This window comes from Arachis hypogaea, chromosome 15 (genome assembly GCF_003086295.3).
Source record: "Arachis hypogaea cultivar Tifrunner chromosome 15, arahy.Tifrunner.gnm2.J5K5, whole genome shotgun sequence".
Lineage (NCBI taxonomy): Eukaryota > Viridiplantae > Streptophyta > Magnoliopsida > Fabales > Fabaceae > Arachis > Arachis hypogaea.
This window is the reverse complement of record NC_092050.1, coordinates 32062241-32134329: the sequence shown is the minus strand read 5'-3', so window position 1 is coordinate 32134329 and position 72089 is coordinate 32062241. Positions and strand designations below refer to the sequence as shown.

The 72089-nt window shown below is 40.2% G+C and overlaps 1 protein-coding gene and 1 non-coding gene across 2 annotated transcripts; one reads left to right on the top strand and one right to left on the bottom strand.

Moving 5' to 3' along the window:
* Positions 1 to 25609: 25609 nt before the first annotated feature.
* LOC112748244 (protein FAR-RED IMPAIRED RESPONSE 1-like) lies at positions 25610 to 38169 on the bottom strand. Its single transcript, XM_025796455.1, has 3 exons — positions 37712 to 38169; positions 37224 to 37627; positions 25610 to 26031 (listed from the first exon to the last, which is right to left on the bottom strand). Exons 1-3 carry the CDS (start codon positions 38167 to 38169, stop codon positions 25610 to 25612), a joined length of 1284 nt encoding a protein of 427 aa, XP_025652240.1.
* Positions 38170 to 49502: 11333 nt separating this feature from the next.
* On the top strand, positions 49503 to 49610 carry LOC112752395 (small nucleolar RNA R71). Its single transcript, XR_003176834.1, has one exon. It is a non-coding gene; the product is annotated as a small nucleolar RNA R71 (small nucleolar RNA).
* Positions 49611 to 72089: the final 22479 nt, after the last annotated feature.

Genomic DNA, 72089 nt, shown 5'->3' with positions numbered 1-72089 from the left:
GACGGGGCTATACACATACACAACAAATCACAAAGGGTCCAAAGTCTCCTCAGTAGCAACATTGATAAACCATTATTTTATGATTTAAATTGTGTTTAATTGAGTGGTTTTATCAAGCCTTTACCTACTTATATGTATGATTTTCATGTATTTACAATTCCTTTCCAAAAATTATCCATGGCTGAAAACTTGCTTCCTAGAGATCTTTTAATTATGTATTTTTATTCTCCTTTATACCATTTGATGCCGTGATCCGTGTGTTAAGTATTTCAGACCTCATAGGTCAGGAATGACTTAGAGAATGGAGAGGAAGCTTTCAAAAATGGAAGAAACAAAAGAAACTAAGGAGATGACCAGCGAACACTGACGCGAGCGCATGGCTCACACGAGCGCGCGAAATGAAGAAATCGCAGCGACGCGAACGCGTGCCTGACGCAATTGCGTGGATTGAAGTCTGCACGCCTGACACGAACGCGTGGACAAAGCGAACACGTGACAAGGAAAATCGCTGATTGACGCGAACGCGTGGACGACGCGTACGCGTGACCTGCGCGATCTGCAGGAATAACAGAATACGCTGGGGGCGATTCCGGGCCGCATTTTAACCCAGTTTTCAGCCCAGAAACACAGACTAAACCTAGGGAACATGCAGAGACTCAAGACGCATCCATACACATTCAAATTCATCACATTAGGATTACTTCAGTTTTAGATCTGAATTTTTAGATTTGCATTACATTGATAGTTTATGCTTTTGCTTGGATTTTTGGATGCTGAGAGTCATTACCTCCGTTAAAGACATTACTTTAGTTTGTTTCCTTATTCCCTTATTTTTAATTAGTTACTCATTGACTCTGTTCAGATAATTATGTTGTATTTTAAATTTATTAATATATAGAGTTATTTTTATTTTAATTAATTTTAATCCTCCATTTTATTTTGTTTAATTATGTCTTCTTATATTTTTATGATTATTAATTCCATGTCAATGGAGTAGAAATTCCACTTGACATGGGTGGGGTGATTAAGAGGAGACACTTGAGTTGGAATGCTCAAGTGCTCAGTTAAATTGGACGCTGTTAGCTAATTCCGTACCTACTAACGCTAGATCTCCCCAAGGGAGAGGACTAGGATTTGTGGGTGAGAGTTAGTTTAATCACCATACTTTCTCTTACTTAGTAAGGGTTAACCGAGTGAGAACAACAACCTCTTTACACTACACTTGAGAAGATCCCAACAAGGATAGAAATTCCACTTAATTATTCCCCCAGTCAAGGCCTTTTATTTGGAGTATCAATAATTATATTTAGTTTATTTTTATTGCTTTAATTTTTAATCATTTTAATTACTGATTATCAAAACTCAATTTTTCTGAAAACCCCTAGTTAATAAAATAGCACTCTTTCCTGCAAACTCGTTGGGAGACGACCTGGGACTCATACTCCCAGTATTTTTATTTCTAAAATTTGTGACAACCCTTTTTAAATTGGTGAGGCAGATCTTAGTCGGTTAAGAGCTATACGTGCAACGCTGTTCTCTTAATTGAAATCTCTTAATTGGTTAACTTCTGCCACGCATTAATTTTTGGTGCCATTGCCGGGGAGTTGCAATAGTGTGCTAAATTATTAATTAGTGTATATATTTTATTTTATTTGCATATTTTATTTTTATTTCTGTTACCATGAGCTATTTGTTTTTCTCATTGAATGACGCGTTCATTGCCTGATCCGAGTTTAGTCCCATTTGATCTTAAAATTGAAAGAACTCTTTCACATATTAGACGAACTCGACGTCGGTTAGCCTCTGAGGGTGGTAAAGTAATTATTATCGATTCACCAGTCTCATCTGAGGGTGAATCTGAACCGCCATCTGAGAGAGAAACAAGCTCCTTTACTACTGGTTCAGTTGTTTCACATGCAGATACCATGGCAGCACCTAGGAGAATTACCCTCCAGGAAGATGGAGCCCCAGATTTTACACTGCAGCCGTATCAAGTGCATCACCCGACCGTAGCTATAGATTTTGAACTAAAGACCGCACTGATCAACTTGATGCCCAAGTTTCATGGCTTACCTGCTCAAGAGCCTATCAAGCACCTTAGGGATTTCTAGACAGCCTGTTCTACTGTTAGGCGTCATGGTGCAGATGAAACTTCTATTCTGTTAACCGCTTTCCCATTTTCTCTTGAGGGAAAGGCGAGGGAATGGTACTACACTCAACCTGAAGCGACCGTTACTAACTGGGATACACTTAGAAGAGAATTTTTGGAAAAATACTTTCCATCTGAAGTTACTGATAGATTGAGGAAGGAGATTTCAATGATTATTCAGGGCGAATCCGAGACTCTCTACGAATATTGGGAGCGCTTCAATAATCTCCTGGACGCATGTCCCCATCACATGATTGATAGACTAGTATTGATCAGCTACTTCACTCAAGGCATGAACCCCCAGGATAAGACTACACTAGAAGGTGCCAGTAATGGTTCTTTGAAAAAGTACAAAACTGCAGATGAAGCATGGCAGCTGATCAGCGACTTAGCTGAGTCTACTAGGAATCACAGACAGAGGCACAACCATTCCAAAGCTGTTGCAGAGATTTTCTCTAGCAAAGAGACTACTGCTCTGACCCATAGTATATGTGAAATGACCAACCTACTGAAGAAAATGCAGTTAAATCAACAACAGGCACAACAAGCTCAGCCTTCACCACAACAAAGCCAACAGTTAGTTCCACAAAGAGTATGCGAGATCTGTGCTGATTATAGTCATTATACTAATAAATGTCCGCAGCTCCAATAGGAAGACAACACTGTGGCAGCCACTCACAACTTCTATGACTGCCCAAATCAAGGATACAATCAACAAGGTGGCAACTACAACCAAGGTGGCAACTATAACCATGGATGGCAGGACAACTCCAACCAAGGTTGGAGAGATAATTCTAACCATGGCTGGAGGGATAACTTTAACAGAGGAGACAGAAACAATAATAGAAACCAGAGGTGGAATAATAATAACAACAACAGACAGTAGAATCAGAATCAACCTTAGAGAGCACCTCACCTAAGACAATCACAAGGAACCCAGCACAACCAACAACAAGCTCCTCAGATCACTTATTCTAATTCCTCATCAAATGATGAGATGCTCCGTTCTCTTGCGCAAGGACAACAAGACATGCAGGCCCAACTGAACTCTAGTCTGAATGGCTTGACTGCCACTTTACAAGCTCTCGTCTCCCGGATGGATTCCTCACTTAATTCCACACATCAACCTTCAAGCTCCAGTGGAATTCCTTCTCAACCACTGCCCAATCCCAAGGGTGGCATCAATGCCATCACTCTAAGGTCTGGAACCATACTGCAGGAAAGGAACCATGAGGAGCCAAGCCCACCAGAAAACGTGCCAGCAGAGGATGTGGTGGAAGTGGAAGATGCTGAAGAGGAAGAGGACATACAAGACATAGTTAAAGAAGAAGTAGTTCAACCACAAAATGAAACACCAAAGGATGCAAAAGCCGTACAAAGCACCATTCCTATTCCATTTCCACAACTTACAAGGAGATGGAACTTGACCCCAAAATGGTAGAAATATTCAAAAAGGTCGAGGTAACTGTTCCCCTTTTTGATGTTATTCAACAGGTACCTAAATACGCAAAGTTTCTAAAGGATTTGTGCTTACATAAAGATAAAATTAATGAATTAGAAACTATTCCTTTAGGTAGTTCTATATCTGCTTTAATGGGAAATATACCTGAAAAATGTAGTGATCCAGGTCCATGTATGGTTAACTGTACCATTGGAGGTGTAAATTTTTCTGACTGCATGTGTGATTTAGGAGCGTGTGTTAGTATAATGCCATTGTCTATATATGATACTCTGAGGCTCCCTCTCTTAAAAAGGTCGGCAGCTCGTTTTGTGTTAGCAGATAAAAGCATTATTACAGTAGTTAGAATTGCTGAAGATGTATTAGTGAGCATTAAGGGGCTCACATTTCCCATTGATTTCTACATCCTAGAAATGCCCCCTAATGACTCAGGAAGACCATCATCAATCCTGCTTGGAAGGCCATTCTTGAAGACTTCAAAATTCAAGCTAGATGCATTCTCAGGAACTTACTCCTTTGAGATAGATGGCAGAACAGTGAGTTTCAGTTTGAATGAAGCTATGAAGCATCCTCCGGAAGATCATTCTATCTTCCAGTGGAACATTATTGATGAAACGGTAGCTGAAGTTCACCAGGAAGAATTGGAAGAGAAGTACATGGAGCAAGGTCCAAGTGTGGGGACACTTTCTAAAAACAATGAGAAGACTTTACCATTATCACCAGCCTCAGATGATCCAAAGCCTAGCTACGAGCAGAAATTAGAATTAAAGCCCCTTCCTCCACACCTCAAGTATGCTTACCTTGAGGACAAGCAGAAGTTCCCAGTTATCATTGCAAGGGAACTCACTTCTCAGCAAGAGGAACAGCTACTCAGTGTGCTGAGAAAACATAAGAAAGCAATTGGATGGAGCTTGGTGGATATAGTAGGCATTAGCCCTCAAGTTTGTGAGCATAGAATATTCTTAGAAGAAGGAGCAAAGCCTGTCCGTCAACCTCAAAGAAGATTGAATCCCACCATCTTAGTAGTTGTCAAGAAAGAAGTAACCAGACTACTTGAAGCAGATATCATTTACCCCATCTCAGACAGTGAATGGGTCAGTCCAGTACAAGTGGTGCCCAAGAAGTCTGAAGTCACAACGATAAGAAATGAGCATGGAGAGCTCTTGACAACTAGAGTGCAGAATTCATGGAGAGTTTGCATTGACTATAGGCGTCTCAACCAAGCCACTCGCAAGGATCACTATCCCTTACCATTCATTGATCAAATGCTTGACCGCCTATCAGGTAAATCCCATTATTGCTTTTTAGATGGTTATACAGGCTATTTTTAGATTCACATACCTCCTGAAGATCAGGAGAATACCACTTTTACATGTCCCTTTGGAACATATGCTTATAAAAGAATGTCTTTTGGCTTATGTAATGCACCTGCTACTTTTCAAAGGTGCATGATGAGTCTTTTCTCTGATCTGATTGAGAACTGTATGGAAGTTTTTATGGATGATTTTAGCATATATGATGATTCATTTAGCCTTTACTTGGATAGTTTATCTAGAGTGTTAGATAGATGTGTTAGTACAAACCTTGTATTAAATTTTGAAAAATATCACTTTATGGTCAAACAAGGAATTGTACTAGGACATGTTGTGTCTAATACTGGCATTTCTGTAGATCCAGCAAATGTGGATGTTATTTCTAGTTTACCTTACCCCTCCTCCGTGAGGGAAGTCCGTTCGTTCCTTGGCCATGCTTGTTTTTATAGGAGATTCATTAAGGACTTCAGTAAGGTAGCATTGCCTTTATCCAGATTGCTGCAGAAGGAAATTGAGTTCAAGTTCAGTGAGGATTGTATGCTGGCATTTGATAAGCTGAAGACTGCGTTGACTCAGGCTCCAATTGTGAGAGGACCAGACTGGAGCCAGCCATTTGAAATTATGTGTGATGCTTCCAATCATGCAGTAGGAGTGGCTCTGGCTCAACGCGAAGGTAAGGACCCTTTTGTAATTGCTTATGCATCTAAGACTTTAGATGCTTCTCAGTCTAATTACACTACTACTGAAAAAGATCTTCTTGCTATTGGTTTTGCTCTGGATAAATTCCGAGCCTATTTACTTGGTACTAAGGTAGTAGTGTACTCAGACCATGCAGCTCTAAAATATTTATTAGCTAAAAAGGAGTCCAAACCAAGGCTAATACGTTGGATACTGCTGCTGCAAGAATTTGATTTAGAAATTAAGGATAGGAGTGGTAACCAGAATTTAGTGGCAGACCACTTGAGTCGCCTTGAGCACATTAAGGATGACTCCACTCCTATAAATGATAATTTCCCAGTTGATAGCTTATAAGCAGTATCCGAAGTAGTTCCTTGGTATGCACCTGTAGCTAATTATCTAGTTAGCCACACTTTTCCTCTAAATTTTACTAACCACCAAAGAGACAAGCTGAAAAGCGAGTCCAAATATTATATATAGGATGATCCATATTTATGGAGGTATGGTGATGACCAGGTAATTAGACGGTGTGTGCCTCAATCAGAATTCCAGTCCATTTTAGAGGCCTGCCACTCATCTGAGAGTGGAGGACATTTTGGCCCTCAAAGAACAGCTAGAAAAATTCTAGACTGTGGATTCTGGTGGCCTACTCTTTTTAAAGATGCTGCTGAATTTTGTAAATCTTATTCCCCATGCCAAAGGTTTGGTAACATATCCAAGCAGGACGAGATGCCTCAACAGATTATGCTTTTCTGTGAAATTTTTTATGTTTGGGGCATTGACTTCATGGGTTCGTTTCCAAACTCTAATGGTTACTTTTATATACTGTTAGCCGTAGATTATGTTTCTAAATGGGTGGAAGCAATTCCTACCTGCACTGATGATGCTAACACTGTTGTTTCCTTTGTTAGAAACCATATTATCTGTCGCTTTGGATCACCACGAGCAATCGTGAGCGATCAAGGCACCCACTTCTGTAATAGGAGACTAACAGGATTACTGAAGAAGCATGGGATAATTCACAAAGTAGCAACAGCTTACCATCCCCAAACCAATGGGCAAGCAGAAGTCTCTAACAGAGAGATTAAACATATTCTGGAGAAGATAGTAAAACATCATAGGAAGGACTGGAGTGCCAGGCTACAAGATGCACTCTGGGCATATAGAACAGTGTACAAGACACCAATTGGGATGAGCCCTTTCCGCTTGGTATACGGAAAGGCTTGCCACCTCCCCGTAGAGGTGGAACACAAGGCTTTCTGGGCTGTAAGAGAGTACAATATGAATCTTACAAAAGCTGGTGCTGAAAGAAAGCTGCAACTAGCAGAACTAGAGAACCTCCACCTAGAAGCATATGACAACTCCAGGCGTTACAAGGAGAAAATGAAGGCTGTCCATGACAAGCACATAAAAAGTAGAGAATTCAGACCAGAGGAGTTAGTTCTTCTATATAACTCCAGACTGAGGCTCATGCCAGGTAAACTGAGATCAAGATGGGAAGGTCCATACAGAGTAGAAAAGGTAGAGCCATACGGAGTTTTTCACCTGCGTCATACTACTAGCTCCTAATTTCTAAAGGTCAATGGACATCACCTAAAGCTTTATCACGGTGAGAAGATGAAGAATCAAAAGAAACTAGAGATTTTCCTCTTGGAAGACCCACCAAGAGAAGCAGAATGAGCCTAAAGAGCGTCCAACTTAAGGACGTAAAAGCAAAGTGCTAGGTGGGAGACAACCCACCATGGTATGATCGTTCCGCTTCAGTCTTAGTTTTATTTTTACTTTATTTTTATGATGTTAATGACTCTTCTCATCATCCCTGCATATAGCTGCATATAGTTTGCATGAGCATTCTGCATATTTTTATAAACAAAAAGGGAAAAACGCATGCGACGCGTAGGCGTCGCTGACGCGTCCGCGTCACAAGTGCGTTGGGAAGAAAACAAATTGAACAGAGAGTCACGCGAAAGTGTGGCTGGAGGCGTGCCTTAAGCACAAACATGCCCACGCATCCGCGTCACCCACGTAGCCGCGTCATTTGGAAAATAAGCCTCCCACGCATCCGCGTCACCCACGTGAACGCGTGCCCTTAAAAATCGACGTAAAAAAAGGTGTATGGCAGCAAGTTATGATGGAGTGGGGCTGGAATGAAGCTAGAAGCACCAGCCATATCACGCGACCGCGTGCCCCACGCGTCCGCATCATTTTTCAAAGAATGACCATTCACGCGATTGGGTCAACCACGCGACCGCGTCACCCTAAAATTTGGCAAAATGAGTTTCAAATAGAGAGTTGCGCGAACGCGAGGCTGCCCTCGCGCCACTAGCACAAATCAAATCACGCAACTGCGTGACCCACGCGTTCGCGTCACTTGAAAACATCGCATACCACGCGACCGCGTCACTCACGTGTCTGCGTCACATGCGGCGCACAACTTATCCAGATCAGCCAAATATTTTATCTTGTCTTCCTCAAATCCTAATTTTTCTTATCCTTTCTTATTTCTTTCTTCTCCCTTCTTCCTTCTTACTTCTTTCTCACTTTCTACTTCTTCTTTTTCACCACCATTATCAAGGTTTTTCTTTTCTTCTTCCCCTCTTTACTTTTCCTTTATTATTCTTATTTTTATTATGTTTTCTTCTTTTTTTTTACTTTCTTTATCTATATTTTCTTTTTCTTTTTCTTTCTTTCTTTTTATTCCTTTTAATTGGTGTTGGAAATTTATTTCGGTCTTTATTTTCTATATTTTGCTTGTAGATTATCATGGAACTGTTTGACAATTAATATTACTTCTTAAAGGGTTGTTTGCATGTTCTATTTTATATTTTCAAAAACATATTTACCATGCATGCTATGTGTTTGTGAAAAAGCCCATATGGCATCATGCACTACTTTTATGTTATCTTACTACTTTAATGCCTATTTTTCACAATACCCCTTTTATATTTTATTGATTAAACTATAATTGTCAATACAAACAGATTGTTAGTTTGAATGATGTGGTAATCTAACTTGGACATTGAATGCTTGATCTATGCTACTCATGCCTTTGCCAGCATGCCAATAAACATCTTGTATTTAATTGCCATCACATGCACTTGCTATGTTTCCTTTGATAAACTTTTCACATGTAGTCTAGACCCTGTGTTAACGACATCCTTCCTTACTGTGCATTGATTACCACTCATAATATTCGCTCCCTTGCTCAAACCCTTTGCTTTACATATTACTTTCTCTTTCCTTTTTCAGGATGGCCACCAAGAAAGGCACGGAGAAAGCTACTCCCAAACCACCATCAAGGAGAGGAACAAAAAGAGCATTAGTGGCAGAACCATCTTCAACAGCAGTAAAGCCCTCAACAAAAAGAATCAAGAGGATCATCAAGGTCGATGAAAAAGAAAAAGCCTTCCCAGAAAAGGATACTATGCTGTTTCCTAACCGCTACTGTGAGCAGATGTTTCCCATCCTGGCAGAGAGGAATTACAACAATGAATACCTTCTCATCCTCCCGACCCGCATTGTTGAATTTTTTGAGCCGCAAATTGAACGAAGATAATGGGGATTCCTACGAAGACAGTCACGGCAGGTTAACCTTTCGTGAGTAGTAGAATTCTACTCTAACTTTCACATGCCAACCATGGAGTCTGTCTACGTCCGTCAGAAACAAGTCTCCATAACTGAAGAGGCCATTCAGCGAGCTCTAGATCTCCCCCCTGCTCCAGAAGGATTGGACGCATTCCAAGAAGCCTCATTCAAGCGCCAGACATACCAATTTGACTGGGACGCCGTTCTCAGAGTTATAGCACAACCTGGCAACAGATGGATCTACGGATACCATCGTTCCCGACCTAAGAGCATATCGGCTTCAGCACTTACCTTGGAGGCTCGAGTATGGGCACAGATCATGTCCCATTATGTCTTTCCGAGTACTCACGAGTCCTCCTTCACTGCAGACATGGCTGTTTTACTTTGGTGTATCCTTACAGACCAGCACCTAAACTTACCAAGACACATTCGGAATGCAATGGGACACGTACAAATTGCGGGCAACATACCTTTTCCCGCCTTGGTTTCAAATCTCATCTCGGCAGCCAGAGTCTCCTACAGAGCTGGAGACACCAAAGCCTTACTTCCACGGGATGATCAGTATGTCCCTAACGGGAAATATATCAGACCGCCAGCAGCCACTACAAGCCAGCCTACAGAACCGGCTGAAGATATTCCTCCTTCAACACCACAAGCACCTACAACAAACCAACTGCTCCATCAGATACTTGAAAGATTGGATCGGTAGAAACACAAAGCAAAGCTAAGAGAACGCCGTAACAAGCGCCGATTCACATACCTCAAGGAGCTATTTATGGGAAACTACAAAGACCCAGACACTCCGGACTCCACTTCATTTACCAGCACAGGGAGCTATGACGGTCCTGATGGTGGAGACGCTGCTACCAACTCCCCTTTGTTCCTGACAGATGGTACCGAGGACGGTGCAAAGCCTTAAGTATGGGGACGTTGGTCAGTACCTAACTTCCGGAGGTAATTTCTCTTCCTTAACACCAATAAAATAGGATATTTAGTTAATTTTTTCTTTTGTAGAATAGGATAGATTGCATAGAAATAGGTTATTTGCATGCATGTTCTACTTGATTGAAAATAATAAGTTTCTTCTAAGACCCTATTTTTTGAAAAATTTCACTAATTTAAATCAAAACTTTTGTGTTAAATTTGTTTGAAGTTGTATTTGGAACATAGTTTAAAAAGCTAAGAACACACAACCTGTGAGATTTGAGCTTAATTACATGGTTACATTATTTAACCATAAATATTTTATTCTTGTGTGTTTACTTCTCTATGATTGTAATCTTATTTTGTTTCATCCTATATGTCCAATGTTTAATATGTTATATGCATGCATATGATTGAGGCCATTATTTGTTTCAGTCACTTAACCCAAATAAGCCTACCCTTTAAATTACCTTTGATTAGCCACTTTGAGCCCTTTTAATCCCATTTATTCTATATTTTACCACATTACTAGCCTTAAGAGGAAAAATAATTACATGTCCCAATTGAATCTTTGGTTAGCTTAAGATAGAAATTGTGTGTTAATTGAGTATAGGAAGATTGTGGGAACAAGGGTTAATAAGGGAATGTGTCATGATAAAATAATGGAAATTTGGGTACCTACTCATGTGAAACTATAAAAATTAAAAATCCATGTACATTGATAAGCTATATTTATTTTCATGTTCAAAAAAAAAATTAAGGGGACAAAATTACCCCGATTCTAAGTTAAGTTAAGTTCAAAGATCAATGCATGTGTGATAAAAATTAAAAGAAAGTTGATGCATGAGTATGTCATGCAAAAGTGAAAATTATGGGTAGCTAGGCATGATTCTAAAGTTATATAGAGTATATGTATGTTAGGTGAAAGCTTAGGTTAATTAAAGATTCAATTTATAAGCTCACTTAGCCATATAGATACCCTTACCTTTACCTTAGCCCCATTACAACCTTAAAAAGACCTCATGATGTTTGCATTAGTATATTAAATGTTGTTGATTGATTAGGTGAAGAACAAAATTTAGAAAGCATAATTAGAGAAGAGTAGAGTGATTACCCTATACACTTGAGAGACTAGAGTGCACATACACCATCAGTGAGGGTTCAACACTTAAAATCTATGTTCCCTGCTTTCATGAGCTATCTTCTTGCATTTTTATCTGTTCTTACTGTATAAATTGAATTAGTGGAATTTGATTTCTGTTTGTCTTGAAAAGCTTATTTACTTTTAACCAAGTAGACAAGAATCATATAGTTGCATTCATATATATATATATATATATAGGTTGCATTGCATTGCATGAGTTTTACATGTCCCTACTCATTTACTTTATCTCCTTTAACTAAGCATGAGGACATGCTAATGTTTAAGTGTGGGGAGGTTGATAACCATTATTTTATGATTTAAATTATGTTTAATTGAGTGGTTTTATCAAGCCTTTACCTACTTATTCATATGATTTGTATGTATTTATAATTCCTTCCCAAAAATTATCCATGGTTGAAAACTTTCTTCCTAGAGATCTTTTAATTATCTATTCTTATTCTCCTTTATACCATTCGATGCCGTGATCCGTGTGTTAAGTGTTTCAGGCCTCATAGGGTAGGAATGGCTTAGAGAATGGAGAGGAAGCTTTCAAAAATGGAAGGAACACAAGACACCAAGGAGATGACCAGCGAACACTGACGTGAGCGCATGGCTCAAGCGAGCGCGCAAAATGAAGAAATCGCAACGACGCGAATGCGTGCCTGACTCAATTGCATAGATTGAAGTCTGCACGCCTGACGCGAACGTGTGGACGAAGCGAACGCGTAACAAGAAAAATCGCTGACTGACGCGTACGCATGACCTGCGCGATCTGCAGAAATAACAGAATACACTGGGGGCGATTCTGGGCCGCATTTTAACCCATTTTTCAGCCCAGAAACACAGACTAAACCTAGGGAACATGCAGAGACTCAAGACGCATCCACACAGATTCAGATTCATCACATTAGGATTACTTCAGTTTTAGATCTGAATTTTTAGATTTGCATTACATTGATAGTTTATGCTTTTGCTTGGATTTTTGGATGCTGAGAGTCATTACCTCCGTTGAAGACATTACTTTAGTTTGTTTCCTTATTCCCTTATTTTTAATTAGTTACTCATTGACTCTGTTCAGATAATTATGTTGCATTTTGAATTTATTAATATATAGAGTTATTTTTATTTTAATTAATTTTAATCCTCCATTTTATTTTGTTTAATTATGTCTTCTTATATATTTATGATTATTAATTCCATGTCAATGGAGTAGAAATTCCACTTGACATGGGTGGGGTGATTAAGAGGAGACATTTGAGTTGGAATGCTCAAGTGCTTAGTTAAATTGGACGCTATTAGCTAATTCCGTACCTACTAACGCTAGATCTCCCCAAGGGAGAGGACTAGGATTTATGGGTGAGAGTTAGTTTAATCACCATACTTTCTCTTACTTAGTAAGGGTTAACCGAGTGAGAACATCAACCTCTTTACACTACACTTGAGAAGATCCCAACAAGGATAGAAATTTCACTTAATTATTCCCCCAGTCAAGGCCTTTTATTTAGAGTATCAATAATTATTCTTAGTTTATTTTTATTGCTTTAATTTTTAATCATTTTAATTACTCATTATCAAAACTCAATTTTTCTGAAAACCCCTAGTTAATAAAATAGCACTCTTTCCTGCAACTCGTTGGGAGACGACCTGGGACTCATACTCCCAGTATTTTTATTTCTAAAATTTGTGACAACCCTTTTTAAATTGGTGAGGCAGATCTTAGCCGGTTAAGAGCTATACGTTCAACGCTGTTCTCTTAATTAAAATCTCTTAATTGGTTAACTTCTGCCACGCATTAAGCATCCTGAGTCAAAGAGGGAGGAATGGTCTTCAAAGGGGTCGCATCCACAGTCCCATCCTCCCGATTTAGAATTTGAACATGAGGGTCAGACTCGGGATGGCCGACCTCAGTAGTAAGGGGTGAAGAAGTTGTGGCGGCAGAAGCTTTGACTGGCGACGCAGGGGGAGGACCTTCCTGTTCATTATCATCCGGGGCAGGAATGATCTTGCCATCCTCCACGAGGTTGTCCAAACTAAAAAGATTCAGGTCGAGCTCGGGGTCAAGAACTCGGACCTGGGCTTTCAAGTTCTCATAGGCATCAGTCACACTACCCACCAGATGGCCCTGGAGCTCAGCATAATCAGCATGGGCAGACTCGAGCCTCTCCCTGGTCTCTAGCAACTCGGCACAAGTACGGGTGTATCTCTCTTTCGACTTTTTGGCCACCTCCTCGGCCAGATTTGCAGTAGCCTCCGCAGTGGTAGCTCGGGATTTCTCCCTCTCCACATCCAGTTCCAACTTGGCCACTTTAGCATCAAGCTCGTCCTTCAAACCTTTGATTCTATTGAATTCAGACTTGGCCTCCTTCATAAAGGCTTTCGTTGCACGGACCGGAGAATCTTGGACTGTACGGAACAAAACCGCTCCCATATGGGCCATCCAAAGACTAGTACTGGTAATGAAATCTAAATGATGAAGGATGGACACATCATCCATGGGAAGTTGGCCATAGGGAGCAATCTGATTATCAACAAATCCCAAGGCATCAAAATCAGGGGCATCCAAGTCATAAGGAGCAACAGTCTTCTACTTTTTCAGAGGAGGACCAGTAGTAGGAGAAGAGGCAGCACCAGAAGTTGACCGGAGAGGATCAGAGGAAACCATGCGAACCTGAGGGGTCGGAATAGTCTTCCTCGACCCAGAAGTATCCGAGGTCGGTTTCTTTGGAGGAACTCGAGAAGATCCCTCTCTAGAGCCCCTCGCCGAGATGTTTTGAGCAGCTATGGCCTTCTTGGCCCGTTTAAAGGCCTTCATGGATTCGGTGGTCTTCACCATCTCTGAAAAAGAAACCAGTGAAATTAAGTTACAAGTAAGAAAGGGATAGATCGGTAAATAAACAAGCAAACAAAGAAAAAGCCAAAAAGAAGTCGGCCATTACCCAGCTCAGCACGAAGGAGGGAGGGGTCTCCCAGGAAATTCTTTGTGTTGAGATGAGGAGGCTCTCCCCAGTTTTCCTCTAACACACTTACAAAGGCCTGCTCTAACTCACTCAAGCTCTCCCAAGAATACTTAACCACTACCAGATCCTTTTGTCAGGACAAAGAAAAGGTAGGTTCATTATTTTCATCCAAAAAAAAGGGCCGAGCTCCCTCAATAGCTCGGACCTTAAAATAATAGTTCTTGAAGTCACGAAAGGACTCATTGTACATCGAAAACACTTTCTTCCCCTGAGTAGCTCGGAAAAAAATCCAAGAGGCTTTCTTTTTAGCTACCTCGGGCTTAGTCAACACGAAAAGATGGAGAAAGAGGGTTTGAGTAGGTCGAACACCCAATTCCTGGCACAACAATTGGAAGATTTTTATAAAACCCCATGAGTTCAGATGGAGTTGAGAAGGGGCTACATTACAAGACCACAACAGGTCGATCTCGAAGTCGGTAAAAGGGATGGTGATATCCATCTGACTGAAAAAAATAGTCATAATCATAAAAAAAGGGCCGTTCACCCTGAGTCGAGGAAGGAAAACTAACCCTCTCCTCAGGGTCCGGCAACACCAACTCATAATTCTTCTCTTCATCCCTATTTCTACAAATCCTATGGTGCCTCCTAAGTTGCACACAGTACTCGGGGTCAGCCATAGTAACACACATCAAAACAATGGAGTCCAGCCAGTCAGACATGCCATCCGGGATCTTAGTAGACATATCAACAATATTTTTTCGGGAAGACATGGGTCAACTATTCCTACAGTAAGAAAAAGAAAAAAAATGGGTTACTACCAAACAGATCGGGCAAATATGGAAACAACTCAGACAAATAACATATGAACATCAAGAGTCAGATATGGCGGTAAAAGGAAAACCCCAAGACTCACACCAGGGGCATCCTTTGGAGGCAACAATAAGGCAATAACTCAGAGAAAGGAAGTCGAGCAAAATCCGTACCCTAACTACCCCTCAATAGAAAAAGATCAATTTTTTTCTCATAAACATACAAACAGCACAAGCCATTATCATCAACAGACCACGCAAAATCATCAAAGAGCTACAACCTTTCTTCTACCAATAGTTCATTATCAAAGCTACAAACTTTCTATACCATCAAGCAAAGAGACAGGAACAGTGACAAGCCAAAAAGCCCTAAAGAAGCAAAAACCATTAGAAACACCAAAAGACGCACATCACAGCAATGATCAGGCACAAAGACGCAATCTTTCGCAGAAAAAACTCAAACTTTTCAAAAGAAAAGACTTAGGCAAAAATCAAAGGGTTGTGGAAATACGCGACAAAGGGAGAGCATGCAGAAAAAGCGATTGTCGAAAGGTAAAGGTAAGAAAAACCAACTTGCTGAAGAAAAAGATGATAAACTGCTCGAAGATGAGGAAACAACAAGCCGAACAAATCACTGTCAATAGAAGGCTGGGGAGCAAGATAACAAAGCACCACAAACGAGCAAGAAGACAAAGAGAAAAGGAAAGAAAGGAACTGTGAAATGACACTTTGAAATTCAAAAAATAAAATGTAAAAGAGGGAAAGAAGGAAACGGCAAAGAGGAGTTAATGGGCTTTAAAATCCTCACACGTTTCTAAGAAAAGCGCAACGCGCGCTACAATTAAGGGAAGAGAAATGCTTTGCATTCAAGGAGCCTCAACAGGAGATCGACCAAAAGCAGGATGCTCGAACTAGACTTCCTCAAAGGATCAAAGTCTAAAAGACACAACCTCAAGGAGAAGACCGAGCTCAAGCAGGGGCATTGTTCATACCCGGGTCAAGCTATGTAACCCGGGTTGACTGAAGACAAAGCGACCGACCTCCTCAGGACAGGTCCCCCGACCTCTTCTCAAAGAGTTTGGCTAAATTGCCAGAGGAGCCCAAAGTAGGCCCAAACAAAAGGAACACAGCCCAAATCTAAAGGCAGCCAAAGCCTAGAAAGATAAAGGTGGTTCCCCTTAAAGATAAGATAAGATAACTAACTTATCTCGAAGAAAGGTCACTCTCCGCTATTATAGATACACTGGAGCACCCAGGTATAACTCATACTATGATTCTACTAAAAACCTGCCTAAAGCCCGCGCTAACTTAAGCCTCGAAGTCTCTTGCAGGTACCACCACCCTCCGGTGACGAAGGATCAGCAGCACCACCAAGTCCAACAAGTCAGACACGACAGCTCTGACCACCACCGCAGATCTCGTCTGAGATCGACCTACAGTTTCAGGTAACCCTCGGAATACTAATTCATTTCAATTAAAATACAGAAAGACATTGATGACTCCAGATACTATTATGGTCCATATTTTTTGTTGCATGAAATGAACAAAATCAGAGACCAAGTGATTTCAGAATCTGAAGCAATAAGACTCACCAAGCCATCTGCTCTCCTCTCCAGCCCTTATTGTAAATACACATCTGGGGATTTAGATAGCAAATAGCATATAATAGTTGTAATTAACAATATTTTGTTTAACTTGTTTAACAATATATATGTCAATGTATGTATCAAACAATGCAAACAATGCTTCTTTCAAATGTATATATGTCAATGTTAATGTATATATCTATTCTTAATATCAATGTATGTATCAAATGTTAATATTTATATATCTGTTGGAACTGTCTGGCTGCTGTTTTATTCCAAGTTCTTAGTGATTACAATCATTGTATTTACGAATACATTTATGATGCAAAAGAATACAGTGAACCGAAATTAATAGACTGGGAGAACCGAAAAGGTAGAAACACATTAAACCCCTAAACCCTGAACCCTAAGCCCTAAACCCTAAACACTAAATCCCTAAATCCTAAACCCTAAATCCTAAACCCTGAACCCTAAACCCTAAACCCTAAACCCTAAACCCTAAACCTAAACCCTAAACCCTAAACACTGAACAATGAACCCTGAACCCATAAACCCTAAATCCCTAAAACCCTAAATCCCTAAAACCCTAAATCCCAAACCCGAACCCTGGACTCTGAACCTGAACCCTGAACACTGAACTCTGAACCCTAAATGCTAAACCCTAAACCCTAAACCCTTAGAACCTTGAACCCTGAACCCTAGACCCCTAAACCCTGAACCCTTAATCCTGAACCCTAAATCCTCAACCATGAAAGTGGTCAACCGAAATTAATACACCGGGTGAATCAAAATTTTGAAACACACTGAACCCCTAAAGACTGAACCCTAAACCCTAAACACTAAATCCCTAAACCCTAAACCCTAAACCCTAAAACACTGAACAATGAACCCTGAACCCATAAACCCTAAAACCTAAACCCTAAACCCTGAACCCGAACCCTAAACTTTGAACTTGAACCCTGAACACTGAACTCTAAACCCTAAATGTTAAACCCTAAACCCTAAACCCTTAGAACCCTGAACCCTGAACCCTAGACCCCTAAACCCTGAACCCTTAATCCTGAACCCTAAACCCTCAACCATGAAAGCGGTGAACCGAAATTAATACATGGGGCGAACCAAAAATTTGAAACACACTGAACCCTTAAACAATGAACCCTGAACCCATAAACCCTAACTCCCAAATTGACCCACGCTCAAATAAATTTACCCACCTCCAACGTCACTAAAATAAACGTGACTTCCACGCCTTCATTATAAAAAAACAAAATTCTTCTTCAAAACTCATAAAACCTTCTCTTCGAATCTCTCTCAAAATCACTCAAATTTCAATCACGTTCTCTGCGAAAACCACTACTACAGAAGAATAGCGAGAAGATTTGGCAACGAAACCACAAAAGAACGAAAACAGTAACAGAGACTACCAAAGGTATGAGAAAACTACTCTTCACTTGAAATCTTGCAAATGTCGCATTTCTCCTAGTTGCATTTTAGGGTTTACTGGATTGATTTGCTTTGTTTAGAAGATCCAACTATTGTGAATGCATTTTTACAGTATAACTAGGGCTTGGAATGAAATTTGTTGTTATCTTCAATCAGTTCAGTGGATAGTGTAACTAGGGCTTTGAAATTGCTTGTTTCAATACTTCTTTTGCATGGAGAAATAATATTCTTTAGCAACAGTGCTTTTTTTGTTGCCATGCATTCTTTTTTCATTTTGCTCTACTACTTCTGCTATCTTTGGAGCTTCTCCAATACCTCTGCTATTCTTGCATTTTGTTTTTGCCCTACCAACTTTTTGAAGTTTGATCCTCTGCTGTCCTTAGAGCTGCTGTCTTCCTTAGCATGCATTGCTTTTTCATTTTTGTTCCATTACAATGGATGCCCATAGCTCTGCAATTTTGTTTTGCTCTTCCCATCTTTATTAATAATCTTTTGCATTTTAATTTTGTGCTGTCCTTGTGTTTTTGCTATCTCTCCTTCTTCATAGTGTTGCCAACTGTCCTTTATTATAGTGTTAGACAAGGGCATACAAATGTTGAAAAAATATGGTATCCCCAATCTTTTTGACAATTAGTATACTACGATTCATTCACCCAATGAATATTGTTCAATTTGGTTGCCTCCTTTTACTTTCTTCAGGGTTTAAAATTATTGTGATACTATTATCGGTGTATTGAGTGAAGTATTAACCAATTTTTTTCATTACAGCAAAACAGAAACAAAATAATGGTGACAAAGACAATAGCAACAGTATTCAAGAATATGAGTCGGGAAAAGAAAGAGATAGTTGAAGAAATGGGATTCGGTGTCCTGGCACATATCCCGAAAATGAACATCTCTCACGCACTCTTAAGAGAATTAATTGATTGCTATGATATGTATCATGGATTCCTGAAAACACTCCATGAAAAAATATACATAACACCTGCCAAGGTAACAACTGCGCTGGGGATAAGCCATGGCGGTAATACACTTTCCACTTCTTGCTTATTTTCGTTCAATGCTCTCTAAAATTTTGGTTCATTGCTCTCTTTAATTTTGGTTCATTGGTATGTAAAAAATTAAAATAAACTTTTTTGGCTCATTTCTTGCTATTAAAATATTATAGGAGATCATTTTCCTAAAAAGGTTGACTATAGCAAACTGAATGAGGAAGACAAGGCAATATTTGACAGCATGAAATGTGTTATATTGGCGACTTTGACAAAGTCTGTCCTAAATATGAGTGTTGAAGGGGAGGAGAACCGGCAAAAATTTCACAGGACTTTTGTCATCTTCGTACAGAAGTGCTTCTTGCTGCGAAAGACGGTAAGCATTGCCTCCGCGATCCATAAGCCCCCTATCTTTTATGTGGACAACATCCGACAGTGGGATTGGGCATGTCATGTGCTCAGCTTCTTGAGAAAGGGAAACAAAAATAAGAGAAAGGGGAAGAAATAGTCCGTTAAGGGCTACGTTTTTGTTTTGATGCTGATTTACTTCTATGAAACCAAGTTCCCTCACGTGGATGGACTTAATGCTCCCCCGGCATCGTGGGTGGCCTATTGGACAAAAAAGATTATGCTTGACCGGGTTTCTAAGGAAGCAACAGACACAATGGTAATGTGTTGATTTAAAGTATTGTGCATGCATAAATATTTTTCTTGATAATTGAATGTTTATCACGTATTATTCATCACATGAATTTAATTCGGTTGAGTGTTTGTGGTCATTTTGATTCACCTGATTATTTTTGTATTTTCTTGTTTCAAATACTCTGCTAACTAAATAATTTTTTGTTTTATGGACTTCTGTATAAAAAAGCAAATAAAGGGGAAAGAGAAAAGACAAAGGGAGAAAGAAGAAAAGAAAGTTGTTGTTGAGGATTCTTCTTCAGAAGAAGAATCTTATTCGGAATCCAAATCAGAATCGGAATTCGACAATATAACACTGGCAAAAAGAACAAGATAAAAGAGGCTCATGAAAAAAGAAAAAATTATTCCAACGGATTCAGAAACATCAAGTGAATCTCAAAAAGAGTGCAGTTTGAATGGTTCTAATTAACAATATTTTGTTCAACTTGTTTAAAAAAGCAGACACTGCTTCTTTTGAATGTATATATGTCAACATTAATGTAAATGTTAATATTAATGTATGGATCTAATGTTAATGTATATACTGATTCAAGATGGATTACTCCTTGTCTTGTTATATACCTGTTAGAACTGCCTGGCTGCTGTTTTGTTACAGGTTCACAGTAAAAGAAATCAGGGTGATTACCAATAAATTATGAACTCCAAAAGAACACAGTGAACCGAAATTAATATACTGAGCAAACCAAAAGGTAGAAACACACTGAATCCCTAAACACTGATCCCTAAACCCTAAACCCTAAACCCTAAATACTAAAACCAGAACCCTGAACACTGAACTCTAATTTTAAAAGAATGTTACTATCAGAACTCTGAACTCTGAACCATGAACCAAAAAATAAATTCTTATTATTCAACTTAGAAATTAATACACTAGACGAATCGAAAAACTACATATATCAATATAAAATTTCACAAAAAAAGTGACTATTCATTAAAGACTATCAACATTCAAAAATTAAACCAGCTATAACCATGGTGTACCGAAGTGTGCTCAAGGGTAAACCAAAATTTACATTAATAAAAACTAAAACTTGTAAAATCATGTCTTGGATAATTCATGTCTGGTGTTGATAAACCGCTATTTTACGATTTATCTTGTGCTTAATTCAATAGATTTTACCCATTATTCTCACACTTATTCATAGAAATCGCATGTTTTACATTTTCCTTCCTAATTTTGTGCTATGATTGAAAACATGCTTCTTTGGCCTTAAATTTGCTAATTTTAATCCTCTCTTATTACCATTTGGTGCCGTGATATGTGTGTTAAGTGTTTTCAGGTTTTATAGGGCAGGAATGTCTTAGAAGATGGAAAGGAAGCATGCAAAAGTGGAAGGAATACAAGAAATTGAAGGAATTGCAAAGCTGTCAAGCCTGACCTCTTCGCACTAAATCGATCATAACTTAAGCTATAAAGATCTGAATGAGGCGGTTTTAGTTGCGTTAGAAAGCTAACATCCGGGGCTTCGAAATGATATAAAATTTACTATATTTGCCTGGCGTTTAAGGATGCGTACACGTGCATGACGCGTCCGCGTGAATAGTGCAGCAGACAAGCGACGTGTACGCGTGGGCGTACGCGTGACGGAGCCACGTGCTCTAGGTATCAGAAATCGCTGGGGGCGATTTCTGGACTGTTTTTGGCCCAATTTCAAGCCCGAAAATATAGATTAGAGGATGGGAGTGGAGCAGAATCGAGAATTCACTTCTCATTCACATAATTTTAGGTTTTAGGGTTTATCTTAGTTTTAGATTTATTTCTTCACAAATCCAGGTTCCATGTTTCTTTAATTTAGTTTTCTTCTACTTTTATTTATTCTATTACTTTAGTTTATCTTCTTCTCTTGTTAATTCCCCTTTTCCACCATTTTTATGTTTCTGATCTCTTGTTACGTTTGGTTTCATATTAATGCAATTTATGCTTTTTATGGTTATTGTTGCTTTTTTTAATTTGTGTTATTAATGCTTGTAATTGGTTGTTTAGATTTAATATTCTCTTGGCTTGGGATGGTAACTTAGGAAGTCTTGAGTTGCTAATGTCCAAATAATTAATGATTGGAAGCCATTGACTCTAGTCATCACTAATTGATTTAGTGGATAGCTAGGACTTATGGACTTGGATTGATATAGCTCATTTGATTTTCCTTTACTAAGTTAGAGGATGATTTAATGGGATTGATCCTTGCTAATTCTCATGTTGTGGTTAGTGATAAGGATGGAGATCCTTGACTACCAAACCTTGCCAAGACCATTTTATCATTTGAATTTCTTTGCAAATTACTTTTCTTGTTTCTTAATCCAAAACCCAAAAATATATAACTCATAAACAATAACAAGAACACTTCCCTGCAATTCCTTTGAGAGACGACCCGAGGTTTGAATACTTCAGTTATTATTTTTTAGGGGTTGTTACTTGTGACAACCAAATTTTTGTATGAAAGGATTATTGTTGGTTTAGAAACTATACTTGCGACGAGAATATATTTGTGAATTCTAGACCACACAAAAATTTGTTCGTCAAAATGGCGCCGTTGCCGGAGAACTGTAAACGTGTGCCTTATTATTGGTTATTGTAATACTTGCTTTTTGCTTGTTTGTTAGTTTTTGTTAGTTTTTAGGACTTAATCACTTATTTTTATTAGATTTTGTTTTTGCTACTATGAATTCTCACCACTTTGGCTATGAGTTTGGTTCAAATTATGTTGTAAGGAATGGAGGTTACAATGAGAATATGCATCAAGGATGGGAGAATCAAAGATGGGAGGAGCCACAAGGATTTGATCAGCCCTCTTGGCAACAACCTCCTCCGGTCTCATATAGGTATAACTCTAATCCTAATGCATACCAATCTAATGGATGTGGTAGTTCTTCTTGTACGTGTCAACAACCACCACCACATACCTATGAACCCCCTCCTCAACATAGTTTTAAACCACCACATTCACAAGCCCCTTTTTACCATTCACCTCCATATGACCCTAACCTATATCCAACATACCAACCACCATACGAACCATATGAACCATACATAGAACTACCCCATTCCAACACAATTACTCCCATAAACCACCATCTCAATATTCACCATCTCCATATCCTTACCAAGAAGTACCACCTTCCTATTATGAACCCTTTCTCCAAAATAACGAACCCTCCCATCCACTCTAACCTCCACTGGATGACAACACCCTTAGTGTTATTCGCCAAGGGCAAATAAAGCTTCAAACCACATTTACCTCTACTCTCACTAGTCTCACCTCTACTCTCCAAGCTCTTATATCCCGTGTGGATGCATCAATCTAAGAGCAACATGATCCCAATTATGCTATTGACACGGAACAAGAGAAGCACGAGGAGGCCCAAAATGTGAAAGTAGAGTCCTTTGAAGATGATGGAATAGTTAAAGAATTAGTGAAGGAATACATCAAGGAGGAGTTCGATTTTGTATTAGAGCAAGTGGAGAAAGCTGAAATTATAGAAGAAGAGGAAGTGGTTGAAGACTTAGGAGATGCGGAACCTCCATGGGAAACTTAAGTCATAGAGCCTCCTTCCAAGACGTTTGAATTTGATGTTGAGGAGGGTATACAACCTCCAAGGTATATCATGGTTGAAGACTTAGAGGAGGTTGATCATGAGATAGATTCAATAATTGATGAGTTCTTATCTACAATTGAATCCTCTCCCATTGGACTTGACATGGAGATTAAAGAAGAAGAAGCACAACCTCCCATGCCCTTAGTAAGCAATGAAGAAGAGATTAAATTGGAAGAAAGCTACCAAGAGGAAGAGGTTAGAATTGAAGAAGCTTGCAAAGAGGTAGAAGTTGTCAAGGAAGAGCACAAGGGAATGGAGCTTGAAATTACCGTGCCAAAGTTGTTGGAGACCTCTCCCCCAAAGCCATTACCATCTAATACAACATTCAAGTGAGTAAAATTCATATCCTTAACCTTTACTTTCCCACTTGAATATGGGTTACTTGAGACGGATGGTCAACTTAGAGCTCTTTGTAGCTTTAAGAGTAAGAGGGAAATGGTTAGTGGTTGGCAACACAATCCTAGGTTCGTTATGGTTGGGAGCTCAAAGTCTAAATGCAAAGGTTGGTGTAGAGCTCGATTGAATGAGTCTAGGAAGTCATTTGGATACTTCATTGAGAATTCAGATTGCTTGCCACCCGATTGGAACAATGATGATCAACACGAAGACGGGTGCAAAAGCAAGATTTGGGACCCCAGAATTCATTCTAGCAATCAACACTCTTGGGGCCTTGTCACTTGTTCAAATTTTATTGGAAGCTTGATGCGCCTAGTTTGGGATCCCGGAGGCTATTGGAATTGCAAGCATTGGTGGGGATTCCTGGACGAGTTCAAGCACAAGCCACCATGACAAGGAGCTCACCAAATGTCCAAGTTAAGGACTTTAACTAAAAGTGCTAGGTGGGAGACAACCCACCATGGTATGATCTTTCTTGTTTATTAGTTTTATTTCCATTTCTGCATGTTTAATTTATTTTGCATAAAAAAAAAGACGAGGGATCTGAGCAAAAGTCTGATTCAGAGGCTGAGAAAGGACTGCAGATGCTGTTAGATTCTGAGCCTCCTGCACTCGAAGTGGATTTTCTGGAGCTACAGAAGCCCAATTGGCACGATATCAATTGCGTTAGAAAGTAGACATCCTGGGCTTTCCAACAATATATAATAGTCCATACTTTGCCCGAGATTTGATGGCCTAAACTGGCGTTAAACGCCAGCTAGAAACCCTTTTCTGGCGTAAAATGCCAGAACTGGCACACTTCTTGGCGTTAAACACCCATTTTGGTACCCAGGGTGGTGTTTAACTCCAATTTGAGGCACATGCACGTGGAAGCTTGAAATCTCAGCCCAAACACTCACCAAGTGGGCCCCGGAAGTGGATTTCTGCACTATCTGCACTTAGTTACTCATTTTCTGTAAACCTAAGTTACTAGTTTAGTATAAAAACTACTATGAGAGATTCATTTTGCAACGGATGACATTTTACATTTCATATTGTATCCTCTACAATATGAGTCTCTAAACCCCATAGGTGGGGGTGAGGAGCTCTGCTGTGTCTCAATGGATTAATGCAATTACTATTGTTTTCTATTCAATCACGCTTGATTCTGTTCTAAGATACTCACTCGTACTTCAATATAAAGAATATGATGATCCGTGACACTCATCATCATTCTCAAAGTTTATGAACGAGTGCTTGACAACCACTCCTGTTCTATCTGAGCTCAACATAGTCATTGGGCGACAGCTTGAGTGCGTATCTCTTGGGTTTCTAATCCACGAGTTTGACTTGCATCTCCTAACAATAGAGCATTCAAATCTGTGAGATTATAACCTTCATGGTAGAGGCTAGAACCAATTAGCAGCATTCCTGAGATCCGAAAATTCTAAACCTTGTCTGTGGTATTCCAAGTAGGATCTGGAATGGGATGACTGTGACGAGCTTCAAACTCACAAATGTTGGGTGCAGTGACAGTGTGCAAAAGGATAGAGAGATCCTATTCCGACACGAGTGAGAACCGACAGATGATTAGCCGTGCAGTAGCTGTGCCTGGTATTTTCATCCAAGACGAGAGATCCGACAGTTGATTAGCCGTACAGAAACCGTGCCTGGACCATTTTCACTGAGAGGATGGATGGTACCCATTGACAACGGCGATCCACCAACATACAACCTGCCATGGAAGGAAGCCATGCGTGTTTGGAGAAGAAGACAGTAGGAAAGCAGAGTTTCAGACGACAAAGCATCTCCAGAACCTCAACCTGTTCCTCATTACTGAATCACAAGTATCATTCATTTAATGTTATTTACTTTTCATAAACAAAATCATTTTTGTCACTAATCTCCTTTGCTTCTCTCTTGATATTCTTCCATCTCCGCCATGACCTTGTCAAATGCTCGATGCAAAATTCCGATCAACTCTTCATACTCGGATGCAAATTCACATATATTGTGTGACCGAAATACCAATTTGTCAAATCTCTTACTTCTTGGCTCCAGTATAGGTTCATCTTGACTGCTCTTGATGTATGTATGCCTCCTCTTTATGTTCTTGCTCCAGCGTTCCAATATGTATTTTGGTGCCACGTTATCCACTCGCTCAAAGCTTAAAACGCATAGGGAATGGCAGCACAATATGCCCCTAGACTCAAACAGCAAGCAATGGCACTTTACATCTCGTGATACTGCGTTATAGGTGATGACAAACTTGTTGAATATGGAGTTGGAAACCTGCTCTATGTCTTCATATGTTGTGAAACCTAGGGTGGAATGTGTTCCGAGGGTTACCTGAAACTGTAGGTCGATCTCGGACGAGATCTTCTGTGCTGGTCAGAGATGACGTATCCGGCTGGTGGATGGCGGTCGGAGCTGTCGTGTCCGACTTGTTGGACTGGCTGCACTGCTGATCCTTCATCACCGGAGGGTGGGGGTACCTGCAAGAGACTCCGATGCTTAAGTTAGCATGGGTATTAAGCAGGTTTATTGTAGAATCAGAGCATGAGTTATACCTGGGTGCTCCAGTGTATTTATAGTAGCGTGGGCTGACCTTTCTGATAAGATAAGTTAGTTATCTTATCTTATCTTATCTTTATCTTGAGTGAAGTCAGCTTATCTTTAAGGGGAACCGCCTTTATCTCTGTAGGCTTGGACTGCCTTTGGATTTGGGGCGTGTTCCTCTATTTGGGCCCTTTACTGGGCTTTTCCTGTCGATTTGGCCGATCTCTTTAAGAAGAGGTCGGATAGTCGGACCTGAAGAGGTCGGTCGCTTTGCCACCAATCATCCCGGGTCGGACAGTTTGACCCAGGGTATGAACAGTGCCCCTGCTTGAGCTCGGTTTTCTTTTTGAGGTCGAGTTCTTGACTTCGGTCCTTCTCTAGTGAAGCCAAACTCAAGCATTTTGTCGATTCCTTTGTAGAAGCTTTTGAATGTAGAATGTTTTTCCTCTAAAAGTGCGCGCTTTTATATCGGCGCTTTGGGAACGTGCAAGGGTTTAATGCTTTCATTAATTTTGTCATTAATTGCCCTGTTTCTCTTTGGCTCTTTCATTTTGATTTTGAAAATCCCAAAAACGGTTTCTCTCCTTCGCCCTTTTCGTAACTTCTTTCTCTGCTCTCTTCGCTCTCTGTTTTTCATTTTGTTCTTCTGCTTCCTTGCGTTGCGGTGTTGCTTGGTGATTTTCTTGGGCAGCTTTTGTTTCTGCGCTTTCGTCTTTCTCCTCGAAGTTTCTCAACATCTCCAGGTTAGTCCTGTTTCATATATCCTCCTTGTTTTGCTTTGATTTTGACCCTTTCTTTAGAGAAAGTTTGGATCTTTTGTTTTGTTATGCCCTATTGTTGTGTGTTCTGGGAGTTTCTTCATTTTCTGTATGGTCCTTTTTTGCCTTTGCTTAATGCTTTTAGGGTTTTGCATGTTCTTTGTTGTTTCCGTTCTGATGCCGTTTATCCAGAAAAAACTCGTATCTGTTTCTTACTTTATTTGACGGTTGCTTTGCCTGATTCTGAAAAAGTTCGCACCTTTGATGGTTTCTTCTTGGCGTACTTGATTTTGGAATGCTTTTGCTGATAGATTGTGATGACTTTTTCTTTTTGACACTACTTGCTGTTTAAAGTCTTTTTCTTGTTTGAAAAATGCTGGGGTGGGAGCTGTAGATTTTTCTGGAAACCTTGCTTTCTTACTGCCTCCAAAGGATGCCCCAAGATTTTGGTTTGAGTCTTGGAGTTTTACTTTTCTGTGTGTTTGCCTGCATCGTATTGAGTTGTTTTCTCCCATGTCCGAGATGTTTTTAGTAATCCCATATTCTTTTCTTACTTGTAGGATTAGTTGGCCTCATGTCCTCTCGCAATAACATTGTAGAGATGTCTTCCAGAGTTCCCGAGGGGATGTCCGATTGGCTGAACTCCCTTGTTTTGTTGTGTGTTTCTATTGTGGATGCTGAATTTTGCACAGAGCTGAGGAAGCGCCATAGGATTTGTGATAACTATGCTCGCGAGGGGGATTATGAGCTTGTTGCTCCTGATTCCGATGAGAGAGTTTGTTTTCCGACTTCCGTCGAGGGGGAGCGTCCCTCTTTCTATGCTTACGAATACTTCTTCAGCCAATTAAACGTTACTTTCCCTTTTACTCCTTTTGAAACTGACTTGTTGTGGTCTTGCAATATTGCTCCGTCCCAGCTTCACCCAAACTCCTGGGGTTTTATCAAAATATTTCAACTTCTTTTTCAGGAGTTGGACATAACACCTTCTGAAACTCTTTTCCTTTATCTTTTTGTCTTGGCCAAACCTAGAGGTTCCTCCAAAAAGAAAGCTTCCTGGGTTTCTTTCAGGTCGGCCCAGGGGCATAAAGTTTTTGCCATGTATGATGAGTCTTTTAAAGATTTTAAGAACTATTTCTTCCGAGTTCGTGCCATTGAGGGGGTTTGCCCCTTTTTTCTTGATGAAAATGATGAGCCTGCTTTTCCTCTGGAGTGGCAAAAGAATTTAAGAGTGCCACGTTACACATGGGAAATGCTTAGTGAGGTTGAGCGGGCCTTTGTAGTTGTTCTTGAAGATTTGTGGGGGAAGCCTCCCCATCTTGACACGAAGAGATTTTTGAGTGATCCATCTTTGGTTCGGGCTGCTTTGGGTACTGTCTGATTTGTTTTTATACTTGCTCCCGAGATTTGCTTCTCCTGTTGTTGTAACTTGTCTTTGATTTTTGTGTTTTTCAGAGATGTCGAAGAATAATGATTCTATGAGGGCCTATAAGAAGGCGAAGAAGGCAACCACTGCTTTAAACATCTCGGCCAAGGCGGCCGGAGAGGGATCTTCTCAGCCTCCAGTTAAACCTCCTATATCGAGTTCTCCCGGGCTGAGGAAGGCAATTCCTACTCCTCGGGTCTGTCTGGTCGATCCTCCACAATCTTCTGTTGCAGCTTCCGGTGCCCCTCCTAGTAAAAAGCAAAAAACAATTGAGCCTTTCAACCTTGATGCCCCTGACTTTGATGCGGTTGAGTTTGTAGATCAATAAATCGGCCCTTATGGTGCTCTTTCTATGGACGACGTGTTGCTTCTTCATCATTTTGATTATATCACCCGGAGTGGTATCAAGTTGGCACACATGGGGGCAGCCCTATATCGAACTGCTCAAAGTCTTCCTCTCCATGCCACTAAAGCTTTTATGGAGGAGGCCAAACAGGAGTTTGATCGGATGAAGGGCTTGAAGGAGGAGCTTGAAGTAAGGGTGGCCAAGTTGGAGAAAGACTTGGAGAATGAAAAGGCTAGTTCCACTTCCCTGGCTGGTTCTCTGAGACTAGCCGAGGACACGGCTATGCGACATAAGGACAGTTATGTGACGTCTTACCGGGAGGTGTTACGTCTGAGAGAAGAGTTGGAGAATGCCCGGGCTAATTATTTCGAACTCCAAGGTCATCTTGTTGGCAGTATAACTGTTGCTTATGAGAACCTGAAGGAACAAGTTCGGGTTATTGCTCCCGAGGCCGACCTGACCCTCTTTAGCTTGGAGAACGTTGTCAGGGATGGCAAGGTTGTCCCTGATGACGAGGATGAGGATGATGTCGATCCTCCCCCTGTAGCCTCTACCAAGGTGTCGACTTCTGCTATCCCTGCCGAGGTTGGTCCTCCCGCTTCTGATCCCGACTGCCAGATCTTGAACCGGGATGACGGTACTGTAGATGCCGTTCCTCTCTAGACTCGCCCTCCGTCTCCTCGGGCTGATGCTACTAAAAAGTCTTCTGACCCTTAGCTTTTACTTTATTCTGGATATGTAGTTAGCCCGGCTTGTGGGCTTTTTTTTAACTCTTTATGTTTTGTTTAACTGCTGATACTTTTCTGTTGCTTGCCTAGCAACTTTTGTTTTTTTTAAAAAAAAACAAAAGGTAGCTCGCTTTAGCTTTTTTAAGATAGGTTTTAGTGGCCTCCGAGGCTTTTATAACCTTGTGGATGATATCAGGCTTTTTGTGCTTGACTTGGTATCTCTTTTTCTGTGAATATTGGAACCTTGCGGCTTAACCTTTTTTGGTTTGCTTTATACTTTGTAGCTTGAATCCTTTGTGGTTGTAGGTCCAACTTGTTTCTTTGGTTTTCTTTGCTTTGTATGCTTTCTTAACGTTGGTCCCCTTCTAAGCTATTTTCGTAATCCTGTGTCTTGGATCTTTGCTAGGTCTCCTTCAGGGATTACTTTTATAACTTGTTTTTGTAGGAGTTTGACTTTGCTAGGTCGACCTCTTTCTAAGTTATTTTTGTAATCCTCTTTCTTGGACCTTTGTTAGGTCTCTTTCAGGGATTACTTTGATGACTTTCCAGTTGTAGGAGTCCGACTTGGTTATATCGGTCTCCTTTAAGTTATTTTTGTAATCCTCTTTCTTGGACCTTTGTCAGGTCTCTTTCAGGGATTACTTTTTTATAACTTGTTAGTAGTAGGAGTCCGACTTCGTTATATCGGTCTCCTTTAAGTTATTTTTGTAATCCTCTTTCTTGGACCTTTGTCCGGTCTCTTTCAGGGATTACTTTTTATAACTTGTTAGTAGTAGGAGTCCGACTTCGTTATATCGGTCTCCTTTAAGTTATTTTTGTAATCCTCTTTCTTGGACCTTTGTCCGGTCTCTTTCAGGGATTACTTTTTATAACTTGTTAGTAGTAGGAGTCCGACTTGGTTATACCGGTCTCCTTTAAGTTATTTTTTGTAGTCCTCTTTCTTGGATCTTTGTCAGATCTCATTCAGGGACTACTTTTATAACTTTTCATTTTGGGCTGACTTTGTCATGTCGAGCCCTTCTAAGTTAAAGTAATCCTCTTTAATAGGGTTGGCCAGACCTTTTTCCAGGGTTTACTTATAACTTGGGTTGACTTGGTCCGACTTCTCAACGTCGGCCAGTCTTTAAGTTATTATTTTAGCGATCCGTAAGACCTCGTCAGGTTCTTTTTTAGATCACTTTCGATAACTTCTTACATTATTCTGTGTTCATCTTTGCCGATTTGTAGAAAGTGGTTGTCATCTCTAGATCGTCCTTTGGGTGAATCGCGTTTTCACCTTTATCGGACGATTTGTTGTTATCGTGATCGTGCAGTGAAATTGTTTTTCACTTTCTGCCGATCTGTCGCTTTATAATCGGACGATGAATGCTTCAGATTAATGCGTCTTGAAATCTTTGTAGAACATCTAAAATGTACTTTATTTAAAATAAAAGTGCAAATATATACATATGGGATTGTCTGAGTCTCAACTTGGTGCCTCATTAAAAAACCTTTTCAGGAAAAAGAGTGCATCCAATGATGAGATCTTTTATCTCTTCTAACTGTAGTACCTTCTTAGGTTACAGGCGTGCCATGACCTGGGAAGCTCTCACCCATCGAGTTCAGACAGTCTGTAGTAGCCCTTCCCAAGTACTTCTACAACTCGGTAGGGTCCTTTCCAGTTTGCTGCCAGCTTTCCTTCTCCTAGTCGAGTTGTTCCGATATCATTTCGGATTAGGATGAGATCATTCTCTGCGAAACTTCTTGGTACTACCTTTTGATTATATCTGGAAGCCATTCGGCGCTTTAGAGCTTCTTCCCTGATCCGAGCTCTTTCCTGGATTTTGGGTAGCAAGTCGAGCTCTTCTCTCTGGAGTTGGGAGTTTATTTCCTCATTTTAGTGAATTACTCTAGGCGACCCTTCCTCAATTTCCACTGGGATCATTGCCTCTATTTCGTATGCTAATCGGAAGGGAGATTCCTTCGTGGTGGAATGTGGCGTTGTTCGATATGCCCATAGGACCTGTGGAAGCTCTTCTGCCCAGGCTCCCTTTGCATCCTGTAATCTCCGTTTTAATCCGGCCAATATGACTTTGTTAGCAGCTTCGGCCTGCCCATTGACTTGTGGATGTTCGACGGAGGTGTACTGGTGCTTTATATTCAAGTCGGCTACTAGTTTTCTGAAGCCTGCATCTGTGAATTGGGTGCCATTGTCTGTGGTTATTGAATATGGAACCCCGAACCTTGTGACAATGTTTCTATATAAGAATTTCCGGCTTCTTTGAGCGGTGGCATTGGCCAGGGGCTCTGCCTCAATCCACTTTGTAAAGTAATCTATCCCTACTATGAGAAATTTAACTTGTCCTGATCCCTGTGGGAAGGGGCCGAGAAGATCGAGTCCCCATTTTGCAAACGGCCAAGGCGAGGTCACGCTGATGAGCTCTTCTGGCGGGGCGATGTGAAAGTTGGCATGTTTCTGACATGGTGGGCATGTCTTTACAAATTCTGTGGCTTCTTTCTGTAGAGTTGGCCAATAAAATCTCGCCCGGAGTACTTTTTTGGCGAGAGCTCGTGCTCCGAGATGATTGCCACAAATACCGCCGTGTATTTCTTCTAGCACTTCCTTTGTGTTGGAGGTTGGCACACATTTTAGTAAAGGTGTCGAGATTCCTCTTTTGTACAAGATATTGTTTATGATGGTGTAGTACTGTGCCTCCCTTTTTAACCTCTTTGCCTCATTTTCTTCTGTGGGGAGCGTTCCTGTTCTGAGGTAGTTGGCTATAGGGGTCATCCATCCTTGGTCCTGACTTGTTATGGTCAGGACTTTTTCCTCTTCCGAGATTGACGGGTTCTGCAACATTTCCTGGATGAGGCTTCTATTGTTACCCCCTGGTTTGGTGCTAGCTAGTTTTGAGAGTGCGTCAGCTCGGGCATTTTGTTCACGGGGTATGTGGCAGATCTTATACTCCCCAACTTGTTTGAGCTGTTCCTTGGTTTTATCCAAATACTTTTTCATGGTGGGATCTTTGGCTTGGTAGCTCCCTGTTATTTGTGATGTGACCACTTGTGAATCGCTGTAAATGTTGAGTTTTTGAGCTCCGACCTCTTTAGCTGGCTTCAAACCAGCTAATAACGCTTCATATTCCACCTGGTTGTTTGAGGCGGGGAACCCGAACTTGAGGGAGAGCTCAACTTGGGTTCCTTGGTTGCTTTCTATTATCACGCCCGCACCACTTCCAGTTTTATTTGAATAACCGTCCACGTAAAGATTCCATTCTGTGGGGTTTCTAGGGCATCTGTGAATTCTGCAATAAAATCGGCCAGATACTGTGATTTGATGGCCGTTCGAGCTTCATATTGGTGATCAAACTCTGACAACTCGACTGCCCATTGTAAAATTCTGCCTGCTAGATCTATTTTCTGCAATATTCCTTTTATGGGCTGATTAGTTCGAACCTTAATGGTGTGAGCCTGGAAGTACGAGCGGAGTCGTCGATATGTTAGGATAAGAGTATAGGCAAATTTTTCTATTTTCTGGTAGTTCAGCTCGGATCCCTGTAGTGCCTTGCTAATGAAGTAGACGGGTTGTTGCCCATTTTCATCTTCTCTGACTAGTGTTGAGGCTATTGCCCGACTCCCTACTGCGAGATATAATATGAGCGGTTCTCCTTCTCGTGGTCGAGATAGGATAGGTGGCCGTCCTAAGAATTCCTTGAAGTCTTTGAAGGCTTGCTCACATTCTGTCGTCCATTCGAACTGTTTTCCCTTTTTTAGAGTGGGATAGAAGGAGAGAGATCTTATCGCAGCTCCTGCTAAGAATCGGGATAGGGCTGCCAATCTCCCATTGAATTGTTGTACTTCTTTGACACTGGTTGGGGTCTTCATGTTGAGTATGGCTCGACATTTGTCTGGATTTGCTTCAATTCCCCTTTGTGTGAGCATGAAACCTAAGAATTTATCTGCTTCTACTGCAAAGGTACATTTTGCGGGATTGAGTCGCATGTTGTGTTTCCTTATGGTGTCAAACACTTGAGCCAAGTCGGATAATAATGTATCTTTGGTTTGTGTTTTTATCAACATGTCGTCCACATAAACTTCCATAATTTTTCCGATATGATCTGAGAAGACTTTATTCATTAGCCATTGATACGTAGCTCCTGCGTTCTTGAGACTGAAAGGCATCACGATGTAGCAGTAGTTTGCCTTTGGTGTTAAGAACGAGGTATTTTCCTGATCTGGTGGGTACATAGGGATTTGGTTGTATCCTGAGTATGCGTCCATAAACGAGAGATATTTATATCCAGAGGAAGCATCTACCAGGGCGTCAATACTTGGGAGTGGGTATGGATCTTTTGGACAAGCTTTGTTGAGATCGGTGTAATCGGTGCACATTCGCCACTTCCCATTCGATTTTTTCACCAAGACGACGTTGGCTAGCCATAGCGGGTATTTCACTTCTCTTATAAATCCGGCTTCCAGTAGTGCCTGTACTTGCTCTTCCACAGCCTGGGATCGCTTTGGCCCAAGCTTTCTTCATCTCTGCTGTACCGGTCGAGATCCTGGGTAGACCACCAACTTGTGGCACATTAGCTTAGGGTCTATGCCTGGCATGTCCGCGGCTTTCCATGCAAAGAGGTCGACATTATCTCGTAAGAATTGTATTAGCAATTCTTTTAAATCTCCTTTGAGGATTGTGCCGATATTAGTTATTTTTTCCGAGGTGTCCCCGATCTGAATTTTTTCTATCTCGCCCTCTGGTTGGGGGCGAAGATCTTCTCGTCGTTGGACTCCGCCCAACTCGATTGCGTGGAACTCTTCTCCTTTACCTCTGAGGTTTAGGCTTTCGTTATAACAGCGACGTGCCATCTTTTGGTCAGCTTTTATCGTGGCTATCCCTTTTGGAGTTGGGAACTTCATACATAGGTGTGGGGTCGAGACTATTGCACCGAGTTGGTTGAGTGTTGTCCGACCTATGAGAGTATTGTAAGCTAAACTTACATCGACTACGATGTAGTCTATTTTGAAGGTCCTGGATTGGTCTCCTTTTCCGAAGGTTGAATGTAGTGATATATATCCTAGTGGTCGAACCGGGGTATCTCCTAACCCAAACAGACTGTTTGGATATGCCTTAAGCTCTTTTTCTTCTAAGCCGAGTTTGTCAAAGGCTGTCTTGAATAAGATGTCGGCAGAACTCCCTTGGTCTATTAAGGTGCGGTGTAGGTTGGCGTTTGCCAATATGATGGTGATGACCATGGGATCGTCGTGTCCTGTGATGATGCCGGACGCGTCCTCCTTAGTAAATGTTATCGCTGGGATGTTGAGTGCTTCCTCCTCTCCTTCGACATGATATACTTCTTTGAGATACCTTTTGCGGGAAGATTTGGAGATCCCTCCTGCTGCGAATCCGCCATGTATCATGTGGACATGTCTTTCTGGTGTCCGAGGTGATCGTTCTGTTCGCTCGGTATCTTCATCCCTTTGTCTTTTTCTTTGATCATCATCTCGGGTGGCCAGGAATCGATCTAATTTTCTTTCCCTTACCAATTTTTCTATGATATTTTTTAAGTCGAAGCATTCGTTGGTGGCGTGTCCTCTGACCCTATGATATTCACAATATTCCTTCCGATTTCCTCCTCCCCTTTTTCCTTTGAGGGGCCTTGCTGGGGGAATTTTTTCTGTATGGCAGACCTCTTTGTATATTTCGACTAGGGATGCTCTGAGGGGAGTATAATTATGGTATTTTTTAATTTTCTCCCCTTGTCGGTCTTCTTTTCGTTTAGATTCCTTGTCTTTGTCACGGTAGGAGGCCCCCGATTTTGAGGTCTCTCCTAACCGAGCGTTTTTTTCCATGTTGATGTATTTTTCTGCCCGTTCCTGCACTTCGTCTAAGGAGGTCGGGTACTTTTTTTATATAGACTGGCTGAAAGGTCCCTCTCGTAGGCCGTTGATAAGTCCCATGATGGCGGCCTCTGTGGATAAGCTTTGTATGTCCATGCATGTTTTGTTGAATCTTTCCATGTAGCTGCGGAGGCTCTCCCGATCTCCTTGCTTGATCCCTAGTAGACTGGGGGCGTGTTTAGCTTTATCTTTCTGGATGGAGAATCTGGCGAGGAACTTTCCGGCTAGATCGTCGAAGTTTGAGATGGACTTGGGAGGTAAGCTGTCGAACCATCTGATCGCCGTCTTCGTGAGGATTGTTGGAAAGGCTTTGCAGCGAACGGCATCTGAGGCATCGGTAAGGTACATTCTGCTTCTGAAATTGCTGAGATGATGGTTGGGATCAGTGGTGCCGTCGTACAAAATCATATCCGGGAGTTTGAAGTCTTTTGGAATTTTGGTTTTCATAATTTCCCTGGTGAATGGATCCTGCTCTTTGCGTGAGCTTTCCTCAGGAGTAACCCGAGGGGCTTTTAATTTGAGATCGGCTTCTAATTGCTGTAACTTGTCTTCCAATTCTCGACGTCGCCGTATCTCTCTTTGTAGATCCTTTCCGACCTCTCGTTGTTGTTGAGTTTCTTTCTCGAGTTGCTTTAAACGGTCTTGAAGTGCGTCTATGATCCCTGGATTTGATGAGTCTTTGTCTCCGTTGGATTCCGGAGTATCCTTTAGCGTGGTGTCCGTGTTCTTGTGCGATGTTCTGTTTTCCAGATCTGAATTGTGGTCGTTGTCATGGCCGTCCGCCATGGTATTGGGATGACTTTCAGGTTCCCCGGCAACGGTGCCAATGTTCCGAGGGTTACCTGAAACTGTAGGTCGATCTCGGACGAGATCTTCTATGCTGGTTGGAGATGAGGTATCCAGCTGGTGGATGGCGGCCAGAGCTGTCGTGTCCGACTTGTTGGACTGGCTGCACTGCTGATCCTTCGTCACCGGAGGGTGGGGGTACCTGCAAGAGACTCTGATGCTTAAGTTAGCATGGGTATTAAGTAGGTTTATTGTAGAATCAGAGCATGAGTTATACCTGGGTGCTCCAGTGTATTTATAGTAGCGTGGGCTGACCTTTCTGATAAGATAAGTTAGTTATCTTATCTTATCTTATCTTTATCTTGAGTGAAGTCAGCTTATCTTTAAGGGAACCACCTTTATCTCTGTAGGCTTGGACTGCCTTTGGATTTGGGGCGTGTTCCTCTATTTGGGCCCTTTACTGGGCTTTTCCTGTCGATTTGGCCGATCTCTTTAAGAAGAGGTCGGATAGTCGGACCTGAAGAGGTCGGTCGCTTTGCCACCAATCATCCCGGGTCGGACAGTTCGACCCAGGGTATGAACAGAATGCATTGATCTTGTGATACAATTCACTTTACCTCTAAATTGACCTTGAACTTCCCTGAACTTCTCATGGGTATATACATGCTGAAACTGTGCCTCTATTGCTAATTTTGTTGCGTACGGTATCACAGTGTGAAAATCTACAGCATCGAATTCTCTCTCTGCTTGTTCTCCACTTGTGAGGTAATTGTCGTATTGCTTCACGAATTGTCTCAAGGAGCTATTCTGTGTGATGAACTTGTTGAAAAATGAATGCATGCTCTCGCTCCTTTGTGTGCTTTTCTTCCCGGCCCAAAAGTGGTGATCCAAGTAAACTGAAATCCATATATGCCGATCCTCATACAACTCTGCAAACCGAACCGAATTTATAAGGTGTGGTGAACCGAAAATAGTGCATGCTTTTGGGAAAAAAATATATAAGCATAAAAATTATTCGAATTGAGATGTCAATTACCTGAAAGCCACTTGTTGCCTCCGAGCCCATACTTTGTGAGGAAATCATTCCAGTTTTTGTCAAATTCATCTTTTGTGTACGAGTTCCAAACAACACGGCTCATCTCTTGTTCAATATCAATGTGTCCTTTGTAGCTATTTAGTTTGCTTGGGATCTTCTTCATGATATGCCAGATACACCAGCGGTGAATTGTTGTTGGCATGCATAGCTCAATTGCCCTTTTAATCGATGTGCATTGATCGGTAAGAATACCTTTTGGTGCCTTCCCTCCCATGCAACGTAGCCAACACTCAAATAGCCATTTGAATGATTGAATGTCCTCATTTTTCATCAGCGCACATCCAAGAAGTGTCGACTGCCCGTGGTGATTCACACCAACAAAAGAACCTAAAACCAAATTGTACCTGCATAAATAACAAGCACACTATGGTGAACCAAAATATGTATAGCCACTAAACATCAAAAGTATCTTTGAAAGAACTGAATACCTATTTGTATTATAGGTGGTGTCAAATGAAACCACGTCTCCAAAATAATCAAATGTAGCCCTGCTTCTTGCATCAGCCCAGAATACATGTTTAATGCAGTGATCACCTTCAAGGTTGAGCTCAAAGAAGAAATTTTGGTTTTTCTCTTTCATTCTAACTAGGTACTTCCCAAATTTTTTGGCGTCGTCTTCTTCGAAAATATTCCGTACTTTCCTTGTGATGTAATTCCTTACGTCTTTTTCTATAAAACCTAGTTCACAGTGGCTGCCAGCTGCTGCCACAAATGATTGGTAAGTTTTGCTCGGTCTGATTCCAGCTTCCTCGTGGGTTTCAATGGTGCGACGCACGAACATGCTAAGCTCCCTATGTTGTTTGAGCATCTCAGCCTGGTCTGGACAACAAGGATGTGAGTGATTTAAAACAACTTTGGAAATTGTCCAAAGACTAACATCCTTCATTATGTGTATATAAATTCTGGCCGGACAATTTAACCCATAGCTGAAGGATTTGTCTTTAAAGTTGGAGATATCTTTGATTTCCACCTCCCCTCTCTAGAGCATACAATTAGTTTATTCTTAATCTTGTCTCCATCCCGAGTCGTGTTCTTTATTTTGGTGGAAAAACCAACAAGTTTGGAATAATGTTTGTAGAACTTTCTAGCTTCTTCTAGGGTCTTGAAAATCATTCCCACCTTTGGGACAAATTTTTCGTCCACAACACAGCTGGTCTGCATGGTGAACCGAAATCTTAATTACGGTGAAACAATTATATAGTGCTTAGGGAAGAAAACATAACATATTGGTCTAATTTTTGTTAGACTCCTTTCTGCGTACCGAACCGAAAACATGAAAGTGATGAACCACCTCTTTAGTACTTACCGAACTGAAAAGTTACTCAAATTTACTCAGAGTTACTCACAGTTACTAACACTCACAATTACTCACAGTTACATATTATCAATTCAATTCAATTCAATTCAGATGTAGATCACCTCAGTCTATTCAATTCACTTCAAATAAAAATAGAAATTTCATTCCATTAAATTCGATTCAACATTCAATAATCCAAACCTCATCAAATTGATGCGTTTCAGAAGAATCATCAAAATCACACTCATTCAGCTGATTTGAAGTTGATTCATTCATTGTTTCAATTCAAAAGTGCAGATCGAAGAAGAAAACAAAGAAGAAGATGAACGGCGAAGCTAATTGCGTTGAATCAATCCAAATCCATAATGTAGAGAAGAAAAATGTGAAAGAGGAGAGAAGAAGAAGAAGAAGAAGAAGAAGAAGAAGAAGAAGAAGAAGAAGAAGAAGAAGAAGAAGAAAGAGGTTTACGTTGTATGAGAAGGTTTACGTTGAGAAACGTTGATAATGCAAAATAAGGATTCCCTTATATAGGTTATAAAAGGCACGTGTATAACAAACGGGAGTGTGGGGCGTGGAGTGAAAGTTACATGGATGTAGAGCTTTTCCCTTTTTTTAAGGGTTATAATTATTACAAACACGTTTTAAACATAAAATGAAGAATCCCGTTAGAGAGAGAATGAGAAATCTTGACAATGTGTACAATGGATTGGTTATTTAGCCCAATAGAAATAAATAATAAATTCAAAAACTCTCATTCAGTTATTTCACATCAAATTTCAAATTTTAAATTCTCCAATTTCAAATTTTTAAAAAATCCAGTTAGTTATTTCAAAAATAACCATCTGAAATTCTAATTTATTAAAGCATTTCACTCCAATACTCTCTTCTTTTTCAACCGGCGACCACCTCACCTTCATCAATAATCATCCCATTTTACTGTCGCTACTTGATTTGCCACACGCCACTCACCTTTAGTAAAAATAACCATCCACTTAAGAATAAAAATAATCATCCGCATACCTAATGAATTGAACATCTAACATTTTAATTATATATAACTAAACCCAATCCAATCAAAATAATCATCTATATAAAAATTAAAATAACCATCCGCATACCTACTAAAATAACCATCCTAAATTGACCATTAAAATAGAAGAAGAAGAAGATGAATAAACAGAAGAAACAACTATTGTGGTGAAACATAGTTTTGAAGGACTAGACATGACAAAAGCGGCACTATTGTGAATCATAGGGCTCAAATATGAAAGAAGCTAACTGTTCATACCATGGACCGAGCTGTATTACCCTGGTTGGATGACATCAAAGCGACCGACCTCTCGTAAAGGTTGGCTCGCAACTGACCTCTCCTTATAGAGGTCGGCCAAATCACCATAGGGGCCCAAACAAAAGGGCGCAGCCCACTCTAAAGGTGGCTGGCCTGAAAGATAAGGTGACTTCGCTCAAAGATAAGATAAGATAACTAACTTATCTCCAGAAAGGTCACTCCACACTACTATAAATACACTGGAGCACCCAGGTATAACTCATACTCTGATTCTACACAAAAACTTGCCTAAAGCACATGCTAACTTAAGTATCGGAGTCTCTTGCAGGTACCACCACCCTCCGGTTATGAAGGATCAACACCATCTCCAACTCTACCAGGTCGAGCACAGCAGCACCGACCAGCATAGAAGATCTCGTCCGAGATTGACCTTCAGTTTCAGATAACCCTCGGAACATTGGCGTCGTTGCCAGAGAACCTGGAAGTCATTCCATCATCATAGCAGACAACCTTGACAATGATCACAACTCCAGTTTGGAAGAAAGAACTCCACTTAAAAACATGGATGCCACATCAAAGGATATGCCTCAACCCAAGGGAGACAAGTAGTCTCCGTACACAAAAATCTTAGATGCCCTCCGTGAACAGCAGGATCGTCTCAAACAGCTCGAACAAGAGGCCGAGCATCAGCGGGAAGCCGAAAGAGACCTCTGGAGAGAAACAAGAAGGCACCGTGAGCTAGAGGACAAGCTCCTAAACCTCAAGGCCGACCTCAAAACAAATACCATTCAATCCAGTCATGAAGATAGCCCCCACAAGGACCAAGACCCATTCACCAAAGAAATCATGAAAGCTAAAGTCCCAAAAGACTTCAAAGCTCCTGACATGACCCCATACGGCGGTACATCTGATCCAAGCTATTATCTCAGCAATTTCAGAAGCAGGATGTATCTCTCAGATGCCTCAGACACCATACGATGCAAAGCTTTCCCAACTACTCTAACTAAAATGGCGATAAAGTGGTTCGACAGCTTGCCTCCAAGATCAATTACAAGCTTTGACGACCTTGCCAAAAAGTTTCTCGCCAGGTTCTCCATCCAGAAGGATAGAGCCAAGCATGCTCAAAGCTTGCTGGCAATCAAACAAGGAGATCAGGAAAGCCTCCGTAGCTACATGGAGAGATTCAACAAAGCATGCCTTAACATACAAAATCTTCCAACAGAAGTGGCTATCATGGGACTCATCAACGGCCTAAGAGAAGGACCTTTTAGCCACTCAATATCCAAGAAGCACCCAACATCTCTAAACGAGGTTCAAGAAAGGGCGAAAAAATAAATCAATATGGAGGAGAACTCCCGATTGGGAGATAGCTTAAAAACTGGATTCTCCTACCCACCTCAGGACAAGGAAAAAGAATCCAAAAAGAAAGAAGATCAACCCACAGAGAAACCTAGAAAGTACCACAACTACACCCCTCTTTGGGTGTCCCTTGTGGATGTCTACAGAGAGATATGAAACACAGAAAAGATCCCACCCCCTCGTCCGATTAAACACAAAAGAGGAGGAAGTCAGACGGAGTATTGCGAATACCACCGAATCTACGGACACTCTACCAATGAATGCTATGACTTGAAGAACATCATAGAAAAGCTAGCCCGAGAGGGCAGATTAGATCATTTCCTTGCCAATACAAGGGACGAACCAAAAAAGCGAAGAAGGGACGAAGAGGGCGGACGAACTGAATATCCCCCTCACACCCTTGAAAGACACATTCATATGATCAACGAGGATTCGCAGGAGGAGAGATCTCCAAGTCATCTCGTAAAAGGCACCTTAAAGAGGTGTACCCCGTCGGAGACTACGCTAAGTCACCTGACCTCCCCACTATCACCTTCACTCAAGAAAACGCCGCGAGCATAATCTCTGGACATGACGACCCAGTAGTCATTACAATTGTATTAGCTAATGCCAACTTCCACCGTACGTTGGTCGACCAAGGAAGCTCGGCAGATATACTGTTCAAATCTGCCTTTGACAAGCTCGGACTACAAGAAAAGGAGCTTAGAGCATATCCGAATAGCCTATTCGGGCTCGGAGATGCCCCAATTCAGCTACTCGGGTACATCCCACTCCACACAACCTTTGGAAAAGGAGATCGATCTAGGACGCTAAGCATATACTACATCGTAGTTGACGTAAGCTCAGCTTAAAATGCCCTAATAGGTCGAACAATGCTAAACCAGCTCATCGCGGTGGTCTCCACTCCACATCTCTGCATGAAGTTCCTAACCCCAGAAGGGATCGCCACCATAAAAGGAGACAAAAAAAACTCGCGCGACGCTCTTACAACGAAAGTCTGAACCTTAAAGGCAACCCCGGAGGAAAAGAAACCAATACCATCGAACTCGGGGGAATTCGAGCTCGTAAAGAACTTCGTCCACAACCTGAAGGTGAAACCGAAGAAGTCCAGATCGGGGATGCTTGGGATAAAATATCAAATATAGGGGCAACCTTAAAGGGAGACTTAAAGGAGCAACTGATACAGTTCCTAAAGGATAATGCCGATCTCTTTGTATGGAATGCGCAGACATGCCCGGCATAGATCCCGAGCTAATGTGCCATAAACTGGCAATTTATCCTGGATCTCGGCCAGTGCAACAGAAGTGTAGGAAGCTTGGCCCAGAAAGATCCCAAGCTATGGAAGAGCAAGTACAAGCCTTACTCGAGGCAGGGTTCATAAGGGAGGTCGAGTACCCATTGTGGCTAGCCAACGTCGTCTTGGTAAAGAAGTCAAATGGAAAGTGGCGGATGTGTACCGATTACACCGACCTCAATAAGGCCTGCCCAAAAGACCCCTACCCGCTCCCAAGTATAAAAACCCTAGTGGATGCCTCTTCCGAATATAAATACCTCTCCTTTATGGATGCTTATGCAGGATACAACCAAATTCCAATGTATCCACCCGACCAAGAAAAGACCTCGTTCCTAACCCCAAAAGCAAACTACTACTATGTAGTTATGCCCTTCGGACTCAAAAACGCAGGAGCTACATACCAGAGATTAATGAATAAGGTTTTCGCCGATCATATTGGAAAACTAATGGAGGTTTATATAGACGACATGCTGGTAAAAACACAAAGTGAGGAATCGTTGTTATCCGACCTCACCAAAGTGTTCAACACCATAAGAAAGCATGGGATGCGACTTAACCCCGCAAAGTGCACCTTCGCGGTAAAAGCTAGCAAATTCTTGGGCTTCATACTCACCCAAAGAGGAATTGAGGTGAACCCAGATAAATGCCAGGCTATACTCAACATGAAAAGTCTGACCTGCGTCAAAGAGGTACAACAGCTCAACGGAAGACTAGCAGCCCTATCCAGATTTCTAGCCAGATCAGCTATAAGATCTCTCCCCTTTACGCAACACTAAGGAAGGGAAAGAGGTTTGAATGGACTCCAGAGTGCGAACAAGCCTTCCAAGATTTCAATAAATTTTTGGGGCAACCACCCATCCTTACCCGACCACAGAAAAGTGAAGAACTCATATTATATCTCGCCGTAGAAAATCGGGCAATAGCCTTAGCACTAGTCAGAGAAGATGAGAGTGAGCAACAGCCCATTTACTTCATCAGCAAGGCTCTACAAGGGCCAAACTAAACTATCAAAAGATAGAAAAATTCGCCTACACCCTAACTCACTTCTCGATGACTCCGCCCATACTTTCAAGCTCACACTATCAGAGTTCAGACCAACCAGCCCATAAAAGTCATCTTACAGAAAACAGACTTAGCTGGAAGAATCTTACAGTGGGCAGTCAAGTTATCCAAATTCGACCTCAAATATGAAGCTCGGACAGTTATTAAATCATAGTACCTGGCCGACTTTATTACAGAATACACTAACACCCCAGGTACCCCCATAGAATGGAATCTATATGTAGATGGCTCCTCAAACAAAACCAGGAGTGGCACAAGCGTAATTATAGAGAGTGACCAGGGGACCCAAATTGAGCTCTCCTTAAAATTTGAGTTTCCTACCTCAAATAACCAAGCTGAATACGAGGCACTACTGGCTGGTTTAAGGCTGGCTAGGGAGGTAGGAGTTCAAAAGCTTACCATCTTCAGTGATTTACAAGTAGTCACCTCACAAATAGAAGGGAGCTACCAAGCTAAGAATCTCACTGGTGCATGAAATTGTGATCCCTGAGGTTGTAAAATTTGTTGTTCGTTCTCTCCCTGGCAATGGCGCCAATAACTGGTGCACAATACCATGGTCCAAACATGACTTCACAACTTCGCACAACTAACCAGCAAGTGCACTGGATCATCCAAGTAATAAAACCTTACGTGAGTAAGGGTCGATCCCACGGAGATTGTTGGTATGAAGCAAGCTATGGTCACCTTGTAAATCTCAGTCAGGCAGATATCAAATAGTTATGGAGTTTTCGAAAATAAATTATAAATAAATAGAAAATAAAGATAGAAATACTTATGTAATTCATTGGTGAGAATTTCAGATAAGTGTATAGAGATGCTTTCATTCCTCTGAACCTCTGCTTTCCTGCTGTCTTCATCCAATCAATCCTACTCCTTTCCATGGCAAGCTGTATGTAGGGCATCACCGTTGTCAATGGCTACTTCCCATCCTCTCTTGTGAAAATGGTCCAATGCGTTGTCACTACATGGCTAATCATCTGGAGGTTCTCGATCATACTGGAATAGGATTTACTATCCTTTTGCGTCTGTCACTACGCCCAGCATTCGCGAGTTTGAAGTTCGTCACAGCCATCCCTTCCCAGATCCTACTCGGAATACCACAGACAAGGTTTAGACTTTCTGGATCTCAGGAATGGCCATCCATGGGTTCTAACTTATACCATAAAGATTCTAATATCTCGGACTCGGTCCTTTGTATTTGATATCTAAGAGATACTCATTCTAGCTTGTTTGCATGTAGAACAGAAGTGTTTGTCAGGCACGCGTTCATAAGTGAGAATGATGATGAGCGTCACATAATCATCACATTCATCATGTTCTTGGGTGCGAATAGATATCTTAGAAGCGGAATAAGTTGAATTGAATAGAAAAACAGTAGTACTTTGCATTAAATCATGAGGAACAGCAGAGCTCCACACCTTAATCTATGAAGTGTAGAAACTCTACCGTTGAAAAATACATAAGTGAAAATAGGGTAAGCATGGCCGAGTGGCCAGCCTCCCATGGAGGTCTAGAGATCTCAAAAATGATCAAAAGATGAAAATACAATAGTAAAAAGTCCTATTTATACTAAACTAGTTACTAGGGTTTACAAAAGTAAGTAATTGATGCATAAATCCACTTCTGGGGCCCACTTGGTGTGTGCTTGGGCTGAGCTTGAAGTTTACACGTGGAGAGGTCATTCATGGAGTTGAACGCCAGTTTGTAACGTGTTTCTGGCGTTCAACTCTGGTTCGTGACGTGTTTCTGGCGTTTAACTCCAGACTGCAGCATAGAACTGGCGTTCAACGCTCTTTTGCATCATCAATCCTTATTTAAAGTATGGACTATTATATATTTCTGGAAAGCCCTGGATGTCCACTTTCCAACGCAATTGGAATCGCGCAATTTTGAGTTCTGTAGCTCCAGAAAATCTACTTTGAGTGCAGGGAGGTCAGAATCCAACAGCATCAGCAGTCCTTCTTCTACCTCTGAATCTGATTTCTGCTCAAGTCCCTCAATTTCAGCCAGAAAATACCTGAAATCACAGAAAAACACACAAACTCATAGTAAAGTCCAGAAATGTGAATTTAACATAAAAACTAATAAAAACATCCCTAAAAGTAACTAGATCCTACTAAAAATATACTAAAAATAATGCCAAAAAGCGTATAAATTATCCGCTCATCACAACCCCAAACTTAAATTGTTGCTTGTCCCCAAGCGACTGAAAATCAAATAGTATAAAAAAGAAGATAATATACTATAAATTCCAAACTATCAATGAAACATAGCTCCAATCAGATGAGCGGGACTTGTAGCTTTTTGCCTCTTGAATAGTTTTGGCATCTCACTTTATCCATTGATGTTCAGAATGATTGGCATCTATAGGAACTCAGAGTTCAGATAGTGTTATTGATTCTCCTAGTTCAGTATGTTGATTCTTGAACACAGCTACTTTATGAGTCTTGGCCGTGGCCCTAAGCACTTTGTTTTCCAGTATTACCACTGGATACATAAATGCCACAGACACATAACTGGGTGAACCTTTTCAGATTGTGACTCAGCTTTGCTAAAGTCCCCAATTAGAGGTGTCCATGGTTCTTAAGCACACTCTTCTTTTGCTTTGGACCTTGACTTTAACCGCTCAGTCTCAAGTTTTCACTTGACACCTTCACGCCACAAGCACATGGTTAAGGACAGTTTAGTTTAGCCGCTTAGGCCAGGATTTTATTCCTTTAGGCCCTCCTATCCACTGATGCTCAAAGCCTTGGGATCCTTTTTATTACCCTTGCCTTTTGGTTTTAAGGGCTATTGGCTTTTTGCTCTTGCCTTTTGGTTTTAAGAGCTTTTGGCTTTTTCTGCTTGCTTTTTCTTTTTCCATTTTTTTTCGCATATATTTTTTTTTTCTGCAAGCTTTTGTATTCACTGTTTTTTCTTGCTTCAAGAATCACTTTTATGATTTTTAGATTATCAAATAACATGTTTCCTGTTCATCATTCTTTCAAGAGCCAACATATTTAACATTCATAAACATCAACTTCAAAAGACATATGCACTGTTCAAGCATTCATTCAGAAAATAAAAAGTATTGTCACCACATCAAAATAATTAAACTAAGTTCAAGGATAAATTCGAAACTTATGTACTTCTTGTTCTTTTGAATTAAAACATTTTTTTAAGAGAGGTGATGGATTCATAGGACATTCATAACTTTAAGACATAGTTACTAAATACTAATGATCATGTAATAAGACACTAACATAGATAAGCACTTAACATAAAGAAAACGAAAAACAGAAAATTTGAGAACAAGGAATGAGTCCACCTTAGTGATGGTGGCGTTTCCTTCTTGAGGAATCAATGATGTCCTTGAGCTCTTCTATGTCTCTTCCTTGTCTTTGTTGCTCCTCCCTCATTGCTTTTTGATCTTCTCTAATTTCATAGAGGATGATGGAGTGCTTTTGATGTTCCACCCTTAGTTGCTCCCAATAATTGTGTGGGGGAAAATGTATCCTCTGAGGTATCTCAGGGATCTCTTGATTTGCAGTCAAATGTTCTACCACTGAGCTATAGACCCTTGATGGAAGCTTTTGTCTTCCATTTTCTCTTTCTAGAGGTTTCTCTGGCCTTAGATGCCATCAATGGTTATGGAAAAACAAAAAAAAAGAATTATGCTTTTACCACACCAAACTTAGAATGTTGCTCGCCCTCGAGCAAAAGAAGAAAGAATAGATGAAGAAGAAGATGTGGAAAAAAAACTAGGATTATGAGGAGGGAAGGTGGGGATCCTGTGGGGTCCACAGATCTTGAGGTGTCAAGGATTTACATCCCTGCACTAATTAGGCATGTAAAATTCCTTTGCATGCAATTCTGGCGTTTAAACGCCGAACTGATGCTTGTTCTGGGCGTTCAACGCCCAGATGCAGCATGTTTCTGGCGTTGAACGCAAGTTCTATGCTTGTTTCTGGCGTTCAGTGCCAGATCCATGCTCTGTTCTGGCGTTGAACGCCAGCCAGATGCTCCTTACTGGCATTTGAACGCCAGTGAACTCCTCCTCCAGGGTGTGCTATTTTTTTATGCTGTTTTTGAATTTTCTTCAATTTTTTTCAGTTGTTTTTGTGACTCCACATGATCATGAACCTATGAAGACATATAACTAATAAAAAATATAATTAAATAAAAATTTGGTTGCCTCCCAACAAGTGCTTCTTTAATGTCAATAGCTTGACAGTGGGCTCTCATGGAGCCTCACAGATGTTCAGAGCATTGTTGAGACTTCCCAATACCAAACTTAGAGTTTGGATATGGGAGTTCAACACCAAACTTAGAGTTTGGTTGTGGCCTCCCAACACCAAACTTAGAGTTTGACTGTGGGGGCTCTGGTTGACTCTGCAGTGGGAGAAGCTTACTGTGCCTCTTTTCTATGTTTACAGAAGGATAACCTTGAGTTGTAAACACAAGGGAGTCCTCATTCAATTGAAGGACTAATTCACCTCTGTCAACATCAATCACAGCTCTTGCTGTGGCTAGGAAGGGTCTTCCAAGAATGATGGATTCATCCTCATCCTTCCCAGTATCTAAGATTATGAAATCAGCAGGGATGTAAAGGCCTTCAACCTTTACTAACACGTCCTCTACCTATCCATAAGCCTCTTTTCTTGAATTGTCTGCCATCTCTAATGAGATTGTAGCAGCTTGTACCTCAAAGATTCCCAGTTTCTCCATTACAAAGAGTGGCATGAGGTTTATTCCTGACCCAAGGTCACATAGAGCCTTCTCAAAGGTTATGGTGCCTATGGTACAAGGTATTAGGAACTTTCCAGGATTCTGTTTCTTCTGAGGCAATCTCAGTTGATCCAATGCATTTAGTTCATTGGTGAACAGGGGAGGTTCATCTCCCCAAGTCTCATTACCAAATAAATTGGCATTCAGCTTCATGATTGCACCAAGGAACTTGGCAACTTGCTCTTCAGTAACATCCTCATTCTCTTCAGAGGAAGAATACTCATCAGAGCTCATGAATGGCATAAGGAAGTTCAATGGAATCTCTATGGTCTCTAGATGAGTCTCAGATTCCTTTGGTTCCTCAGAGAAAAACTCCTTATTGATCACTGGACATCCCAGGAGGTCTTCCTCACTGGGATTTACGTCCTCAACCTCCCTTATAGGTTCGGCCATGGTAATTAATTCAATGGCCTTGCACTCTCCTTTTGGATTCTCTTCTGTATTGCTTGGGAGAGTACTAGGGGGGTTTTCAGTGATTCTTTTACTCAGCTGGCCCACTTGTGCTTCCAAATTTCTAATGGAGGACCTTGTTTCATTCATGAAACTCACAGTGGCCTTAGATAGATCAGAGACTAAATTTGCTAAATTAGAGGTATTTTGTTCAGAGTTCTCTGTCTGTTACTGAGTGGATGATGGAAAAGGCTTGTTATTGTTAAACCTGTTTTTTCCACCATTATTAAAGCCTTGTTGAGGCTTTTGATCCTTCCATGAGAGATTTGGGTGATTTCTCCATGAGGGATTATAGGTGTTTCCATATGGTTCACCCATGTAATTTACCTCTGCAATTGCAGGGTTCTCAGGATCATAAGCTTCTTCTTCAGAAGATGCCTCTTAAGTACTGTTGGATGCAGCTTGCATTCCATTCAGACTCTGAGAAATCATATTGACTTGCTGAGTCAATATTTTATTCTGAGCCAATATGGCATTCAGAGTATCAATTTCAAGAACTCCCTTCTTCTGAGGCGTCCCATTACTTATAGGATTCCTCTCAGAAGTGTACATAAACTGGTTGTTAGCAACCATGTCAATAAGTTCTTGAGCTTCTGCAGGCATTTTCTTTAGGTGAATGGATCCACCTGCAGAAGTATCCAATGACATCTTAGCTAATTCAGACAGACCATCATAGAATATATTCAGGATGGTCCATTCTGAAAGCATGTCAGAAGGACACTTTTTGGTCAGTTGCTTGTATCTCTCCCAAGCTTCATAGAGGGATTCACCTTCTTTCTGTCTGAAGGTTTGAACATCCACTCTAAGCTTACTAAGCTTTTGAGGAGGAAAGAACTTGGCTAAGAAAGCCGTGGCCAGCTTATCCCAAGAGTTCAGGCTATCTTTGGGTTGAGAGTCCAACCACACTCTAGCTCTATCTCTTACAGCAAACAGGAAAAGTATGAGCCTGTAGACTTCAGGATCTACTCCATTAGTCTTAACAGTATCACATATCTGCAAGAATTCAGTTAAGAACTGAAAAGGATCTTCAGATGGAAGTCCATGGAACTTGCAGTTCTACTGCATTAGAGAAACTAATTGAGGTTTAAGCTCAAAATTGTTTGCTCCAATGGTAGGAATTGAGATGCTTCTTCCATGTAAATTGGAATTAGGTGCGGTAAAGTCACCAAGCATCCTCCTTGCATTATTATTATTTTCGGCTGCCATCTCCTCTTCCTGTTCGAAAATTCCTGTAAGGTTGACTCTAGATTGTTGTATTTTAGCTTCTCTTAATTTCCTCTTCAGAGTCCTTTCAGGTTCAGGGTCTGCTTCAACAAGAATGTTCTTGTCCTTGCTCTTGCTCATATGACAAAGAAGGGAATAACAAAGAAAATATAGAATCCTCTATGTCACAGTATAGAGATTCCTTTGTGTGAGTAGAAGAAGCAAAGAATGTAATGTAAGGAAAGAGAATGGAGGAGAATCCAAACACAAGGGTGAGGAGAGCAGAGATATGAGATGAAGAGAAGTGTTAGTAAGTAATTAAATAAATAGAAGAGGGTGAGGGAGAAGAGAATTTCGAAAATAATTTTGAAAAAGAGTTAATATTTTTCGAAAATTAAGATAAAATTAAAATTAAAATTAAAAATTGAAACAATTAATTAATTAAAAAGAATTTTTGAAAAAGAGGGAGGTATTTTCGAAAATTAAATTTTGAAAAAGGGTTAGTGATTTTCAAAAATTAGAGAGAGAGAGTTAGTTAGGTAGTTTTGAAAGAGATAAGAAACAAACAAAAAGTTAATTAGTTAGTTGAAACAAATTTTGAAAATCAATTTTAAAAGATAAGAAGGTAAGAAGTTAGAAAAGATATTTGAAAATCAAATTTTAAAAAAAAGATAAGATTTTTTTAAAAAAAAAGATATGATTAGAATTAGTTTTGAAAAAGATTTGATTTTTTTAAAATCATAATTAATGACTTGACTCACAAGAAATCACAAGATATGATTCTAGAATTTAAAGTTTGAATCTTTCTTAACAAGTAACAAACTCGAAATTTTTGAATCAAAACATTAATTGATGATGTGATTTTCGAAAATATGATATAAAAATAAGAAAAAGATTTTGAAAATATTTTGAAAAAGATTTTTGAAATTTTCGAAAATAAAAAATGGAAAGGATATGATTTTTTTTTTGAAAAAGAATTTAAAAAGATAAGATTTTTAAAAAGATAAGATATATTTTTTATTTTTGAATTTTTATGATGAGAGAGAAAAACATGAAAATGATGCAATGCATGAAAATTTTGGATCTAAACATGTGATGCATGCAAGAACACCATGAATGTCAAGATGAACACCAAGAACACTTTGAATGTCAAGATGAACATCAAGAACTTATTTTTTTTGAAAAATTTTCCAGAAAAGAAAACATGCAAGATACCAAACTTAGAAATTTTTCATGCATAGACACTATGAATGCAAGAATGCATATGAAAAATAAGAAAAGACACCAAACAAGAAAATATGAAGATCAAACAAGAAGACTGGCCAAGAACAACTTGAAGATCATGAAGAACACTATGAATGCATGAATTTTTCGAAAAATGCATAAAAATTTTAGAAAAAAATGCAATTGACACCAAACTTAAAAATTGACTCAAGACTCAAACAAGAAACACAAAATATTTTTTATTTTTATGATTTTATGATTTTTTGGATTTTTCGAAAATTAATGTGAAAAAGAAAAATAAAGATTCCAAAATTTTTAATATGAATTCCAGGAATCTTGTACTCTTAGTCTAAAGCTCCAATCTGAGGGTTAGGCATGGCTTAATAGCCAGCCAAGCTTTAGAAGATACAAATCAGTCATACAATAACAAATTTTATTAGCAACAACTAGCTTGCTCTTGTAATGATGACTTGGGAGCCTCAGTCCAAATGAATTTGGATATGGATTTACAGCCAACCAGGCTTCTACATGCTTCATGAAACTCTAGAATTCATTCTTAAAAATTCTAAAATATATATATATATATATATATATATATATATATATATATATATATATATATATATATATTTGAAAAGATTTATAATTTTTTTTTGAAAATAAAGGAAAAATTTTTTGAAAGATTTTTGAAAACTTTTTGAAAACAAAATAAGAAGAAAATTACCTAATCTGAGCAACAGGATGAACCGTCAGTTGTCCAAACTCGAACAATCCCCGGCAACGGCACCAAAAACTTGGTGCATAAAATTGTGATCCCTGAGGTTGTAAAATTTGTTGTTCGTTCTCTCCCTGGCAATGGCGCCAATAACTGGTGCACAATACCATGGTCCAAACATGACTTCACAACTTCGCACAACTAACCAGCAAGTGCACTGGGTCGTCCAAGTAATAAAACCTTATGTGAGTAAGGGTCGATCCCACGGAGATTGTTGGTATGAAGCAAGCTATGGTCACCTTGTAAATCTCAGTCAGGCGGATATAAAATAGTTATGGAGTTTTCAAAAATAAATTATAAATAAATAGAAAATAAAGATAGAAATACTTATGTAATTCATTGGTGAGAATTTCAGATAAGTGTATAGAGATGCTTTCGTTCCTCTGAACCTCTGCTTTCCTGCTGTCTTCATCCAATCAATCCTACTCCTTTCCATGGCAAGCTGTATGTAGGGCATCACCGTTGTCAATGGCTACTTCCCATCCTCTCTTGTGAAAATGGTCCAATGCGCTGTCACTGCATGGCTAATCATCTGGAGGTTCTCGATCATACTGGAATAGGATTTACTATCCTTTTGCGTCTGTCACTACGCCCAGCATTCGCGAGTTTGAAGTTCGTCACAGCCATCCCTTCCCAGATCCTACTCGGAATACCACAGACAAGGTTTAGACTTTCCAGATCTCAGGAATGGCCATCCATGGGTTCTAACTTATACCACAAAGATTCTAATATCTCGGACTCGGTCCTTTGTATTAGATATCTAAGAGATACTCATTCTAGCTTGTTTGCATGTAGAATAGAAGTGTTTGTCAGGCACGCGTTCATAAGTGAGAATGATGATGAGCGTCACATAATCATCACATTCATCATGTTCTTGGGTGCGAATGGATATCTTAGAAGCGGAATAAGTTGAATTGAATAGAAAAACAGTAGTACTTTGCATTAAATCATGAGGAACAGCAGAGCTCCACACCTTAATCTATGAAGTGTAGAAACTCTACCGTTGAAAAATACATAAGTGAAAATAGGGTAAGCATGGCCGAGTGGCCAGCTTCCCATGGAGGTCTAGAGATCTCAAAAATGATCAAAAGATGAAAATACAATAGTAAAAAGTCCTATTTATACTAAACTGGTTACTAGGGTTTACAAAAGTAAGTAATTGATGCATAAATCCACTTCTGGGGCCCACTTGGTGTGTGCTTGGGCTGAGCTTGAAGTTTACACGTGGAGAGGTCATTCTTGGAGTTGAACGCCGGTTTGTAACGTGTTTTTGGCGTTCAACTCTGGTTCGTGACGTATTTCTGGCATTTAACTCCAGACTGCAGCATAGAACTGGCGTTCAACGCTCTTTTGCGTCATCAATCCTTATTTAAAGTATGGACTATTATATATTTCTGGAAAGCCCTGGATGTCTACTTTCCAACGCAATTAGAATCGCGCCATTTTGAGTTTTGTAGCTCCAGAAAATCCACTTTGAGTGCAGGGAGGTCTGAATCCAACAACATCAGCAGTCCTTCTTCTACCTCTGAATCTGATTTCTGCTCAAGTCCCTCAATTTCAGCCAGAAAATACCTGAAATCACAGAAAAACACACAAACTCATAGTAAAGTCCAGAAATGTGAATTTAACATAAAAACTAATAAAAACATCCCTAAAAGTAACTAGATCCTACTAAAAACATACTAAAAACAATGCCAAAAAACGTATAAATTATCCGTTCATCACCCACCATGAAAAAATACCTGGACAAAACCAAAAAATAGCTCAGACAGTTCGGGGGATATGAAGTTCGACATATACCTCGGAAACAGAATGCTCGAGCTGATGCACTTTCAAAACTAGCAAGCACCAAACCAGGGGGCAATAATAGAAGCCTCATCCAAGAAACACTGCAAAGTCCATCAATCTCAAAGGAAGAAAAAGTCCTAACTATATCAGGCCAGGATCAAGGATGGATGGCTCCCATAATCAACTACCTCAAGTCTAAAACACTCCCCACAGATAAAAAAGAGGCGAAAAGGCTAGTACGAGAAGCGCAGTACTACACCATAGTGCGCAACATCATATATAGGAGAGGGATTTCAATACCCCTCCTAAAATGTGTGCCGACCTCTGATACAAGGGAAATCCTGGAAGAAGAACACAGTGGTATGTGTGACAATCACCTAGGGGCACGAGCACTTTCCAAAAAGGTACTCCGAGCTGGTTTCTACTGGCCGACCTTACAAACGGCGCAACAGAATTTGTCCAGAAATGCCCACCATGCCAGAAGCACACCAACTTCCATATAGCTCCACCTGAGGAGCTCGTCTGTGTTACATCACCCTGGCCATTTGTAAAGTGGGGGCTCGACCTCCTCAGACCTTTTCTCCAAGGATCAGGGCAAGTCAAGTTTCTCATTGTAGGCATAGACTACTTCACAAAGTGGATTGAGACAGAGCCATTAGCTACTACCACTGCCCAAAAAAGTCAGAAATTCTTATACAGAAACATTATCACAAGGTTTAGGGTTCCATACTCTATCACCACAGATAATGGTACTCAATTCACTGAAATGAGTTTCAGGAAATTGGCAGTTGACCTAAAAATAAAGCACCAATTCACCTCTGTAGAACACCCGCAGGCCAATAGACAGGCAGAAGCCACTAACATGGTCATATTGACTGGGTTAAAATGGAGACTACAGGATGCAAAGGGAGCTTGGGTTGAAGAGCTTCCGTAAGTCCTATGGGCATATCGGACAACACCACGCTCCACCACCGGAAAGTCACCATTCCGACTTGCTTACGGAATGGAGGCAATGATCCCTGTGGAGGTATAAGAGGAATCCCCTCGAGTGATCCTCTACAACGAAGATACCAACTCCCAAACTCAAAGGGAAGAGCTCGACCTACTTCCAGACGTCCGAGAAAGAGCTCGGATTAGAGAGGAAGCACTAAAGCGTCGAATGGCTCTAAGGTATAATCAGAAGGTAGTCCGACGAAGCTTCGCCATCAACGATCTCATTTTAATCCGGAATGATATCGGAGCAGGTCAGTTAGGAGAAGGGAAGCTGGCATCCAACTGGAAAGGACCATACCAAGTTACAGAAGTACTGGGGAAAGGTTACTACAAGGTGTCTGACCTCGAAGGGCAAGAGCTATCAAGGTCATGGCATGCCTGTAACCTAAGAAGGTACTATAGCTAGAAAATAGTGAATGATCTTAGGTCAAGGAAAACTCTTTTTCCTATAAAAAGGTTTTTTAATGAGGCGCCAGGCCGAGATCTAGAAAGTTGCCCAATCTAGAAAGGTAAACACTAACATGTACACACTCTTATCCATATCATCATTTTATTATTTAAATAAAATTTTCAGATTTCCTAAAAAGTTTCCTACCAAGACGCATTAATTTATGCTTAAAAGCAAAATTCATCGACCGATCATAAAGAGGTTGGCAAGGTGAAGTGATAAAGCTCGGATTAATGCAAGGAGTTATAAAAAGCGACCCATATAAAGCGACCTGATGAGGTCTGACTAAAAATAGGATTACTAAAAATAACTCGAGAAGGCCCGACAGAGAAGTCGGACCAGTATAAAAGGATCACTAAAAAGGGACAAAAACATCTCACAAAGGCCGAAGGAAGACCAAGGCCAAAAGTGCTTAGCTGAAAGGTATAAGTCTTAGAAAAAAGACATTACTTAAAAAGCAAAGCACAAGTCGGAACGGCGCTAAAAAGTCATCCAACTAAACTATAAAGAAAAGGTTCCTTATCGGAACACTACCTAAAAAGTTGTTGGAATATGACTAAAAAGCCCGAACAGTGAGGACAAAGAGGTCCGCACCCAAAAAGGCATAACCAAAATGGACGAATACGACCTCAACAAGAACAAGTGAAAAGCCAAAAAGGTTGAAAAACAACTTAAGGCTCAAAGGTGCTTAGCAAAAAAGGATACAACTCTGCTTAAAGAAAGCACGATCTCAAATTGAGGCTAAAAAGTTGTCCAAAGCAAACTAAAAAGGAACTATACCTAAAAAGTTATAAGAACTCGACTAAAAAGCCCGAACCATAACCTAAGAGGCAAACTCAGCTAAAGAGCCCGAACGGCTAGGAGTGAGGTAGCAGACCAAAAGGATCAGACAAATCAACTCCCTCCAAACAAAGGTTGCAAAACAACCTCCAAATATATGCATCTCGACACAAGTAAAAATTATCAATTAAAAACATTAAAAGACTCAAGGGCTGCCTAAAAAGGAGCCACAGAGTTTAAAAGTGTTTTGTTTTCAAAATAAAAGTTGCTGGGAAGCAACTAAAGTATCAGCAGAATGATCCATAGAAGACATACACAACAAAAAGTTCAAAAAGTCCACAAGCCGGACTACACCAATACATAAACAATATGAAGAGAGTACTACAAAGAATCCAAGTTTGCCTCGGTGGCTGCATCCTTAGGAGAAGGAGGCCTAGTCGCGAGCGGGGTGGCATTAACGACTCCATCTGACCCACCCAAAATCTCCACATCGGGCTCGGGCTTCAGAGGAACCACCTCGGCAGAAGGAGTCGAAGAGGCTGAAGCTGCAGAAGCCTTGGCTGGTGGCACATGAGGAAGACCCTCATCTTCATCATCTGGGGCAGGCACGATCTTGTCGCCCTCCACCACATTATCCAGACTGAATAAAGTAAGGTCGAGCTCAGGGGCAAGAACCCGGACCTGGGCCTTCAAGTTTTCATACGCATCAGTCACACTGTCCACCATATGACCTTGGAGCTCGGCATAATCAGCATGGGCGGACTGAAGTCTCTCCCTAGTTTCCAGCAGCTCGCCATAGGTACGGGTGTAGCTCTCCTTGTACTTTTTTGCCGTCTCCTCAGCCAGGTTTGCAGCTACCTCAGCAGCAGTAGCTCGAGACTTCTCCTTCTCCACATCAAACTCCAACTTAGTCACCCTAGCATCTAGCTCATCTTTCAAACCCTTAATTTGATCAAACTCTGACTTGGCGTCTTCCATAAAGGCCTTAGTCGCATGAACTGGGGAATCCCGGACAACACGAGATAAGGCCGCACCCAAGTTGGCCATCCGAATACTATTGCTAGTAATAAAATTCAGATGATGAAGGATGGACACATCATCCAATGGAACTTTACCATGAGGAGCTATCACCTCGGTAGCAAAACCCACGCCATCAAAGTCCTTATCATTCAGATCATAAGTACCAATAGTTTTTTGCCGCTTTGGAGGAGGACCAGCAACAGTAGGAGAGGAGGCAGCACCAGAGGTCGGTTGAACAGGGTCGGAAGGAATCGTTCGAATACGTGGTGTCAGAATGATCTCCCTCGGGCCTGGAGAGTTAGAAGTTGGCTTCTTCGGGGGCACTTGAGAAGACCCTTCTCCCGAGGTCTTCGCCGTCAAGTTTTGCACAGTCATCGCCTTGTTGGCCTTACGAAAGGCCTTTATGGAGTCTGTAGATTTCACCATCTTTGAAAAGGAAGCCAGGAAAATAAGTTACAATAATAGAAAGGGATAAATTCAACTCCAATAGAAGAAAACTATCTGAAAGAAGTCGGCCGCTACCTAGTTCAGCACGAAGGAGAGAAGGATCTCCTAGAAATTTCTTTGTATCCAAATGAGGAGGCTCCCCTCAATGCTCCTCTAAAACACCTACAAAAGTTTGTTCTACCTCACTTAGACTCTCCCAAGGGTATTTGACCACTATTACATCTTTCTGCCATGATAAAGGGAAGGTGGGCTCATTATTCTCATCCAAGAAAAAAAGACGAGCATCCTCAACAGCTCAGACTTTGAAGTAGTAATTCTTAAAGTCCCGAAAAGACTCATCAAACATAGAAAACACCTTCTTTTCCTGGGTAGCTTGGAAGAAAATCCAAGAGGCTTTCTTCTTGGCCACTGATGAGCGGATAATTTATACCCTTTTTTGGCATTGTTTTTACATAGTTTTTAGTATGTTTTGGTCATTTTTTATTATATTTTTTTTATTTTTTATTCAAAAATCACATTTCTGAATTTTACTATGAGTTTGTGTGTTTTTCTATAATTTCAGGTATTTTCTGGCTGAAATTGAGGGACCTGAGCAAAAATCTGATTCAGAGGCTGAAAAAAGACTGCAGATGCTGTTGGATTCTGACCCTCCTACACTCGAAATGGATTTTCTCGAGCTAAAGAAGTCCAATTGGCATGATCTTAATTGCGTTGGAAAGTAGACATCTTGGGCTTTCCAGCAATATATAATCGGCTATACTTTGCCTGAGATTTGATGGCCCAAACTGGCGTCCAAAGTCAGCCTAAAACTTTCTGGAACTGGCACCTTTTCGGCGTTAAACGCCCATTCTCGCACCCAGGGTGGCGTTTAATGCCAACTTTGGGCATATGAACGTGAAAGCTTGAAAGCTCAGCCCAGGCATGCACCAAGTGGGTCCCGAAAGTGGATTTCTACACTATCTGCACTTAGTTACTCATTTTCTGTAAACCTAAGTTACTAGTTTAGTATAAAAACTACTTTTAGAGATTCATTTTGCACCTTATGACATTTTTACACTTCATATTGTATTTTTACGGCATGAGTCTCTAAACCCCATAGGTGGGGGTGAGGAGCTCTGCTGTGTTTCAATGGATTAATGTAATTACTACTGTTTTCTATTCAATCACGCTTGATTCTGTTCTAAGATACTCACCCGTACTTCAATATGGAGAATATGATGATCCGTGACACTCATCATTATCCTCAACCCTATGAACGCATGCCTGACAACCACTCCATTCTATTTGAGCTCAACGTAGTCATTAGGCGACAGCTTGAGTGCGTATCTCTTGGGTTTCTGATCCACGGACCGAGTCCGGAGGTTAGAACCTTCGTGGTATAGGCTAGAACCAATTGGCAGCATTCCTGGGATCCGGAAAGTCTAAACCTTGTCCGTGGTATTCCGAGTAGGATCTGGGAAGGGATGACTGTGACGAGCTTCAAACCTGCAAATGTTGGGCGTAGTGACAGTGTGCAAAAGAACAAGGGTCCTATTCCGACGCTAGTGGGAACCGACAGATGATTGGCCGTGCGGTAGCTGTGCATGGTATTTTTCATCCGAGACGAGCAATCCGACAGTTGATTTGCCGTGCAGAGATCGTACCTGGTATTTTTTATCCGAGAGGATCATACAGCTTGCTATTGAAGGAAGCCATGCGTGTTTGGAGAAGAAGACAGTAGGAAGCAGAGATTCAGATGACAGAACATCTCCGGAACCTCAGCCTGTTTCTCATTACTGAATCACAAGTACTATTTATTTCATGTTATTTATTTTTCATAAATACAATCACTCTTATCATTAATCTCCTGACTAAGATTTACAAAATAACCATAGCTTGCTTCAAGCCGACAATCTCCGTGGGATCGACCCTTACTCACATAAGGTATTACTTGGACGACCCAATGCACTTGCTGGTTAGTTGTGCGGAGTTGTGAAAAGTGTAATCAAAATTTCGTGCACCAAGTTTTTGGCGCCGTTGCTGGGGATTGTTCGAGTTTGGACAACTGACGGTTTATTTTGTTGCTTAGATTAGGAAAAAATTATATTTTTGGTTTAGAGTCTTCTATTATTGTTTTTGTTAAAATTTTAAAATCCTTGTTTTCTTTTTCTAAATTTTTTTTCGAAAGTTTTAATAAACTGATAATTGATTTTTTTGTTTGAGTTTAGTTTCGTGCTTTAAGTTTGGTGTCCTTTGTGTCCTTATTTCCTTAAAAAATTTTCAAAAATTGTTTTTGGTGTTCATCTTGACCTTCAAATTGTTCTTGTTTGTTTTCTTTGTTTTGATCTAAAAATTCTAAGTTTGGTGTCATTTTATTATTTTTCTCTTTCCTCATTAAATTTAAAAAAATATATAAAATCTTTTTCTTTAATTACTTATCATTTTCGAATTACCTAGGTTGATTTAGTCAAAGTTTTTAAAAAAAATTTGGTAGTTTCTTGTTAGTCAAGTTAGATTCAATTTTAAAATTTATCTTTTTAAATCTTTTCAATTTTCTTTTTTATATTTTTTGAAAATCCTTTATAAAATTTTGCAAAACCTTTTTCTTTTCTTATTCATAATTTTCAAATTGCTTATACTATTTTATTATTTTGATTGAAAAATTTTAAGTTTGGTGCTTCCTTGTTGAGAAAGTTTCAATCTTCAAATTTTAAAATCATATCTTTTTCAAATCTTTTCTTTTATTTATTTATTTTTACAAGTATCCTTAATTTTAAAACATATCTTTTTCAAAATTTTCTAACCACTTTCTCTCTCTTCTATTTTTCAAAAATCATATCCAAAATTTTTCAAATCTTTCTAATTAATTAGTCATCTTAGTATTCAAATTGTTTTATTTTATTTTAATTTTTTTTAGTTTTCGAAATTTATCTTCTATTTTCCAATTGTTTTATTTTAATTTATCTCAATTCCTTTTTAATTCGGTTATTCTTAATTTAATAAAATAAAAACAAAAAATATTTTATTTGCAATTCATATTAATTTTCTTCTCTCCATCATGGACCTAAGTAGAAATGAATAGTCCAGAAGGACTCTGGGGTCATATGCTAACCCCATTACTGCTGCATACGGGAGTAGTATCTGTATACCTCCCATCAGAGCAAGCAGTTTTGAGCTAAATCCTCAGCTCATTATCATGGTGCAGCAAAATTGTCAGTATTCCGGTCTTTCACAGGAAGAACCTACTGAGTTTCTGGCACAGTTCTTACAAATTACTGACACAGTACATGATAAGGAAGTAGATCAGGATTTCTACAGATTATTACTATTTCCATTCACTGTAAAAGATCAAGCTAAGAGGTGGTTAAATAACCAACCCACAGCAAGCATAAGAACATAGAAACAGTTATCAGAGAAATTCCTGAATCAATATTTCCCTCCAAAAAGGATGACACAGCTAATGCTGGACATCCAAGGCTTTAAACAAGAGGATAATGAATCCCTTTATAATGCATGGGAGAGGTACAGAGGAATGTTAAGGAAATACCCCTCTGAAATGTTTTTACAATAGGTGCAGTTAGACATCTTTTACTATGGGCTTACAGAAAAGGCCCAGATGTCTCTAGACCACTCAGCTGGTGGATCTGTACATATGAGAAAGACAATTGAAGAGATTCAAGAGCTCATTGATACAGTTGCTAGAAATCAACATCTGTATTTAAGTAGTGAGTCCTCCATGAAAGAAGAGGCTAAAGCAGTATCCACTGAACTTAGTCCTCAAGAACAAGTTGCTGAACTCAATCAGCAATTGCTTATTATAACAAAATAGTTAGCAGAATTTAAGGAGATGCTGCAAGAAACCAAAGATGTAATGAGAATATGAAAAAACACTTGAATTAGATAAGACAGCAGCTATCTAAACAAATAACAGAAGAATGCTAAGCTGTTCAATTAAGGAGTGGGAACATTGAATGTCTCCATCCAAAACAGCAGAAAGCCAAGAAAGGAATAACTAACAGAAAATAACCAAGCCACTGCTTAAAATCCCTCTGAGGACAGTAAGAGCCCAAAGAGGAATGATTCTGGCGCTCAAACGCCACAAAAGGGTGGACAGTTGGCGTTAAACGCCCAAGGGATGGCCAGTTCTGGCGTCTAAATGCCAGAAAAGGGTGGCAATCTGGCGTTAAACACCCATGCAGCCCCCAATTCTGGCATTCAAACGCCACTAAGGGATCAGACACCTGCAAGTGCTGATAACAACCCCCTTAAGCAGGCTTCTCCAACCACTTCTGTAGGAAATAAACCTGCAGCAACTAAGGTTGAAGAATATAAAGCCAAGATGCCTTATCCTCAGAAACTCCACCAAGCAGAACAAGATAAATAATTTGTCCACTTTGCAGACTATCTCAGGACTCTTGAAATAAAGATTCTGTTTGCAGAGGCACTTGAGCAAATACCCTCTTATGCTAAGTTCATGAAAGAGATCTTAAGTCATAAGAAAGATTGGAGAGAAACTGAAAAAGTTTTCCTCACTGAAGAATGCAGTGCAGTCATTCTGAAAAGCTTACCAGAGAAGCTTAAAGATCCCGGAAGCTTATGATACCATGCACATTAGAGGGTGCTTGTACCAAGACAGCTCTATGTGATCTTGGGGAAAGTATCAACCTAATACCTGCATCCATAATCGAAAAGCTTGGTTTAACTGATGAAGTTAAACCAACCCGAATACGTCTCCAACTTGCTGATGGCTCCATTAAAATTTCATCAGGCATAATTTAGGACATGATTATCAACGTTGGGCCATTTGCCTTTCCTACTGACTTTGTAGTGTTAGAAATGGAAGAGAACAAGAGTGCAACTCTCATTCTAGGAAGACCTTTCCTAGCAACTGGACGAACCCTCAATGACGTCCGAAAAGGAGAGATAACCCTGAGAGTCAATGAGGATGAGTTCAAGTTAAATGCTGTCAAAGCTATGCAGCATCCAGACACATCAAAAGAGTGCCTGAACGCTGATATTATTGACTCCCTGGTGGAAGAAGTCAATATGACTGAGAGTCTCGAATCAGAGCTAGAGAACATCTTTAAAGATGTTCAGCCTGATCTGGAGGAATTAGAGAAAAAAGAAGAACCTCTAAGAACTCCTCAGGAAGAGGAGAAGCCTCCTAAACCCAAGCTCAAGCCACTACTACCATCCCTAAAATATACATTTCTGGGAGAAGATGACACTTTTCCAGTAATCATAAGCTCTACTTTAGAGCCACAGAAAGAGAAAGCACTAATTCAGGTGCTAAGGACACACAAGACAACTCTTGGGTGGTCCATAAATGATCTTAAGGGCATTAGCCCAGCCAGATGTATGCACAAGATCCTATTGGAGGATGATGCCAAGCCAGTGGTGCAACCATAGAAGCGGCTGAATCCAGCCATGAAGGAGGTGGTGTAGAAAGAGGTCACTAAGTTACTAGAGGCTGGGATTATTTATCCTATTTCTGATAGCCCCTGGTTGAGCCCTGTTCAAGTTGTCCCCAAGAAGGGAGGCATGACAGTGGTGCATAATGAAAAGAATGAATTGGTTCCTACAAGAACAGTTATAGGGTGGCGTATGTGTATTGAGTATAGAAGACTCAATACAGCCACCAGAAAGGATCATTTTCCTTTACCATTCATAGACCAGATGCTAGAGAGACTAGTAGGTCATGAATACTATTGCTTTTTGGATGGCTATTCAGGTTAAAACCAAATTGCAGTGGATCCTCAAGACCAAGGGAAAATAGCATTCATATGTCCTTCTGGAGTATTTGCCTACAGAAGGATGCCATTTGGTCTGTGCAATGCACCTGCAACCTTTCAGAGGTGCATGCTCTTTATCTTCTCTGATATGGTAGAGAAATTTCTAGAAGTCTTCATGGATGACTTCTCAGTATTTGGAGACTCATTCAGCTCTTGTCTTGACCATCTAGCACTTGTTCTGAAAAGATGCCAAGAGACTAACATGGTTTTAAACTGGGAAAAATGTCACTTTATGGTGACTGAAGGAATTGTCCTTGGGCATAAATTTTCAAACAAGAGAATAGAGGTGGATCAAGCTAAGGTAGAGGTAATTGAAAAATTACCACCACCTGTCAATGTTAAGGCAATCAGAAGCTTTCTGGGGCATGCAGGATTCTATAGGAGGTTTATAAAGGATTTTTCAAAAAATGCAAAACCTCTTAGCAATCTGCTAGCTGCTGACAAGCCATTTGTGTCCGACACAGAGTGTCTGCAGGCGTTTGAAACTCTGAAAGCTAAGCTGGTCACAGCACCAGTCATTTCTGCACCAGACTAGACATTACCATTCGAACTAATGTGTGATGCTAGTGACCATGCCATTAGTGCAGTACTGGGACAGAGACATAACAAGCTCCTGCACGTCATTTACTATGCTAGCCGTGTCTTGAATGACGCACAGAAGAATTACACAACCACAGAAAAGGAGTTGCGCAGTGGTTTATGCCATTGACAAGTTCAGATCTTATTTAGTAGGATCAAAAGTGATTGTGTACACTGACCATGCTGCTCTAAAATATCTCCTCACAAAGCAGGATTCAAAACCCAGACTCATAAGATGGGTGTTGCTTTTGCAGGAGTTTGATATAGAAATAAGAGACAGAAAAGGGACAGAGAACCAGGTAGCAAATCACCTGTCCTGGATAGAACCAGTAGCACGGGCGTCTCTCCCTCCTACTGAGATCTCTGAAACCTTTCCAGATGAGCAACTCTTTGCCATTCAGGAATTACCATGGTTTGTAGACATTGCAAACTATAAAGCTGTGAGATTCATACCCAAAAAGTATAGTAAGCAACAAATGAAAAAATTAATTTCTGATGCAAAGTACTACTTGTGGGATGAACCATATCTCTTTAAGAGGTGTGCAGACAGAGTAATCCGCAGATGTGTGCCTAGAGAAGAGGCACAGAAGATCCTATAGCATTGCCATGAATCACAATATGGAGGACATTTTGGAGGTGAGTGAACAGCCACTAAGGTTCTCCAATGTGGTTTCTACTGGCCTACTCTCTATAGAGACTCCCGAGAGTTTGTATGTAACTGTGACAGTTGCCAGAGAGCTGGTAATCTGCCTCACAGTTATGCCATGCCTCAGCAAGGGATCCTAGAGATTGAGTTGTTTGATGTATGGGGTATTGACTTCATGGGGCCTTTTCCACCATCATATTCAAACACTTATATTCTGGTGACAGTAGACTATGTATCTAAATGGGTAGAGGCAATTGCAACATCCACTAATGATACTAAGACAGTAATGAAGTTCCTCTAGAAGTATATCTTCAGCAGGTTCAGTGTCCCTAGGATACTGATCAGTGATGGAAGCACTTATTTCTACAATAAAGAGCTTGATTTTGCTCTGGTCAGATATGGAATTAACCATAAAGTGGCAACTCCATATCATCCACAGACAAATGAGCAGGCTGAAGTCTCGAATAGAGAACTCAAATTAATCCTGGAAAGGACTGTGAGCACCCGTAGAAAGGATTGGACAAGAAGTCTGGATGATGCTCTGTGGGAATACAGAACAGCATTCATGACTCCTATAGGGACCTCTCCATACCAACTTGTGTATGGAAAAGCCTGTCATCTGCCAGTAGAACTGGAACACAAGGCCTACTGGGCAACCAGGTTCCTAAACCTTGGTGCTAAGATAGCTGGAGAGAAAAGATTACTCTAGTTGAATGAGCTGGAAGAGTTCAGACTCAATGCTTTCGAAAATGCTAAAATTTATAAAGAGAAAAAAAAAAAGATGGCATGACAAAAGGCTGTCTTCTAGAGTCTTTGAGGCAGGACAGAAAGTCCTGCTGTTTAACTCTAGGCTCAGATTGTTCCCTGGGAAGTTGAAATCCCGGTGGAGGGGACCATATGTAATCACAAGTGTGTCACCATATGGTTATGTAGAGCTTCAAGATATTGATTCTGATAAAAAGTTCATTGTTAATGGATAGAGAATCAAACATTATCTTGAAGGCAATGTTGAGCAAGAATGTTCAAAGCTGAGACTAAATTAAAAGCTCAGTAAAGTCCAGCTAAAGACAGTAAAGAAGTGCTTACTGGGAGGCAACCCAGCCATTATTAGATGTTTATAACAATTATATAAGTTTATTTAATTTTGTTAATTATGTTTGTTAATGCTTATCAGTGAAAAAGTCTAGGAAATGAATGTTTAGAACATAAAACAGAAGAATCACAGAGAAAAAGAGCTTACTGGCATTAAAACCCCAGTAAAGAGGCAAATTGGGTGTTAAACGCCAGAATGGCTATCATTCTGGGCGTTAAACGCCAGAATGGGTAGCATTCTGGGCGTTTAACGCCAGAAACAGCAGCATCCTGGGCGTTCAGAAAAACGCCTAGTGAGAAAGGATTTCTGGCGTTTAACGCCAGCCAGGGTATCTGGCTGGGCGTTTAACGCCAGAACAGCTAGGAGAGAGGTAATTTCGTTTCAATTCAAATTTTTTCGAATTTTCATGTGTTAAATCAAAATTTTCTGCATCCAAACATTACAAACATTCATTTTTTAATTTCCATTCACAAAAATTTATAAACTTATAAATTCTTCTTGATTCTCTTTCAGTTCTTTTCAATTCCTTTTCAAAACCTCATTCATATTTCCAATTTCTTTTCAAATCTTTTTAAATCATTCATATCATCTTTTATTTCTTAGATGCATAAACAAAAATTCAGATTTAACTTCCTCATATCTTCTCCAATCTTTTAAATTTTTGAAAAGAATCTCATCTTTTTCATATCATGCTTATCTTTTATCAATCATATCTTTCAATCATATCTTTTTCTAAAATTTTGAAACCATTCCCTCCCTCCCCTCTATTTATACATTCGGCCATCCCCCTTCCTCCATCATTCGAATCTCTCCATCTATTCATCTTCTTTCTTTACTTTTGCTTGAGGACAAGCAAACCTCTAAGTTTGGTGTGATTTTTTGTGATCACTGACCAAGATCATGGCCCCTAAAGAAAAACAAACCACTATAAGAGGCAAGAAAAAAAACAATCCAAAACCACAATGGATGCATGAGAAGTTCTGCACCAAAGAACATGCAGATCATTACTTCAAAATTGTGTGCAGAAGATCAGTGATCCCGGAAGTCAAGTTCGATCTGAAAGAAGACGAATATCCGGAGATCCAAGAGCAGATTTGAAATAGAGGCTGGGAAATCCTAGCTAATCCTGAGATGAATATGGGAAGAAACATGATCCAGGAATTCTATGCAAATCTGTGGCTAACAGATAAGCAAAGAATGGAGGGAACTGCCTTCCATACTTTTCAAACCATGGTCAGAGGGAAGATTATCTACTTCCATCTTGACAAAGTGAGAGAAGTCCTCAAACTTCCTCAACTACAGGATGATCCAGAATTTTTTAATAGGAAAATGGCTAAAGATAAAAAGTTGGATCAAGTTCTAGAGGACATATGCCTCCCTGGAACCAAGTGGATAACCAATTCAAAAGGTGTCCCAAACCAACTGAAGAGAGGAGACCTCAAGCTAGTTGCTAGGGACTGGCTGGATTTCATTGGGCGATCTATACTTCCCACCAGCAACCGTTCTGATGTCACTATCAAAAGAGCAGTGATGATCCACTGTATTATGCTGAAAAAGAAGTGGAGGTTCATCAATTAATTCCTTGTGAAATTTACTTATTTGCAAACAAGAAATCCACTGAGGCCAAATTGGCTTACCCAAGCTTGATCAGTCTGTTATGTAAGGACGCGGGAGTACATATAGGTGTGGATGAGTATATCCCAGTTGAACACCCAATCACCAAAAGGGTAATGGATGGACCTCAAGTTCAGGACAACCTCATCAAGAGGAGGGTGCATGAGCTCCTTCCAGAAATTCCTCAATTTGACTATTGGGCCCTGATGAGCGGATATTTTATACGCTTTTTGGGGGTATTTTCATATAGTTTTTAGTAGGATCTAGCTACTTTTTAGTATATTTTTCTTATTTTTTATGCAAAAATCACATTTCTGGACTTTACTATGAGTTTGTGTGTTTTCTGTGATTTCAGGTACTTTCTGACTGAATTTGAGGGACCTGAGCAAAAATCTGATTTAGAGGCTGAAAAAGGACTGCAGATGCTGTTGGATTCTGACCTCTCTGCACTCGAAATGGATTTTCTAGAGCTAAAGAAGCTCAATTGGCGCGCTCTCAATTGCGTTGGAAAGTAGACATCCTAGGCTTTCCAACAATATATAATAGTCCATACTTTGCTTGATTTTTGACGACGCAAATTGGAATTTAAACACTAACTTCCTGCCCTATTCTGGCGTTAAACGCCAGAACTGAGTTACAAGCTGGAGTTAAACGCCCAAACTGGCACCAAAGCTGGTGTTTAACTCCAAGAAGAGTCTCTACACGTGAAAGCTTCAATGCTCAGTCCAAGCACACACCAAGTGGGCCCCGGAAGTGGATTTCTGCACTTAGTTAGTGGTGCACAAAATTGTGATCTCCGGAAACGGCGCCAGAAACTCTATACGCACGTCTTAATAAATCGTTTTTCATTCACAACTTCGATACAACTAACCAGCAAGTGCACTAGGTCGTCCAAGTAATAAACCTTACGTGAGTAAGGGTCGATCCCACGGAGATTGTTGGTATGAAGCAAGCTATGGTCACCTTGTAAATCTCAGTCAGGCGGATATAAAATAGTTATGGAGTTTTCGAACATAAATAATAAATAGATAGAAAATAAGGATAGAAACACTTATGTAATTCATTGGTGAGAATTTCAGATAAGCGTATAGAGATGCTTTCGTTCCTCTGAATCTCTGCTTTCCTGCTGTCTTCATCCAATCAGTCTTACTCCTTTCTATGGCTGGCTTTATGTAAGGACATCACCATTGGTAATGGCTACTTTTGATCCTCTCTGGAAAATGGTCCGATGCGTTGTCACTGCATGGCTAATCGTCTGGAGGCATCACCGTTGTCAATGGCTGCATCCTATCCTCTTGTGAAAATGGTCCAAATGCTCTGTCACAGCACGACTAATCATCTGAAGTTCTCGATCATACTGGAATAGGATTCACCCTCCTTTTGCGTCTGTCACTACGCCCAGCACTCGCGAGTTTGAAGTTCGTCACAGTCATTCAATCCCAGAATCCTACTCGGAATACCACAGACAAGGTTTAGACTTTCCGGATTCTCATGAATGCCGCCATCAATCTAGCTTATACCACGAAGATTCTGATTAAGAGATCCAAGAGATACTCATTCAATCTAAGGTAGAACGGAAGTGGTTGTCAGGCACGCGTTCATAGAAAATGATGATGATTGTCACGTTCATCACATTCAGGTTGAAGTGCGAATGAATATCTTAGAAGCGGAATAAGTTGAATTGAATAGAAAAACAGTAGTACTTTGCATTAATCTTTGAGGAACAGCAGAGCTCCACACCTTAATCTATGGAGTGCAGAAACTCTACCGTATGAAGATACATAAGTGATAATGGTTCAGGCATGGCCGAATGGCCAGCCCCCATGAAAGTCTAAGATAGCATAAAACTGATCAAAGATGTTCCAAAGATGTCAAATACAATAGTAAGAAGTCCTATTTATACTAAACTAGTTACTAGGGTTTACAAAAGTAAGTAATTGATGCATAAATCCACTTCCGGGGCCCACTTGGTGTGTGCTTGGGCTGAGCTTGAATGTTACACGTGCAGAGGCTCTTTCTGGAGTTGAACGCCAGGTTGTAACGTATTTCTGGCGTTCAACTCTGGTTTGTGACGTGTTTCTGGCGTTTAACTCCAGACAGCAGTGTAGAACTGGTGTTCAACGCCGATTTTCATCGTCTAAACTCGGCCAAAGTATGGACTATTATATATTGCTGGAAAGCCCTGGATGTCTACTTTCCAACGCAATTAGAAGTGCGCCATTTTGAGTTCTGTAGCTCCAGAAAATCTACTTTGAGTGCAGGGAGGTCAGAATCCAATAGCATCAGCAGTCCTTCTTCTACCTCTGAATCTGATTTTTGCTCAAGTCCCTCAATTTCAGCCAGAAAATACCTGAAATCACAGAAAAACACACAAACTCATAGTAAAGTCCAGAAATGTGAATTTAGCATAAAAACTAATGAAAACATCCCTAAAAGTAACTAGATTCTACTAAAAACATACTAAAAACAATGCCAAAAAGCGTATAAATTATCCGCTCATCAGTTAGTTATTTCCTGTAACCCTAGCTACTAGTTTAGTATAAAAACTACTTTTAGAGATTTATTTTGGACCTCATTACAATTTTACATCAGAACTTTGTATTTCCTATGGCATGAGTCTCTAAACCCCATGGTTGGGGGTGAGGAGCTCTGCTGTGTCTCGATTGATTAATGCAATTACTATTATTTTCCATTCAATCACGCTTGTTTCTATTCTAAGATATTCACTCGTACTTCAACATGATGAATGTGATGATCCGTGACACTCATCACTATTCTCAACCTATGAACGCGTGCCTGACAACCACTTCCGTTCTACCTTAGATTAAGTGTGTATCTCTTTGGTTCCTGGTTCACGTGTTTGATTGCATCTCCTGACAACAGAGCATTCAAATCCGTGAGAACAGAGTCTTCGTGGTATAAGCTGGAATCTATTGGCAGCATTCTTGAGATTCAGAAAGTTTAAACCTTGTCTGTGGTATTCCGAGTAGGATCCGGGATGGGATGACTGTGACGAGCTTCAAACTCGCGAGTGTTGGGCGTAGTGACAGACGCAAAAGGATCAATGGATCTTATTCCAACATGAGTGAGAACCGAAAGATGATTAGCCGTGCGGTGACAGCGCATTTGGACCATTTTCACTGAGAGGATGGATGGTAGCCATTGACAACGGTAATCCACCAACATATAGCTTGCCATGGAAGGAGTCTTGCGTGTGTGAAGAAGAAGACAGTAGGAAAGCAGAGATTCAGAAGACAGAGCATCTCCAAAACCTCAACCTATTCTCCATTACTGCATAACAAGTATTATTTAATCCATGCTCTTTTACTCATTCCAATTAAAACTGAGAATTATTATTGATATCCTAACTAAGAGTTACAAGATAACCATAACTTGCTTCAAGCCGACAATCTCCGTGGGATCGACCCTTACTCACGTAAGGTATTACTTGGACGACCCAGTGCACTTGCTGGTTAGTTGTGCGAAGTTGCAAAAGTGTGATTGTGATTTCGTGCACTAAGTTTTTTGCGTCGTTGCCGGGGATTGTTCGAGTTTGGACAGCTGACGGTTTATTTTGTTGCTTATATTAGGAAAAAGTTTTCTTTTTAGTTTAAAGTCTTCTATTACTGTTTTTGGTTAAAATTTTAAAATTCTTATTTTATTTTTCTTAATTATTTTCAAAAATTTTCAAAACCAATAACTTCATAATTTACTCTTCTGTTTGAGTTTAGTTTCATATTCTAAGTTTGGTGTCCTTTTTGTTTCTATTTTCTAAAAAAAAATATTTTTTCAAAAGTTGCTCTTAGTGTTCATTTTGATATTCAAAGCTTCCTTGTTTGTTTTCTTTGTTTTGATCTAAAAATTTTAAGTTTGGTGTCATTTTTTCCTGTTTTTCTCTTTCTTCATTAAATTCAAAAATATCTTTTCCCTTTATTTTAATTGGTTTTCGAATTCTGCCTTTAAAAATTCAGATTTTTAATTTAAAACTTCTTATTCTGTCTTATCTTAGTTTTGGAATTTCAAAATTCAAAATCTTATTCAAAAATCTTCTTAACTAAGTAACTATTCTAGATTTTGAATTTTTTTTTCTTTTTTCTGTTAGTTTTCGAAATTTATATTTTAATTTCTAGTTATTTTATTTCATCTTATTTTTTTATTTATGTGGTTTGTTTTTAATTAAATAAAATAAAAATAAAAATATATTTTATTTACAATTCATATCAATTCCCTTTTCTCCATCATGGACCAAAGTGGAAATGAACAATCCAGAAGGACTCTGGGGTCATATGCTAACCACATTACTGCTGCATATGGGAGTAGCATCTGCATACCTCCCATCAAAGCGAGCAGTTTTGAGCTAAATCCCCAGCTCATTGTCATGGTGCAACAAAATTGCCAGTATTCTGGTCTTCCACAGGAAGAACCTACTGAGTTTCTGGCACAATTCTTGCAAATTACTGACACAGTACGTGACAAGGAAGTAGATCAGGATGTCTACAGGTTATTACTATTTCCATTTGCTGTAAAAGATCAAGCTAAGAGGTGGTTAAATAACCAACCCACAGTAAGCATAAGAACATGGAAACAGTTATCAGACAAATTCCTGAATCAATATTTCCCTCCAAAAAGGATGACACAATTAAGGCTGGACATCCAAGGCTTTATACAAGAGGATGATGAATCCCTTTATAATGCCTGGGCGAGGTACAAAGGGATGCTAAGGAAATTCCCCTCTGAAATGTTTTCAGAATGGGTGCAGTTAGACATCTTCTACTACGGGCTTACAGAAAAAGCTCAGATATCTCTAGACCACTCAGCTAGTGGATCTATACACGTGAGAAAGACTATTGAAGAGGCTCAAGAGCTTATTAATACAGTTGCTAGAAATCAGCATCTGTATATAAGTAG

Bases quoted from the DNA above. Each gene is read 5' to 3' on its own strand.
- LOC112748244 (XM_025796455.1), bottom strand. From the start codon at position 38,169: ATGAAGGATGTTAGTCTTTGGACAATTTCCAAAGTTGTTTTAAATCAC. The intron at 37,628-37,711 runs GTATTCAGTTCT...TTATTTATGCAG, and splicing joins ACCACCTATAATACAAATAG to GTACAATTTGGTTTTAGGTT. The intron at 26,032-37,223 runs GTAATTGACATC...ATTCCACCCTAG, and splicing joins AGGCAACAAGTGGCTTTCAG to GTTTCACAACATATGAAGAC.